Source organism: Benincasa hispida, chromosome 8 (assembly GCF_027475165.1).
Source record: "Benincasa hispida cultivar pf3 chromosome 8, pf3_genome.v1.1, whole genome shotgun sequence".
Classification (NCBI taxonomy): domain Eukaryota; kingdom Viridiplantae; phylum Streptophyta; class Magnoliopsida; order Cucurbitales; family Cucurbitaceae; genus Benincasa; species Benincasa hispida.
Window position 1 is genome coordinate 14,123,891 of NC_143485.1, and position 72,089 is coordinate 14,195,979.

At 34.9% G+C, this 72,089-nt stretch overlaps 2 protein-coding genes, 2 non-coding genes and 1 pseudogene across 4 annotated transcripts; 2 read left to right on the forward strand and 3 right to left on the reverse strand.

The window, feature by feature from the left end:
* Window positions 1–695: 695 nt before the first annotated feature.
* Window positions 696–7,740, forward strand: LOC120083680 (protein NRT1/ PTR FAMILY 2.7-like). Its single transcript, XM_039039519.2, has 4 exons — window positions 696–908; window positions 1,249–1,466; window positions 2,339–2,904; window positions 6,745–7,740. Exons 1-4 carry the CDS (start codon window positions 824–826, stop codon window positions 7,583–7,585), a joined length of 1,710 nt encoding a protein of 569 aa, XP_038895447.1. The 5' UTR covers window positions 696–823; the 3' UTR covers window positions 7,586–7,740.
* An 18,230-nt stretch (window positions 7,741–25,970) lies between these two features.
* LOC120083929 (uncharacterized) lies at window positions 25,971–28,627 on the forward strand. Its single transcript, XM_090316700.1, has 6 exons — window positions 25,971–26,766; window positions 26,878–27,087; window positions 27,298–27,386; window positions 27,814–27,982; window positions 28,076–28,267; window positions 28,392–28,627. The coding sequence occupies exons 1-6, from the start codon at window positions 25,971–25,973 to the stop codon at window positions 28,625–28,627; spliced, it is 1,692 nt and encodes a 563-aa protein (XP_090172826.1).
* A 2,672-nt stretch (window positions 28,628–31,299) lies between these two features.
* LOC150034381 (uncharacterized) lies at window positions 31,300–36,016 on the reverse strand (annotated as a pseudogene).
* On the reverse strand, window positions 33,672–33,793 carry LOC120084318 (small nucleolar RNA SNORD14). Its single transcript, XR_005483682.1, has one exon. It is a non-coding gene; the product is annotated as a small nucleolar RNA SNORD14 (small nucleolar RNA).
* Window positions 36,017–51,783: 15,767 nt separating the features above from the next.
* On the reverse strand, window positions 51,784–51,887 carry LOC120084349 (small nucleolar RNA R71). Its single transcript, XR_005483708.1, has one exon. It is a non-coding gene; the product is annotated as a small nucleolar RNA R71 (small nucleolar RNA).
* Window positions 51,888–72,089: the final 20,202 nt, after the last annotated feature.

Consider the following 72,089-nt stretch of genomic DNA (forward strand, 5'->3'; position numbering starts at 1 on the left):
AAGAATTCAAAGATTTAGAAATACGCAAATCATTGTAAGAAATATGAATGATAAAGACTTAATTTTCAAAAACAAAAACAAAAGACAAAATGGTTACCAAACGGGGCCTTTTTTTTTTTTTTTAGTTTTCAAAATTTGACTTGGTTTTTGAAAATATGAGTAAAAAGTATACAACAAAATAACAAGTTTAGAGGTAATAGAGGAATTTGTAGACTTAATTTTAAAAAACTTAAGACCCTGTTTGGTAACCATTTCATTTTAAGCTTATTTTATACATATTTCTTACAATGATTTGTGTTTATTAAGTACAATGATTGAATTCTTAACCACATTCCAAAAACAAAAGCCACTTTTTGAAAACCACTTTTTTTAGTTCTCAAAATTTAACTTAATTTTTTGAACCATTGGAGAAAAATAGATAAGAGATAAAGAAATTTGGAGGTGAAAGAAGTTCCCATATGCTTAATTTTTTAAAACAAAAATAAAGAATGAAATAGTTACCAAACTAGGTCAAAATGATAATCTGCTAGCATAAACAAAAATATCTAACTCAATTTTTTTAATATATGTGTGTTTCAATTTTGTCCATACTATAAGCTTTCAAACTATACACCACTTTTGAATTTGAATGAATGATATGACTGAAAATAAATTATCCTCTAATATTTATATTAATTAAAAGAGTTGTTATTTTTAGAAGAATATAACCATGACAAAATTGAAAAGGCAAATACACACACTAGACCCTAGAAAATTAATATAAGTTTGTGAGATTGGGTTCCAAACTTATTAGTTGACTTCCCGAAACTTTCTTTCTAAACTCATGAACATGAGAGGAGAAAACAGAGAAGAAGAAGCTCAAACTTCCCAGAAACATGGTGGTTGGATCACCTTCCCCTTCATCATAGGTCATCTCTATGTTCTTAACTTCTCTTCTATTTTCCAGTTAGTTATAACTTGTTTTGTTTTTTTATCGTTGAAATATCTTGAATCTATGATATGCTGCTTCAAACGACCAAGTGCAGGAGTCTTGCTATATAAACTTTCTAATTTTAAAAGCGTCGTTATTTTATATTTTGAATAATTCTCTTTAATAAAACCGTTCTCTCTCTATTCCATAGATGTAACTAACATACTATTACTAAACTAGATAAATCTATGTGTTGATTATTAACCGTTTATGTTTTTCTTTCTATCTTCGTAATTATTTGTCGGTTACTAACATTTATGAATGAATTGATTAAACAGGTTCTTTTGCTTGCATGACATTGGCCACTGGAGGATGGCTAGCAAATTTGATAGTATATTTGATTAATGAATACAACATCGATAGTATTGATGCTACTTTGATTTTCAACGTTGTTAGTGGCTGTCTTTGTGTTTTTCCTGTTCTTGGAGCTGTTCTTGCTGACTCTTTCTTTGGATCTTTCTCTGTCATTGCCATTTCCTCTTTCATTTCTCTTCTGGTAATGTTCTCTCTACAACTTTTCTTTCATTTCTACTCTAAATTTCATGCCAAATATTTCATTATTTCTTTACACTTTTTTGGTTTTTTTTTTTTCATTTTTGGGCTTGATAATTATTAGTTTTTAAAACTTAATTAAAATTGTCTTTCTTACCATTTCTTTACGATAACTCATCAATCAATTGTATTTAATATTCTCCTTTTGTTGACCAAAATAATATATTTTAAATACTCTTGTTCGTTTCAACGACAATAATAACATCAACAACAATAATAATAATACTCATGTTCTTTTATAATATATGAGATGGGAGAATCAAACTTTAGACTTCAAACATGAATACAAAAACTATATCAGTTAAACTATACTCATTTTTGTAATACTAATAATCTTGGTAGAAACCATTCGTCTAAAATAATTATTATATTCAAAGTGTCGAAATAATACAGTAATGGCTGACAATTTTATACCAATGAATGTACAAGATATAATCTAGAATAATCAATATTAATTTCAAATTAATTTTAATTACAAAAAAATACTTGAGTACATATTGAACTAATCCCATCTTTATGCAAACCATCCAAAGGGTGCATGTGGATGGGTACAACTCATCAAACAATTATTCATTAGATAACCATACGATTCAATATTAAAACCAGTCCCTCTATTTTTTTCAACATGAGATTCTCAATATAAATCCTCAAAGGTCGGATCTCAATTTTTTATTTTTTATTTTTTACACAAATATCCTTTTGTCCTTCTTTTCTTGCTTCGTCCTTCCTTTTTTCCCTACACCAATTCCCTTGATTCATTTCCATCACTTATTTTTTAATAGTTAATAATAATAATGGATATGATTCATTTCGTAGGGCATGATTTCGCTTACACTAACAGCAACAATCCATTCTCTAAGGCCACAACCACCATGTGATCATAATGGCTCAATCACATGTTCTTCATCCCCTTCAAAACTCCAATACACAATTTTATACTCAAGCATTGTCCTAGCATGTCTTGGATCTGGAGGCTCTCGTTTCACTGCAGCAACTTTTGGAGCAAATCAATATGATACAATTAAAGATCAAAACATTTTCTTTAATTGGTTTTTTGTGACTCTGTATGCTGGATTTCTTGCCAGTTCCACGGCCATTGTCTATATTCAAGACAATGTTAGCTGGGGTTGGGGCTTTGGCATCGGCCTCGCCGCCAATGTCATTGCCCTAGCTATTTTCTTCCTCGGAAATCGCTTCTATCGTCTTGATAAGCCGAGAGGAAGCCCCTTCACTGCACTCACTCGAGTTCTTGTTGCTACGGCTCGGAAAAGGCTGGCTCGGGTGCCGTCCACGGCAGGGAATGATGATGGTTGTTACTATTATGGTGAGGACCATCATCTGGGGAAGCTAGTTGTGGATGGAGAGTTGACTGAGAGTTTTAGGTAAGTCCCATGCTTCAATCATACCTTTCTACTTTTCTTTTATTTGATTTCTTTGCCTGCCTTACCTAAAAAGAAATAGTTTTTTTTTAAAAAAAGAAAAAACTACATTATTGAAAATATCTCTCAACTTTTTATTTTTTTTTTCAAAAATATCTCTAAACTATCGAATGTTTCAATAGCATCTTAAATATTAGTTTTGTTATAATTGAATTAGACGAGAGAAGAAATCGAAGAGAGGAGGTGACATGAAATGTAGATAAATGGTTTACATTCATATACGTGCACAATTTTTAAGTTTTTTTTTTTCCTCAAGATTAAGGATATTGATGCAATTTTTGACAATTTAAGGATATTTTTGAATTGATGTACTTATAGCTTCTGTCTATATGTACTATCATGATATGAGCCTTTAATTTTTTTAAAAAATTAAGGGTGTTAAAAAAAACTTTTAAAATTCATAAGTGTTTTTGAAACGATGTGTTATGGGTTTCCATCTCGAATTAATGGTATAACGAATGTGTTTTTAATTTTTTTTTTTATTTGAAGGTATTATTAAAGTTTTAGAAAGTTCATGAATATTTTAGAATAAAGGGTAAAGTGTAAGAGTATTTCTATAACGTAGAGAAAGAAAAAACAATAAATAATAACTATACATTATAATAAACACATGTATATATTAATAAAGATATGTAGGTTGAGTTTTGGATCGTTATGATTATGGTTAATAATCTAAGCTAGTTAGCGAATAACAATTATATGAAATATTATACAAACATGTTGACTACTCTAATTTATTTTAATAATGATTTATAAGGTGAAGATGTATTGTTAGTTTCAACTAATTTAATTTTTAATCCACAAATTTCCATTCCATTATTAAATTACTTCTGATTATATTCACTTTAGAATATTAAATATTGAATTCTAAACTTTAAGTGAAAAAAACATGTCTTCACCAATAAATAAGAAAATTACCAACAAATTAATTAATAAACCATATAATTTTAATCAACAAAACATTCAAAAATCAAGTTATAAATAAGCCCAAATCAATCATATGGAAAGTGCCCCAAAAGCTTAATCATTAATACATACTATACAAGGCTTCAAAGAAACATTAAATTTATAATTACTTACTCGAGTAACTATTTAATTTTTGAAAATTAAGCCTATAAACTTTATTTCCATTCAATTGATTTTTAACTTTTGTTCGCTAACATTTAGTATTTTTAAAATCAAGTTAAATTTTGAAAACTAAAAGACAATTAATAGTCTTTGTTTTGAACTCAATTCTTTTAGTTAAGAAATACATAAATCATACTTAAAAAATAGAGAGAAAATATGTTTAATTTTAAAAAATTAAAAACTAAAAACAAAATAATTGAATATAAATTTTATTGGAGTTAGTTAACTCACTAAATTAAGTATATGGATAATATTTGATTCTTTTCCATCTAATCTTAATAATAATAATAAAAAAAATTATAACCAATTTCAATCAATCTAAACTAAAATATTTCATAGCCACATAATTAGAATATTAATTCGAAGCCAATAAATATAATTAGAATATTAATTCGAAGCCAATAAATTTTTAATCAAACATTTGAATCAATTCGAAGGTGTCCATAAAGATTTTTGTCCAACTTTATTGATATTTTGATTCCATTTTCATGATGGAAAATCTTTTGTTCTATAAAATAATATGGGTCATCTACAAAAGTTGGAGAAGTCAATAAAATTTCTTATCAAATTAGAACAGAACCAAAATTAATTAAAACTGTCTTATTAGGAAAAAAAAAATCGAAGAAAGAAAAAGAAAACTATTTTTTTTTATTTGGAGTCAGCTTAATCGAAACGCCAATTGATCAATAATTGAATTTGTTGCATAAAAAAAGATATGAAAAATAAAATAGAGTTGTGAGTCCCCACCACACTATAAAAAGTGATAATATCATAGTCTAAACCTTATTACATCACAAGTCATATGATTGATTGGCTCTATAGATTATTTAAACTTTATATTTTGTTTTAATAATACGAATTTTCAAACATTTCAATAATATACTTTTAAACTAAAAGAAAAATTAAAAATACTCTTAGATGAAAGGTCCGTTTAAATTAACTTGAGAAAAAAGTATTTTTAAAAAAATCCATTTAAATTTAAACACTTTTGATAAAAATGGTTAATACTTTATTTAAAAAATACACTTGAATTTTCAAAGTTTCCCCAATCCCCTTAAACTTTGAAAAGAAATTTAAAAATATTATTATTGTTAGTATATGGATCGAAACCGTTAGTACCTCAATTCAAAAATAACACTAAAATTTTCAAAAGTTTGTATCAGTTACGAGTGTGTTTGAAATGTATTTTCAACTGTTTAATTTAAAAAATAAGTCAGAAAAAAATTGGAGTGTTTGATAACCATTCAAATGGTTTTTCAAGTATATTTTATTTATTTTTTTTATCAAAAATATTTAAGTAAAATGAGTTTTATAAATTTCAAAAAATCTCACCAAATTTTAAAATCAAAATCTCTCCATCAAAATTTAGTTTCACTGATACAAAAAGAGACGGCAAAAAAAACATAATATTTAATTATAGGGAAGCTTCTTAACACGATTGCAACAATAATAGAGACTAAATTTAACTTCAAAATGATGAACAATTTTTTCTTTATTATAAATTTAATAATGCATATGTTATCTTTCTTTTTCTTTTCAATTATTGTCAAAATTATGACTTAAATTACCAACGTATCTTTTTTTTATATTAATTTGCACTCGACTACTAATATAAAACTATCTTATTAAAATATTTAAATCTAAAAAAATGTGAGAAGATAACTCATATATAAAATCACTAACCCGTGAAAAAGTAACATATATATATTATAAAGAGTGTGAAGTCGTTGAACATCTTTTCGATAGTAGAATCTTCAACACTTTTAAAATAACATTTATCTTATACAATATGTAGTCAAACCTCTAGCTTTATAATAATTTATCAAACACCTTTTACGGAATTAATTATAATTATCAAACCATTTGGGCAATTAAAAAAAAACACTTTCTAATTCACACCAAAAATAGATTTAATATACACATAAAGCTGAGGTACTAATTTTATAATTTAATTAACCTTTAGTATAAATAAGTTAAATTATAAGTTTGTTGGTGGTTGACCTTTCAAAGTTGTTTCTATTCAATCTTTTATATATATAAATTTTAAAAAATTATTATTAACCTCTAAACTTTTAGTATTACTTTATCTTAGCCTCTTTATTTTTTTAAAAAAAATTATTATCTAAAAAAAATTAATAAATTCTTGAATTTTTAATTTTATTTTAATAAATTAACTGTAACTCTATCAATGATCAAGAGCTAAATGGATGAATTTGTGTGAAGTCAAATTCATCATGCAAATAAAAGTTTGAAAAACTTATTTAAAACTTTCTAGATACTAAGAATTAAATAACTACAACTTCTATCTTTGGTTAGAAAATTATAATATTTTGAAGTATAAAGATTAAAATATAGATACTACCTTAAAAAGTTTGAAAACCACAGTTTGTAATTAAATATATTGTATAATGATAGAATGCTCAAATTGAAGAATTAGTATGGTTTTAAGTTTTTTTTTAGTGTAACAATATTATTGGATGTGAGGTTCAAGCTTAAAACTTTAAGTAAAATAATAAATGCCTCTTATTTACCAACCAATTCAAGCATAGCTTAGTTTAAAAGAATAATAATAATAAATCAAACTTTACACCATATATTATGCTACGATTTTTCACTAACTAAAAGCTTTCTCACACACTATGATCTTTCTTGAAGGTGTTTGAATCGTGCGGCTCTAATAACACAAGGAGATGTCCATTTGGATGGAACCATAGCAAAACCTTGGAGGCTTTGTAAAGTACAAGAAGTAGAAGACTTCAAAACTTTACTTAAAATCTTCCCTCTTTGGTCAACCAGCATTTTCCTCTCAGTTCCCATTGCAATCCAAGGAAGCTTAACCATCCTCCAAGCCCTAACCATGGACCGTCACCTCGGCCCGAACTTTAAAATCCCCGCAGGGTCTTTCTCTGTCATCATCTTCATCTCCACCACCATCTCACTAACCTTAATCGATCGGTTCGTCTACCCGATCTGGCAGAAGATGATCGGACGAATGCCACGACCTCTCGAACGAGTCGGTCTTGGCCATGTCCTCAATTTTCTTTCTATGGTAGTGTCAGCATTAGTAGAATCAAAGAGGCTCAAGATTGCCCATGCTCACCACCTTCAAGGCCAAGTTGTGGCAGTATTGCCAATATCAGCCTTGTGGCTTTTTCCACAGCTAGTTTTGGTTGGCATTGGAGAAGCTTTTCATTTCCCTGGACAAGTTGGATTGTACTATCAAGAATTTCCCACGTCATTGCGCAGCACTGCAACAGCGATGATCTCACTCGTGATTGCCGTTGCGTATTATCTTAGCACGGGTTTGATCGATCTCCTTCATAGGATTACAAAATGGTTGCCAGATGATATCAATCAAGGCAGACTTGATAATGTTTATTGGATGGTATCCGTGATTGGAGTGATTAATTTTGGGTACTATTTAGTGTGTGCTAGGTGCTACAAGTATCAAAATGTTGAAAATGATGTGAAAGATAATTCTATAACCCAAGGTTGAGAGCTCATGTTAGTGCCGAAAAAAAAGGAGATCAAAGTTCAAGTTTGTAAGAAACTAGTAGATTACCTATTAAGAATCACTTTTCAATATAATTTCATGGGTAAAAATTGATAGACATATACCAACTTCTAAAAAAATATGTCAAATTCTCTTATCGTTTACAAATTTCATGCTTATCGTTTCTATGTTTACGTTTTTCTTTTCAATTTTGATTGATTCAATATTTTAATAACAATTATTTTTCTTCAACTTTTATCAAATAATTTAGATTAAATAAAATCATATATAATTTAAATTATATGAAAATTTAAAACATTGACTTATAATAAGTTATAAATTAAATATCCTCGTGAAAATAGTTTAGATAATAAGTCCGACTTTGGTTCTAATAACTAACCTACGTCAAATTAATATTAATTTACCAAACATCCTAACTAATTTTTTTCTTTTATCTTAAAGTTGAATTTTACCGAATATTATTTTACTTTATTTTATAATATATAGTTAAGACTGGGGGGGGGGGGGGATCGGGCTTAAGCCCTAACCAAATGGAAACCCAACAAATAAAATCCAAGGATCACAAAGTGTAAGTCCACAAAATAAAGTCCAAGATTGAATTAGAGGGTACTTAAATTAAGTAGCATCTTTGAATATTAAATTAAACTTCTTATAACTCATGGGATATCTGTACAATCTATAGAACAAATCTTATTCCAATAAGGTCGTTTGAATATAAAATTAAATTGAAATCTTCGTCTTTTTAAATCCTCGAACAATATGATACTTCTTTGTATAGATCATAAAACACCTTTTTATATGTATTTAATCGTATGTACATATTAAGTTTATGAAGTCTCGTGTATATATGACTTAGGTATTAGTTGTATGTTAAACTTTTAGATTATTCCGTTTTCCTTTTTCTGGTTTTAGTCGACGTTATTTTTATTTGATTTTCACATTATTGTTGTCTGATTTTTTAAAATATCTAAGATTGATTCTTTAAATATTTTTCCTATATCATGATATTCAATCAGGAAAATTATTTTAAATGACAAAATTGTTGAAAATATTTATAAATAATAGCAAAATTTTCATAGTCTATCTACAACAGCCATGATAGACTATTAGTTATGTCTATCATGACATGGATAGACGCAGATAGTGACTATGACGGTCTATCGTCGTCTATTGCAGATAGATAGTGAAATTTTGCTATATTTGTAAATATTTTAGTTCATTTTTCTATATTTGAAAATAGACTATGTTGTATTGTTCATTAGAGAAATCAGTGGTACTTAAGGAGGAAGATTTAATTACAGGGGCAAAACAATAAATTGACCTACTGTAATTACGAGCATCTGTAAAGGGTCATCGTACTGATGATTGGTATATCCAATGGACATAGAAATATATCTATAGCAAGAAGAGTTCAACTGTCGGTCTTTAGTGGAATGTCTGGCAATTAACAGATGGTGGATATCGTGACTAAAGAGTTTAGTCAGCTATTCACGTACTGTTGGAGTTCGAGCCTTAGGTCCATAAGGTCCCTTGGTAGCTTGGATACAAGTTGAGAGTCAGTTTTTCAGTCAGTTTGAAATGTTCAAATTGACAAGAGGGAGTTCGATTATATATGATATAATTGAACAAGTTAATTATATATGATATAATTAACTTTATGTATGAGATATATTAATTTGGAGGAAATTGGATATAAATATGATTTATATCTAGTGAAGGAAAATACTATAATTAATATATGATATTAATTTATATGTTATGAATATGATGAGATCACATTCATTGGATGGTTAAAAGGGAAATGAGACGGTGTCTTTTCTGTTTTAATAACGGATGAGTGAGTCGAAAGATCACCTTGAAATGCATAAATAGCTCACGGTGTGTTAAGTATGAGATGGGTAGACATTGTATTAAAGAGTGTGTCATCGTTTAGAAAATTAGTGCATGTACGATAGTGCCTGCACGATCGCTTACCTATACGATATTGCTAAGTGATCGCTTATCGATTACACCTTCGTGGCGCTAGTTACTAAACGATCGTTTACCTTTTCCTAATCGATTGTTTAGCTCCCAATATTTACTAAATGATTATATAGATGATCACTTAGTTTTTCCTACACAATCGTTTAGACGATCGCTTACCCTTTTCCTACACAATCGTTTAGATGATCGCTTACCTTTTCCCACGCGATCATCTACTTCACCTAAATGATCAAGTATCTTGTCTATACAATAGACGAGCTCATCTCCCACTTGCTTGATCGTTGTGTATGATCTTTCTTCCTCCTCCCCCCTACCAAATCTGAACAAAGCCCACACTTTGGATTCTCACTCCAAGAATACTGAAGGCTCTGAGTGGTGGTGTCATCTCTATTTCCTTCTGTTCGTGTGGAGACTGTTTGAGGTAGACGATTGGATTTTAGATTTGCTGTAAAGAAGAAGTCTTCAACTGGTATGATCTCTCGATCTCTTTAGCATTTTGAATGCATTTTAGTATGTTTGAATGTACATGTAGTAATTCTGTCACAATGAATTGGAAAGATCCACTTTCGTTCATAGGTACTCTTGAATAAGAGTTCCTTCAATTGGTATCAGAACTAGGTTTTTGATATTCTAATTCATTACTGTAAAAGAATAGCATTTACATTCACGGTCGATGCAGCATGTCTACTCTTTGTTTTAATTGGTAATTCGTTTTTGGATGTGTGGATTAATGGAGTTTTCTGGGATGTAACCTCAGTCTGTTGAATTCTCAAGTTATTTGTAAAGGTCCCTGCATTTCTGGGCACAATTAATTGCTATCGAGTCTATAAATTCAAAGTTAGTTTAAGTCTTGAGTCGTTCGTGATGAAGTTCAGAGCAAGAGGTTGCTGTTCTTCGTGGCAGAAGACGATTAAGGTTAGTCCTATCGTGTAGACGATGAGGTAGACGATCATTGAGTATCAGATGCTCGGCTTTCGTTTAACGCGCGCGCACACTAGATGATCGTATAGCTCAGCAAGCCTCATCACTTAGTTGCTGACTATACGATTGCGGAGTAATTGCATGGTAAATCATTTACCTTTCGCGTGCTAAGCGATGGTCTAGACGATCAAGCTTCGCTGCCTCATTGTTATCTATGCGATCGTTTAGCTTTTATGTTATCGTCTAGTGTGCGCTACACGATCTTTTTCTTGGAGACATTTACTAAACGATGAGAACTTCACCTGGTGGTTCAAGACCCGGTTCGCTTGTGAACCAGTTTTCTGAGTAGAATTATGTAAATAGATTCTTTTCTCATTCCTGTTTTGTTTTGGTTTATCCCGGTCCATTAATCCATGGTTTTATACATATGATGTATGTTTTTTTTTCTTATGTCATATGGTATGCACATATAGATAAATCTCACCTTAGGTCATGCATATTATCTTTTTATGATTTAGTGAAGCATGATTCAATTTACGTAAGTACATGCACATGCATCATATAATATAAGAGTTATATTTATATATGCATTATTATTTTTTTTAGCATAATATTTATAAGCGTTATAAATACTTCGTTATGTGACATGTGTGTTTTAGTTGTTTATTTTATAAATGGTTATAAAATGAAATTAGAACAAAAATAATTAGTAAAAGATTAATATGTAGCAAATCTATCAATAATAGACCTTTTGTCTAAGGCAAGTTTTGTCTAGGCTGGGGTATTTAAGGTGATGGCAACAGAACAACCATATCTGGGAACCTACCTGGAAAGGTGTTTTAGATAGATTTGATGCATGCATGCAAGTTAAGGCTAGTCCATTAAAGAGTTTAATGTGACTACTTGGACTTGCTTTTAATTTCAAAGACAAAAGTTATTTTTGAGCAAACTTAATAAATGACTTAGATTATAATCAGTACCCAGATAGTCTAGGTTAATAAACCCCTAGGTAGAATATTCAGTGGGAGGGACTTGGGGCATTTGATGCTTCCTTTATACTTCTCGCGTTTCTCCCTCATAGTACACACTGTGAGATCTATCCTCGGCCTCGTGACATCCTGGGAGTATCCCCCTAAAGGATGGTGTTTGAGTAGATCAATATCAAGGTGGATGGAGAGAATGTTCATAGTAAGTGTGAGCGGAAGTGTGACAACATATCCCATGGTCTCTCTTGTCAGATTGAATAAAGTTTCTACGTGGCACCCTGGGTGTGTCCCCCTATAGGATAGCTGTTTTGCACGTTTCTTTATTTGATCTCCTGTAAGAGGATAAGGTTACTTAGTCTCTTGTCTTAATCTACTGTTTCCCTACGGTGGGGCGCATTAGGGTGGGACTCTAGGGCCGAAAACGAGGGGTTACACTTACACGGGATTGTTAAGGGTTAACAGTTCTGAACCGAACAAATGGTGGCTATTAGGTTCAGTTCCAAGAGTTGGTTTTGCCTAATGGTTGAGATTGTCTCATCCCAATGAAGGGACATCTGATTACCCTACCGGTGAAGTTTGTCCTGACTCGCTGGGGCATCATTGCAAAATAGAAGTTTTATCACTTAGGGTACTTGGAATCTGTTTTGCTAAAACTAATTGGTTAAAAAAAGTGGCTTTTACAAAGTCTTATAAAAGGTTATTCGTTTTTTCAGCAACGGTTTTTAATGGCTACAACCACTATCAGTTTACTTAGCACCGAAAACTGAATGGCCAAACTATTCAAGTTGGAAACATATGCTCACGACAATACTCATCATCGAGGATCTGAAGTTTGTCCTTATGGAGGAATGTCCTTCTATTCTACCTCAGGACGTTACTCGAAATGTTTTGGTCGGCGTACGAGTGTTAGACACGAAAAACAAGAAGACCCGGGCCTATATCTTTGCCAGTCTTAGTGATGTATTAGCCAAAAAAACACGAGTCCATGGTCTCAGCACATGAGATCATAGAGTCCCTGCGGGGAATATTTGGACAGCTAAGCATGAGGCTCTGAAACATAACTTCATCTCCATAATGGAGGAAGGCACCTCTGTTTGTGAACACGTGTTGAATATAATGGTCCACTTTAACGTGGCAGAGATGAATGGGTTTAAAATCGATAAGGGCAGCCAAGTTAGCATTATCATGCATTCATTACAGGATAGCTTCCTCCATTTTGTTAGCAATATGATTCTTAACAAAGTGGACAACACCCTTACCACTCTCCTCAACGAGTTGCAGACTTACTAATTCTTGCTGAAAAGTAAGGAGAAAAAGGAAGGTGAGGCAAATGTTATCTTATCTTCTAAAAGGTTCTATGAGGTTCGACCTCATGAACAAAGTCTGCACCTTTTTCTTCTAACTCTGGAAAGAGGAAGAAGAAGAATGGTGGTAAAGGGAAAAGAAATGCACCTGTTAACCCGCCACCTATTGCCCAGAAGAAGCGTCCACTGTCGGTTGAAAAAGGAAAATGTTTCCACTGTAACCAGGATGGATACAGAAGAGGAATTGTCCTCGTTATTTGAAGGAAAAGAAGGCAACCAAGGCTAATACCAAGGCAGATAAAGGTAAATATAATTTACTTGTGCTAGAAATTTGTTTAGTCAATGATGATTCTGCATGGATAATAGATTTGGACGCCACTAATCATGTATGTTCTTCTTTTCAAGGGATTAGAACCTGGCGATAGCTAGAGGCTGGTGAGATGACGTTGCGAGTAGGCACCGGGTGCATCGTTTCAGCTGTGGCAATGGGAGGCATCCAGTTATCTTTATAGAATAGGTTTCTTATATTAAAAGATGTCTTTGTAGTTCATGAACTAAAAAGGAACCTTATTTCTGTAAAGTGTCTGTTACAATGCAATTATACTCTTTCTTTTAAATTGAATAAAGCATTTATTCATAAGGATGGTGTTGAAATTTGTATAGCTAAACTGAAAAATAACTTGTATGTGCTAAGATCGTTAGCCTGAAGTTCCCTCCATAACATAGAAATGTTTAAATCTGTCGTACCTCAATCTAAATGCCAACGAGTTTCTCCAAAAGAAAATGCCCAACTTTGGCGCCTTTGATTAGGGCACATCGATCTCAATAAGATTGAGAGATTGGTGAAGAATGGCCTTCTAAGCGAGTTAGAGGAAAATTCTTTACCAGTGTGCGAATCTTGGCTCGAAGGTGAGATGACTAAAAGACCTTTTATTGGAAAAGGTTATCGAGCCAAAGAGCCTCTTGAATTAGTACATTCTGACCTTTTTGGTCCTATGAATGTGTGAGCTCGAGGAGACTATGAGTACTTTATCAGTTTTACTGATGATTACTCGAGATATGGGTATGTCTATCTGATGCAACGAAAGTCAGAATCTTTGAAAAGTTCAAATTATTTAAGGCCGAAGTTGAGAATTCTTTGGATAGAAAAATCAAAACACTTCGATCAGATTAAGGTGGAGATTTTTTGGATTCTGAGTTCCAGGACTATTTATTAGAACATGGAATCGTTTCCCAAATTTCGGCACCGGGTACACCTCAGAAAAATGATGTAATGGAGAGGATAAACAGAACCTTGTTTGACATGGTTTGTTCGATGATGAGTTACGCTTCCTTATCGGACCGTTTTGGGGTTTCGCAGTGGAGACCCCAGTATACATTCTCAACTGTATTCCTTCGAAGAGTGTTTCAAGAACACTTATGGAGTTGTGGAATGAGCGTAAAGCTAGTTTACGTCACTTCCACATATGGGGTTGCCTAGCACATATGCGTGAAGCAAATCCCAAGAAGTTGGAATCACGATCGAGGTTGTGCCTTTTTGTAAGCTACCCCAAAGGTACACGAAGAGGTTATTTTTATGATCTGTCCGAAAATAAGGTGTTTGTTTCCACGAACGCTACTTTCCTGGAGGAGGATCATATCATGGAGCACAGTCCACGTAGTAAAATTGTGTTAAGTGAGCTCTCCAAAGAAACTACTAAAACTTCAGCAAGAGTTATTGAAGAACCTGCTTCATCAACCAAAGTTGTTGGTGATAGTTCATCTGGTAGGTCGGTCCCACCTCAAGAGTTGAGGGAACCTCAACGTAGTGGGAAGGTTACGAACCTGCCTGATCACTATTTGGGTTTCACGGAAATCTTAGCTATGATGGCAGATGGCGACGTTGAGGATCCATTGTCCTATAAAAAAGCAATGGAGGATATTGACCGGGATGAACGGGTCAAATCCATGAATCTCGAGATGGAGTCGATGTACTTCAACTCGGTATGGGATCTTATAGATCAGCCTGATGAGGTAAGACCTATAGGTTGTAAATGGATCTACAAGCGTAAATGGGGTGCTGATGGGAAGGTACAAACCTTCAAGGCTCGACTTGTGGCAATGGGTTATACCCAGGTGGAAGAAGTCGACTATGAGGAGACTTTCTCACCTGTTGCCATGTTAAAGTCGATCCACATCCTCCTGTCTATTGCAACTTATTATAATTATGAGATTTGAAAAATGGATGTCAAGATGGCTTTTCTGAATGGAAATCTTGAGGAGAGCATTTACATGGTGCAACCCGAAGGATTCATTGCCCAAGGTCAAGACAAAAAGTTTGCAAACTGAATCGGTCCATTTATGGGCTGAAGCAGGCGTCTCGATCTTGGAATATTCGGTTTGATGCTGCGATCAAATCATATGACTTTGACCAAAACATTGATGAACGTTGTGTTTACAAGAAAATAGTCAACGATCAGTAGCTTTCTTAGTATTGTATGTAGACGATATACTACTAATTGGGAATGATGTAGTTCTACTGACTGCAGTTAAGAACTAGCTAGCGACCCAATTCCAAATGAAATATTTGGGAGAGGCTCAGTTTGTTCTGATTATATAGATCTTTTAGGATCATAAGAACAAAATGCTAGCACTATCTCAGGTACCATATATTGACAAAATCTTGCTCAAGTACTCGATGCAAAACTCCAAAGGGGGCCTACTACCATTCAGGCATGGAGTCACTTTGTCTAAGGACATGTGTCCCAAGATGCCTCAAGAGGTTGAGGACATGAGATGGGTCCCATATGTATCTGTCGTTGGTAGTTTAATGTATGTGATGCTCTGCACTAGGCCAGACATCTGCTATACTGTGGGAATAGTCAGTAGGTACAGTCTAACCCAGGCCAGGGTCATTGAACCGTAGTTAAGAACATCCTCAAGTATCTTTAGAGAACCAGGGACTACATGCTCGTGTTTGGGTTTAGAGATTTGATCCTTACTGGATACACAGATTCTGACTTTCAAACTGATAAGGACTCTCGGAAGTCCACTTCAGGATCAGTATTTACTCTTAACGGAGGAACTGTAGTGTGACAAAGCACTAAGTAGGGGTGTATCGCCGACTTTACGATGGAGGTCGAGTACGTTGCGGCTTGTGAAGTTGCTAAATAGGCCATCTGGCTCAGAATGTTCTTGATAGGGCTGGAAGTTGTTCTAGATATGTCTAGGCTCATCACCCTGTAATGTGATAATAGTGGTGCTGTGGCGAACTCCAAGGAGCCTCGGAGTCACAAGCGCGGCAAACACATAGAGCGGAAGTATCATCTAATCCATGAGATAGTGCATCGAGGAGACGTGATCGTCATGAAAATCGCCTCGAAGCAAAAGATTGTTGATCCGTTTACGAAGGCTCTCATGGCTACAATGTTTAAAGGTTACCTTCAGAGCATGGGTCTAAGGAACCGCCCGCGGCTGAACTAGAGCAAGTGGGAGATTTTGTTGCACTGGGTTTGTATTGGATTTTTATTGTTTTGTACCTGTTTGTATATACTCCCCACTTCGCTTTAGGACAAGTGGGAGATTGTTGGGTTTATGCCCTAAAGTCTCGTGTCCTATAGTTTGTAAACAACTTTGTAAAAACATTTATGATGTATAATATATATGATATTTACCTCACTTCTTGACTTTGCACATTTAGATTTTTTTTTTTAATTTTACCACAAACCAATAAACTTAGTATCCCTGGTTGTCTTTATGTAACTTAAGCATGTATGTAGTGACATACAAGTGAATCATGTCTTAAGTGACAACCAAAAGAGTCTGTAGTATATGGATATAGGAGGAAAACCTTATCTTGGTAACACTACGGACGCGGTCCGCTTTGTGGAATTGTTACAAGTGTTATGACTTGTCACAGAAGGTCTAATCCTAATCATTCATGTAATGGACATGTGAGCGGGGGCGTCCTATACAAAGAGTTTGTATAAGACCTGACCTCGAAGTGTTAATGTCTCGTCATATAACTCCATTCATGACTGAGACTTCACTTCACTAGGATGACCATAGGTAACATGACCTCAATCCTGAGTGAGTTGGGAACGCCTGCCATTGAGAACGGTCCTTTGATTTGCATGGGTGCAAGTGGCCAGAGTGCCGACTAAAACCTACCACTTTGGGGATTCGTCTAATTTAGGAGCTGGGAACTTAGTTTCACAAGATGGAGTTCACTCCTTCCCTAAAGCAGGGGTAAGTAGATAGATTGCTCGATTAAGGGCTGATCCCGGGACTTAAACTATGTGGTGCCATGCACCTTCTCATGGTTCGAGAGGTATTCACATATAGTAAGACTATGTTGTATTGTTCATTAGAGGAATCAGTGGTACTTAAGGAGGAAGATGTAATTATAGGGGCAAAATGGTAGATTGGCCTACTGTAATTACGAGCATCCGTGAAGGGTCATTGTACTGATGATTGGTTATATCCAATGGACATAGAAATATATCTATGGCAAGAAGAGTTCAACTGTCGTTCCTTAATGGAATGCTTGACAGTTAACAGATGGTGGATATCGTGAATAAAGAGTTTAGTTAGCTATTCACATACCGTTGGAGCTTCGAGCCTTAGGTTCATAAGGTCCCCTTGGTGGCTTGGATACAAGTTGAGAGTCAATTTTTGGTTAGTTTGAAATGTTTAAATTAACAAGAGAGAATTCGATTATATATGATATAATTGAACTAATTAGTTATATATGATATAATTAACTTTATGTATGAGATACATTAATTTGGAGGAAATTGGATATAAATATGATTTATATCTAGTGAAGGAAAATACTATAATTAATATATGATATTAATTTATATGTTATGAATATGATGAGATCACATTCATTAGACGGTTAAAAGGGAAATGGTACGACATCTCTTTTGGTTTAATAACGGATGAGTGAGTTGAAAGATCACTTTGAGACGCATAAATAGCTCACGGTGTATTAAGCATGAGATGGGCGGACATTGTGTTAAAGAGTGTGTCATCGCTTAGAAAATCGGTGCCTATACGATAGTGCCTGCACGATCGTTTACTTATACGATATTGTTAAGCGATTGCTTACCGATTACACCTTTGTGTGCTATTTACTAAACAATCGTTTACCTTTTCCTAAGAATCTTTTAGCTCCCGATATTTACTAAATGATCGTATAGACGATCGCTTAGTTTTTCCTACACGATTGCTTACCCTTTTCCTACACAATCGTTTAGACTATCGCTTACCTTTTCCTACAAGATTGTATACTTCACCTAAATGATCAAGCATCTTGTCTATATGATAGACGAGCTCGTCTCCCACTTGCTTGATCATTGTGTACGATCTCTCTTCCTCCTCCCCTCTACCAAATCTGAACAAAGCCTACACTTTGGATTCTCACTCCAAGAATACCAAGGGCTCTGAGTGGTGGTGTCATTTATGTTTCCTTCTGTTTGTGTGAAGACTGTTCGAGGTAGACGATTGGGTTTTAGATTTGATGTGAAGAAGAAGTCTTCAACTGGTATGATCTATCTATCTCTTTAGCATTATGAATGCATTTTAGTATGTTTGAATATACATGTGGTAATTCTGTCACAATGAATTGGAAAGATCCGCTTCCGCTCGTAGGTACTCTTGAATAAGAGTTCCTTCAGTTCAAGTGTTTAAAACGGAATTTTCAGCTCATATTGACTAATTAGGTAATTAGGAAGGCTGATTAGGATTTCTAATCAATTTAGTTAGGCTTCTTGAAGTTTAATCTAGAGTTCAATGGTCAATCAAATTAATTGGGGAGACTTCTAATTAAACCCGAGATAGACCTTTTTCATCATAATTTTACAAATCTCACTTGCTCTCATTTATTTTCATGCAAATTTATTTTTTATTGCAAACAACTCCAATCAGCAAACTCCTCTTTGGTTACCTCGACATTGTAGGCATTCTAATTGAGAACCACGAAGGTTCCCTGTGGATTCGACATGTACTTCCACTATTGCATAATTAAGGAAAGAACAAAACTTTATTTGATTTGATCGAAAGGATTTGACACCCTTTTAGTCCGGCCAACACCATGGATTTATTGGAGTGAATCCATCTGCATGAAAAGGTTACCATCTTGTTTTTTCTCCCATTACTTCATTATCATCTACCCATTATGGTTTATACTTTTTGCTATGGTCAATGGAAAAAATTGTTGGTATAGTATGAAGATGAAACCACACTTATCTTCCATTTGAGTGTGACTATTGATTGATTGAATGTGTATGAGTGCTATGGTGACAAATGAGTAATGATCTAGTGCAAGCATATATTGTCATACATAGTAATATTAGTTGTATTCCAAGTATCGTATCCCATGAGACTGATACTTAAATCAATTCTTATTAAGACAATACTTACTGTTGGGATAACCACTGTTCACTAGGCCCAAATACTCAAGATCAACGTTGGAAAGATGAAAAAAATGTTCAGAAATATTCTGCCAAATCCTCCATGCTCGACGTCTTCCTACTCAATGCTCGATAAGATTCCCTTCTTCGTCTGACGAGTCTCTGTTAAATCCTCGATGGAACTCGATGATAACAAAATTAATACTCGATCTTACTCGATGATTGTTGAATGATACTCAGTGCGATTTAAAGATGAAAACGATCAACTCAATGCAACTCGATAGCAAAGATCGATGCACAATTGAACTCAATATTGAAATTACTCGATGCGATTTGAATGATGATTGAATGGCGTGCGATTTGTAGTAAAGAAAGAGATCGTATAAATAAGAAAGATAAGGTAAGAAGATGAGACACAGGGTTACATGGTTCGACAAGATTGCCTACGTCCACGGGAAGATCTGAGTTCTTTTACTAATGAAGATGCATACAATTTTTCTTGTTTACAGAAAACTAGAAAAAATGATGATAATTCTCTATTTTGTTTTAAGGATCAGATATATTTATAGAGTATACCAGCTGACCATTTACAAAGGTAGTTATAAACAAATGAAAAACTAAGTTAATTAAGCATTTACAAATTTGATTTATAAACGAAAAAATAAGTTAATTAGGCATTACAGAATTGATTTATAAATTTAAATTTTCATAAAATTCAAATTTCTAATTTTTAAATAAATTTAATTCAAATAATTAAATTTAAATAAAATTTAATTAATTAATTAAACAATTGAATTAATTAAAATAATTTAATATCCAATATTAAATTATTAAAACATCAATTCCATAAACATGAATCCCTATTCATGTAATTAATATTCAAATAAAATTTAAATATTATCCAATTCTCTAATTTCGTTTAATTCGATAATTAAATGTATAATTATATCGTATATAATTACCGATTCCCTTAATTCGAATTTGGATGCTTCAAATTTACTCATCATGCTATTCTAAGGTTTAATCCGTTTGCGAGCTAGCATGGGGATCTAACGGACCTACAGATCATGGGCTCCAATGACCCGAGATTAATTGGCTAAACTCTTTAAATCAAATTATGTCCACGACCGGGTCATTCCACTAGAGCCCAGTAGTTGCACTTCCCTCACTGTAGATATATTTATGTCCTTTTGATTTAACCATGATTAGTAAGTCGACCCTTTACAGGTCATTTGTATAACGGCTGGGTCAAACGTTGTTTTACCCCCAAGATTACATCTGGCTCCTTAAGTTTCACTGATCCCCTAATGAACAATTGGTTTGTGATCCAATCACCAAATTGAGTCCCTCTCAGGCCAGTGAGAGGGTATGACCCCTTTTTCAAGACCTGAAATCAGCATTTAAGGGATCAACCCCTCTACTATCCCTAAAAACGAGAAGGAGTGAATTTCGTCCTGCATCTTATGTACCTAGCTATCTACCCAGTCTTACCCCTGAAATGGGGGGCTTATTGAGCCAGCACTGTTGAGCTAACCCTCACTCATACAAATCTAAGGATAACTCCAAACAAACAAGAGTTTATAATTAGCTCAGGATTATGGTCAAGTTACCTGGGTCATCTCTTTGAAATAGTCAGCCTTAAACAGAAAACAACATTATAAAGTAAGAGTGACTTATTTCTTGGTTTGGTCTTATACAAATTCTTTGCATAGGATGCTTTCACTCGCATATCTCCATATGAATGATTCAGGATCACATTGTTTGTACTAAATACAAAGTGGACCGCATCCAATAGTGTCCCTAGAATAAGGCACCCAACCTTATTCGTATACTATAGACTATTTTGGCTATCTACCCGAACTTGATGCACTCTCATATCTCTATATAAAGTCTAAGTACTCATATAATAGTCATGGATCTTTAGTTTATTGGATTTGGTTTTTACAAGTGCAATTTACATATTCAATAACAGTTATATTGAACAAACCTCAATAACTTCTTTAATGCACAATAAACTATGATTAATTTTACAAACTGCGAGTTTTAGGGCATACGACCCAACAAAAATGTGCAGACCATATGTTGCGTTATTCTCGCTACTTTCATTTTATAGGTGTGGGATCTGAATGTGTAGGATTATTCTGGCTTTGTCGGATAAAACTCGCACAAGTAGAGATATTTCATGATTTCTTTATTTTTTTTTTTTAGTTAAAGGTTGGATTTTTAAGTTTTAAACTTCCTTAGGGTTTAGAATTTATATGAAATGTGGAGACCATATGCTGTGTTATTCTCGTTGTTTTCATTTCTGGGTGTGGGGTTTGAATGTATAGGGTTATTCCGGCTTTGTTGAGAAAAATAAGTATTGATTCAGCCAAGAATAAATTGAATCTCACCCCAGATTACATGAATCTCGACCAATGGTCTGTAGATTGCAATTTAAGGTATTCTGTTTTTAGTCTTAGCAACATGCCTGGTTGAGATTTGTACCAAAACCAAATACAGAATACCTTAAACCCTCAACCTCAAGGCATGCCCTGGTTCTAGAGGTCCGAGATGGAAGGTTAATTGATACACTATTTTCCACCTCAGTGGTCAATCTCGTCCGGGATCTACATCAAGATTGAAAACAATTTACCCTTTATTTTGCTATATTTCTATGGATATCTTTGTTAGTTTGGTTATGAGTTTAGTTCCTCTCTCTCTATATATGTATGTATATGTACTTACTTTGTTTTATAGATGACAATGGGACCCAAAATCTGCAAATCTGATAATTAAGGATAAGTTAATGCCTTTTTTCAATTACACGTGTTTAGGAAAACATTTTTTGAACAACTGTTTTATTCCAAGTTAGTTTTTAGTGGGCCTTTATGCCATTATTTTCTACTGAGGGAGGTGAACGATATTAGGGAAGACATGATTAGCTTTAAGTTATTTGAGAAGAAGATATCTTTTGGTCAGAAACAATTTGATCTAGTGATTGATTTAAGACATAGGGTTTATGCATGTGGTTCAAGCTGATGAGTTAAGATCACATAGGCTTAGGCAGTTGTATTTGGGCGATAGAACTAAATAAGTTGTTTCCGACATTTAAGTTTGCAAGTGAGAGGATGTTGCGAAAATGACTATATTTTACTTCATGGAGCTTGCGATGATGGGGAGAGAAAGGAAGCAACATATGGACTTGACGATGTTGGATTTTATTGATGATTTAGAGGACTTGATTCACAGCTACGTTTGAGGGAAATGATTTTTTGATAAAACATTGAGTAGCCTAACGACTGAAAGGGAAAGCTATTTTATATAAGGAGAAACCTGCATATAATAAGACATCTGAATCGTATAATTTACATGGGTTTTTGTTTACATTTGGGGTTTCTTAAATTACATTTTACATTGTTTGCTATTTTTAAATACACTTTATAATATCATGTAGTACTGTTTGATGTTTTTTAGCCGCTTAGTGGGCGAGTTGCAAAGAGGTTGTCTAATGATGGTATATCGTGCATCCTGTGGTGGAGTTGCTCATATTAAGGTTTAATGCTTATTCAACGTTTAAATACTATTTTATATTGATTACATGCAGAATCTGATAAACATAGATCTCGTCCCAACGGACGAGAAGCAGACTTAGGTGAGTCAATTACTAGACCCACCACATCTAGATGGTTACTGGGAAGAAGTATCAGTCCGAGTCAAATATGTAGCTGTGGATGAGAAGGTTAGGGGTGAGGATATGATGAATGCACTCAAGAGGGATGAGAAGGTGAGGATTGCACTCATGAGGGATGAGAAGGTGAGGATTGCACTCATGAGGGGTCCCATCGGTCAGTGGTCTTGAAGCTGGGGATCCACCAATGAAGAGTCTAGCCAGTGGACAATAGAGAACTTGCAAGAAAAGTCCCAGTTTATACGAGGAGCTAAAGCAGGGGACTAGCCCGTTGGAGTTGGAAGTACACCTGACACAAAGATACAACTAGACTAAAATACGCGGAAGGGGACTAGCCAAATTACAACACCCCTTACGATGTGATAGATTTGTGTTGAAACAAAGTATACGTTGTCAAGTTATAATATTAAAACGGCTTGTATGGCTGAGTATCGTCTTCTGGAATCAAATTAACAGATATTATTTAGTTATCTCACAATTGTATCAATTTTAGTTAAGAAATCGAAATTAAGTTGAGTTTGTAATGTTATGAAGAGATAAAATAAAGCAATAGAACTGTATTGAAAATCCAAGATCAAAAGTGTTTTAGGATATTGAATCCATTATTACTTCATTAGGCCTACTCTAATCAATTCATAGAATCATGTATGAACTTAAAAATCTAGAAACTTAATTCAAGATTACTTTCTCTAAAAAATAATATATTCTCGTGCAACTTAATTGATAACTAATTTCTTGAAATCAAATTTACAAACAAGGCATTAAGATTTGTCATCAACAACTTTCGTTATTAACCTAACTATTTGCATGGAAGATTAATAATGATTTAATGATATATATCCAGTTAAAGTTTTAATCTCTCAATTAAATATTCAATCTAATAATCATCGATAGCCAATCAATAAGAATGAAGCATAATATCATTAAAAAGCAATAAGTTCAACAAACATCCATGAAAAGACTAATTTTTAACCTAAAACCCTAACTACTTCATCAATATCCTAAAAGAAGCAAGTTTAGCCACTCATAGCTTGCAAAAACATACTTTCATAAATTATTTCAAGCATAAGATTTAGAGAAAGAAAAAGAACCAAAGAATAATTCTCTCGAAGACTTCCTCGATCTCTTCAATTCTCCAAATTTGCCTCGATCATCATCTCAAAAACTCAAACGGTCTCCAAAATATCCCTCAAATTCTCTGATTTTGTAGCATAGACTCTCTCTTTAACTCTCAATTTTCGTGGTCTCTTCCTCCTTTTAGGTCTCAATTTTCGTGGTCTCTTCTCCCCTTTCCGTCTCAAATTTCGTGATCTCTTCTCCTTTTGAGTGTTGAAAAGCTTCCAAATATATAAAAGATAAAAATTTGGCCACCAAGAACTTACCAAATTTGAAAATTTTCAAATTAGGAAAGCAAGCGCATGGCTACATTCAAGGGAGTGCAGTTGCGCTCTGGCCTTTTTATCGCAGTATAGGACTGTGCTGGGTCTGAGTGCCTAGGAGAGCGCAGTTGCGCTCTGCTTTGCACTGTTCTGCTTTTAATGATGCACAAAAGATCGGATAATAAAAATTTGTAGATCTTCATGTTTTCTTCCTTCTTTTCTTCTCTCTTTTCAACATATAGCTCAGGTTTAACTACTTTAAGCAATTTTGGTCCTTTTTGGCTCATTTTGAATGTATTTCAATTTTCGATCATAAATTCTGAAAATAACTAGCAAACACATCAAATCACATAAAATCATATTAAAAACCATCCTAAATCTATGGTTAATGCACATTTTTTTGTGCATTTCACCACCTTAAACTTAGAACTTTGCTAGTCCCAAGCAAAGATAAGACAAGATCATAGAGAATTTCTAAATAAGTGTGGTAATGACTCATGCCTCAGAGAATAGCTAGATAGGGACCCTACAAAGAAATAGCCATGGAAGTCCATTATTATCATCATTCATGGTCAAATCTCATCATCTCCTATGTATGTGTGTTCAAGTAACCTTTAATTTAAAACACAATAACTGACATTAGATTCAATTTAGCCTCTCTAATTTTTTCCTACTCTAACTCAAACACCAATCATCAAGCATCCAAAAAACTTAAGAAGGTAATATATGAACTAAGGTGCCTGAAATTTATATTCCCAAGGACGTCCTAAACTTGCATTCTTTTACCTAGGGGCATTAGCTTCCACACACTCACTCCACTGACTCATATCTAATCAATTCCCAAGCGTCCTAACTGATCACAGCAAAGGTAGATCTTTTTACCCCTATCCATGCATACATATTACAAGTTTATATTTTTTTTCCTCAATTTTTTTTCAAATGATGTTGTTCTTAACTCATTCTTTTGTGCACAATTTTTTTCAACAAGAAAATACAATCTTTTTCTCTCCTTTAGTATAACGTTACCAACCATTATGAAAGACACTCTCTAACCGATAGGGTCTTTCAAGGTAACGACCAAATTGACTCAAATTAATTCTTTATTTAGTCAAAGGTTTAAAACAAAGTGCCTACGTGCTTATAATATGGGAGACTTAAGAGAAGACATAACTCAAGATATAAATATCCTATTTCGACAATAAATCATCCAAATGCATATTCAAGTCTCAACATGGACCATGAACATCAAAAGCACACAATAAAGAACTCTCATCAACTTTTTAAAGCTCAGATCGAAAAATTTAAAATTATTCTTTTAAAAAAGTCAACATGTATATCATCATTAAAAACAATTATCATGCATAACACACAAAAGTAGAATGACCTCCTACCCCAAACTTAAAAGTATGCATTGTCGTCAATGCAAGAGAAAGATAGAGATATATTAGTTGTTATTAGCTGTAACAAGTTTTTGCTATTTTTTGTTAGTTGTTAATAGTTGTAACAAGTTTTTGATATTTTTGTTAATATCCTCATCGGTAGGTAACTGCTCCTTTTTCTCCTTTATTGTACATCTATATAATGTATCTTTACTGTCATTAAAGAAATGAGAGAGAAAAGTATTATTTACCTTTGGCTTTTCCACTTCCAATATGGTATCAGAGCGAGAAAATTCCCCAAATCCCTAATTTTTTTTTCTCCCCCTTTTCCCTTCCCACGCGAAGTCAAAATGGTTATTCCCGAGATACCTCTTCGTCCTTCAGCCGATCCATCTTCCTCAACCGATTTTCCAACTACTGGGCTTCCTCTTTCTCATCTCGATCAGTACACTCCCTACGCTCTTCATCACAGTGACACTTCCAATCTTGTTCTTGTTTCTGAACTTCTCACCGACGACAACTACGTTTCTTGGAGTAGATCGATGGTTCTTACCCTCTTCATCCAAAACAAACTTGGTTTCATTGATGGTTCTCTCCCTCGACCCACAGGTGATCTTCTTCACTTATGGATTCACAACAATAATGTTGTTGTTTCCTGGATTCTCAAATCTGTTTCTAAGAGTATTTCTTCAAGTATTCTCTTCACCGAATCGGCTCAAGCAATCTGGCTTGACCTTCAAGATTGTTTCCAAAGACGCAACGGACCTCGCATTTTTCATCTCAAACGCGAGTTATCCAGCCTCAAGCAAGATCAAGACTCCGTCACTATGTATTTTACTAAAATGAAGAGTTTCTGTGATGAGTATGTTTCCTATCGCCCTGGTTGTACGTGTGGGCAGTGTACCTGTGGCGGCATCAAATCCATGGAAGATTTTCTTCAATTCGAGTATCTCCTCTGTTTTTTTATGGGGCTAAACGATAGCTTTAACCATACTCGTTCTCAGCTTCTTCTCATGGATCCGCCTCCACCTCTTAATAAGGCTTTTTCATTTGTTTTTCAACAAGAACAACATCAATCCCTTGCTAATCCCCCTTCTTCTGTTGTTACATTGACTGTGCAGAAGAATGATAACCCTTTGCAACAGAGTCATCACCAGCCCTCTTCGAAGTAGACTAAAAGTCGCCCTGTTTTCACCTATTGTAACATCACCGGTCATACTGTTGATAAATGCTAAAAGCTCTATGGATATCCACCAGGCTATAAGCATAAAGGACGCTCAAATCAGGTTCATAAGCAACATCCTTCCTCCAATTCATTTGTTAATCCTATCGATTCTGCCTCTTCCTCGTCCCCTGCTCCATCTGGGAATATGATTACCAATGACACTCTTCAGCAACTTCTCACTATGCTGCAATCCAAGCTTAATATGGCCAAGGCCGAAACTGATTCAGTCACACATGTAGCAGGTAATTGTTCTCAAATTATCTCTAATCATGAATAGATCATTGATTCTGGGGCTTCTACACATATATGTTTCCAAAGGCATTTATTTCACGGGCTCCTGCCGACTAGTACTTCTGTTGTTCTGCCTGATAACACAAGAATATCAGTCTCTTGTATTGGTACCGTCACACTTTTTGGGTCACTGCATCTTCATCATGTTCTATATGTTCCAGAATTTCAATACAACTTACTTTCTATCAGTGCTTTAACATTTGATGGTAATGTCTTTGTCCATTTCTCCACTGATTCTTGTGATATTCAGGCAAAGTCCACTTTGAAGACGATTGGCAAGGGTAGGTTGCGTGATGGTTTGTATATTGTTAAATAACCTCACATCAGTACAGTACCTTCTCATGTTATTACTACTGCTTCTTAAAATAATTCTTCCTTATGGCATGCTAGGCTTGGACATCCATCCCTATCTCGATTATCTGCTTTGAAACATGTTTTACGTCTTGATTTTGTTTCTCTACATAGCACATTCCCTTGTGACATTTGTCCTTTAGGAAAACAAAAGAAATTGTCTTTTGAATTGATCATCTGCTGTTTTTGACTTGATTCATGCTAATATTTGGGGTCCTTTTTCTACACCTACTCATGTTGGACATAAATTTTTCCTTACTATAGTAGATGATCACAGTCGTTTTACTTGGGTATTCATGTTAAAATCTAAGTCTGGTGTTTTGAAGATTATACCTCAGTTCTTTTCTTATGTTGAGACTCAGTATGATAAGAAAATCAAAGTGTTTCGTTCTGATAATGCTCCTGAACTTTCCTTTGTTGAGTTTTTCTTACAAAGAGGGGTTTTACATCAATATTCTTGTGTGGGCAGACCAGAACAGAATTCTGTAGTTGAACGTAAGCATCAACATTTGTTAAATGTTTCCAGAGCATTGTTCTTTCAATCTAGAGCCCCTCTCAAATTTTGGAATGAATGTGTTTTGACTGCAGTATATCTTATTAACAGAACATCTTCACCTATTCTGGGTTGGAAAACACCTTATGATTTGTTGCAGGGTACTTTGGCTGATTATTCTCTTATTAGAACTTTTAGGTGCCTATGTTTTGCTTCTACTTTGTCTCATGGTCGATCCAAGTTTTCTCCACGGGTTGTCCCTGCTTTTTTTATTGGTTATCCACCAGGTATGAAGGCTTACAAACTTTTTGATATCACTAGTAATAAGTTAACTTTTTGATATCACTAGTAACAAGTTCTTTATCTCCCGCGATGTTGTTTTCCATGAACATTTATTCTCTTTTCATAAAGTGACCTTGGAGACTAAGCAACCCGACCCTTTTCAGCATATTGTTCTTCCTATAGTCCCTGACGTTGATTTTTCAGCTCACCCTACCACTGCACCCTCCTTACCTTCCACTCCCATTGAACCTTTTTCTTCTACAAATCCTTCCCCATCCATTCCCTGTTTGGTGCCTCCTACAACTACATCTTCAGTTTCTTCACCTGTCACATCCCCCTCCCTTTCCACTAATCTTTCATCTTAACAGCCTTCCCCTTTTTCCAACCTAAATACTCAACCCTTTACTGCACCTAGAAGGACATCTAGACCAATCAAACCCCCTTCCTACCTTAAAGACTATCACTGCAGCCTCACATCCCAAACTTCTCTTTCCAATTTTTCTACACATCATCCTATACATTCATCTCTTTCTTATGATCACCTCTCCCCTGTTTTTCGTACTTTTTCCATTACCATCTCCTCTCATTATGAACCACAATTTTATCATCAAGCCATACCTTATGACCATTCGAAGATAGCTATGAAGCTTGAACTGCAAGCTATGGAAGACAATGACATTTGGGAGGTTCTTCCTTTACCTCCATCCAAACATAGCATCGGTTGTAAGTGGGTGTATAAAATCAAACATCGTGCTAATGGTTACATCGAGAGATACAAAGCCCGGCTTATTGCTAAAGAATATACTCAACATGAGGGTCTGGATTTTCTTGAGACATTTTCTCCTGTGGCCAAATTAGTCACTGTTCGAGTTCTTCTTGTTTAGTTGTCACTTATTAATGGCCTCTGGTTCAACTCAATGTCAACAACACCTTTCTTCATGGAGATTTGTCTGAAGATGTTTATATGGACCTCCCACTTGGCTATACACCTAAGGTTCATCACAAAGGCAAGCTTTTTTATAGATTAAAGAAGGCTATATATGGTCTCAAGCAGGCTTCAGGGCAATGGTTTGCCAAATTTTTCGATGTTTTGGTTTCTCTTGGTTTTCAACAGTCTAAAACCGATTACTCTCTGTTTGTTCGTGGTTCTGGCTCTAGTTTTATTGCTTTATTGGTGTATGTTGATGACATTATCATTACTAGTGCAGATATCAAGCTTATTGATGAACTTAAACAGGTTTTACATGTTGCTTTTAAGCTCAAAGACCTTGGACCGTTGAAGTATTTTCTGGGCCTTGAGATAATAATCAAAAGTTTAATTTAATATTGCTAGTGTACACTACAATTCACCGGGAAAGGGTGAAAAAAAGAATAATGTCATGTCAATCCTAGAACATCCTAAAATCAAAAGTTTTCACCTATACTGGCATTCACAAAAACAATCATAATTTAATTTAATATTGCTAGTGTACACTACAAGAAATCGAACTTCTCCCGACGTCACAATTCACCAGGAAAGGGTGAAAAATGCGTCGGGGGAGCCTCTCCCGATGAATAATGGATCATCAGGTGTTTGGTCGAGAAAAACCCGTCGAGAGAGGAACTCCCGACGCATGAAAGGAAGGCATCAGGAGCTAGTCGAGGAACTCCCGATGCATGTATAGGGCATCAGGAGTTCCTCCAACTGTCGACGCCTTATATACGGCATCGGCAGTTGGAAGAACTCCCGACGCCTTATACATGCATCGGGAGTTCCTCGACTAACTCCCGATGCCTTGTTCTATGCGTCGGGAGTTCTACCGAACTCCCGACGGTTTGTTTCATGCGAAATCCCGACGGTTTATTTTATGCGTGGAGAGTTACAGGAACTCCCAACACAATAATATATGCATGGGGAGTTCTTTCATTAGTTAAAAATTGTCTTTCAAATATTTTTAATTTATAGTTTGTAATTTTTTAAATTTTGATCTGAATAACTTGTAAAACATAATTAACCAACTAAACAGATTCACATAATAAATAAAACAACGAAAACGAGTCCATACTATAACAAATAAATAAAAAATTACAATATCCTAGAATAAAACAAAGTCAATATTAAATAAAAGGAATTTGTTTTCACAAATACATAGAAGAAATAAAATGAAAACAACGTCTAGAACATGTCTGGAACATAGCATCTTGAACAATCATCCAACTTCATCTCGAACAACATTCTAGAATAAAATAAAAACATTCAAATGTCATCATCTTTAAACATCCACAACACGTTCAAACTTCATAAACAAAACATCCACAAACACATTAGAACTTCATAAACATTCATAAACACACAAGAACTCCAAGTTCAACGACAAAACAAGTATAATCAAACTCTACCCACCCCCACGACAAACATGAAACCTCCCGAACATCAAAAAACACACAAAAACACACAAATTTCATAAACAAGAACAAACACATATAAAACTCAAACTTTGTCCCCAAAATGGTTTAAACCAATCTCAACCCACCCCCATAACACATTAGAACTTCATAAACATTCATAACACACAAGAACTCCAAGTTCAACGACAAAACAAGTATAAACAAACTCTACCCACCCCCCACGACAAACATGAGACCTCCCAAACATCAAAAAATACACAAATTTCATAAACAAGAATGAACACACATAAAACTCAAACTTTGTTCCCAAAATGGATTAAACCAATCTCAACCCACCCCCCATAACACATTAGAACTTCATAAACAAATAAGAACTCCAAGTTCAACGAAAAAACGAGTATAATCAAATTCTACTCACCCCCACGACAAACATGAACCCTCCCAAACATTAAAAAAAACACACAAAATGACAAAAAGCACATCAAAGTCCAGTTGTTTGGCTACCATAACTGCAGGATAGCCAACAATTCTTTATCATAAAGCTACTTAAAACATAACTACTTTGCTACCATAACTACAGGATAGCAACATATTAGACAACTAAATAATGTAGTAATCATACCTAATTCGGTGGGTCTCCTCTTTGTGATCATTTCATGTGTTCAATCAGTTTTTTCATTTCTTCCATTTGTCTTGAATGATCCTCTTTCATTTGTTTCTGAATGTCTTCAAGTTCCTCAATCCTCGACTGAGACTGTTCGAAATTGACTCTCAATTCCTTCATTCCCCTCTTCGTTCCTTGAGTAGATGACGAACTCGATGAGATGCTACCCCTTCTTGACTTAGGTTTAGGGCCCCAACCTAGGCCTTTTGAATATCCGGGTCGTCTGCCCAAAACTATCTCACAGATTTCATCCCCTATTAGTGGTTGAGAACCTTCTAGAGTGGGGTTGGATTGTAATTCCAACATTTGATTATAGACATATTAATTAAATATGTAAGTACGAGCGACTGAAGTTAGAAATGAGAAACAACATGATAGTAAAGCAAAAAAATCTTACATATGCATTTTCAGCTGCCTCATTCATGAACTTGCCATTTTTAGAATGTGTTTCCCTAAATAGGTCAACACGTTCTATTTCTTGACCTTTCTTTGCTTGTAACTCTGCCTAAATTTGCAGGAATGACTTCGATCCGCCTACGTGGTCGAACGATAATTTCTCTCTATTCTTTTTGTTCGTCTCAGACATTTCCTACATTTCAACAAAAAAATAAATAACAAATATTTTATAATAGTAAATGCAGTAAATGATACATGCCCTAAATTATTTTAATCTGAAATGTTTCACTCTCGAAGTCGTCACACAAAAAATACCAATCTTCTGGCCTATTTTTAAGCTAGCTAGACAAGTTGGCATGTGCTTGCTGAGAATCTCCACATTTCTTGTAATGTCTATGCAAATCTGCTCTAAATTCTTTGAAGGAGTTTTGCATTTGATATTCTATAAAATGGTTAAGTCATTGACTGGACAGATCAAGTTCGAAATGAGGCTACAAAATAATAAAGGAAGAATTAGCATAGATGATGTTCATGACTCTTAGTCTACAATTGACTCTAAAAGAATAAACTTGTAATTACTTACCAACAATTGACTCTTAGCCAATTCTATAAACTCGTTTGGAACCTCAGCAAAAGTACGATCTCGTACTGGAAATGCAGATCTCACAGCGACACCAATCATATTACTAAATCGTACCGAATGTTGAGAAATCGGCTTCTTCTCCCCCTCATTTATCACAATTGTAATTCTACCATGTTTTTTGACGTATTTTTCCAACTCGATGTTCCGTGAATGCTCACGTTTCCTCTGAGTGGATGCTGAGCTACTATCTGAGGAATAAAAAATTTAAAACAGTTTATGATGTATTTCAGTTAACAGAATATATTTCAAAATATACTAACCTAAAGTGTCACCCATAGAAGATCCCGTGTTGCCTAGATATATCTCCTGGCACTAAAAGAAATTCGAGCTTTAATGTCAGTTTTAAACCGACATCAAAGGGCTTTAATGTCGGTTGTAAAGATAGTGTTATCAAAGCCCTTTAATGTTGGTTGCCTTTAATGTCGATTTTAAACCGACATTAAAGGGCTTCAATAACACCAATAACACAACCTTCAATGTCGGTTGCAACCGATATTGAAGGTCTTTAATGTCCATTTTTAATGTCGATTGAACCGACATTGAAGGTCTTTAATGTCGGTTGCAACCAACATTGAAGGTCTTTAGTGATTAAAGCCATTTAATGTCAGTTGCAACCGACATTAAAGTCCTTTAATGTCTATTTTATCAATTATTGTCCGTTTTTTTTAAATTTTGTTTTCAAATCCATTTTTTCGGTCCAAAAGTATAACATGACACATCATCATCGAACGTTGTAGCTATGACATATTATTCATGTATGGATTATAAATCTATTACATTTAATCTGCAAATTCTGGTATAAAATTATAATTTAAAAGGACGTACAATAATTCAGGCCTTGAAAACACAAATTACAAGTAATACAAACATTATGGGTTTACTGTCCCTCTCCACTTGGTAAATATGGATCCCTTCATAATTCTTCTTGAACAGACCCTAGCTTCAGCAGTGTCTGGTTATAGCATTTTTGTCTGACCACTGTTGTTTAAAGAATCACAAACAATAAAGGTTTAAGACAAAGGAATGAAAGTGAAAATGTGATCAGAATTCATATTCAACTAACCGTATTTATTAGGAATGTGCATAAATGGTACATTAGCATTCAAAGTATGCCAAAACATAAGCATAAAAATATGAAAGAGGAAAGGAGGAAATTAGTATTCAAAATCTAAAACTCACATGATCCAATGATGACAAACAGATTCAGATCTGCTTCAGACATTCCAAGATGACAGCATATATTGGGAAAAGCAACCCTTAGAAAAATGGCATCAACACAAATATACAAAATTAAAAAGTATTTCCAAAAGAGTTAAAGAGACTCAGACATCCAAGGAAGGATAAAGCAGCACTAGCTCTCAGGCCTGGCGAAGGCGAAAGCTCTTAGGTGGCCACTGCGAATGTTTTGAGAAACAAGCCTTCAAGATATCATCATTGTTATCAAAACATCAAACCTAACATAGATCATGGAGAATCATTTAGATACCACCAGATGGCACTCGAAAAAGGGAAACAAAAATAGGGGAAACGGGGTATCAAGATAAGTTAAGAACAGAAGGAAAATATGGCAAACGGAAATGAAGTTACAAACAAGTCCTGAACAGACCTAACAGTTCAAATGAGGTTAAAATATAAGTCAAGAGCAGAACCAACAGTTCAAATGATTCTCCAGTGATAGGTGAAAAGCAAATAAAACCAAGAATTCAAATAAAAGCAATAGTACTTGTATATAAGATTTTCCAAGCAGCAATGATTAGTAATATATATTACTATAGAAAATCAAACCAAAAAACAAATCAAAAACGCATTTGGGAAAACAAATCTAAAAAACCATCCCTACTCAAGGAGAACATGTTGGATTTCAGTTTTTGGTCTGGCTCACCAGTATCTAAAGTATACATGATACCAACTCTAGAACAAATGCCTACAATAATTTAAGATCATGTTGATTTTTATAAAAAAAAACATACAAAGAAAGATGATGAAGATAATAATTGATGAAGATAAAATTGTCAATATCACACAAAATGATGGTGTATAAGATGTCACAGTCCAAAGATCGTTTAGCCAGTTACCAAGAATCGAGAAAAATTGTGCCTATCTTATAGGCATTGTTATAGTAGTTCAACAATGTCTATATCTACTAAAGCATATCAGAGCCGTCAATTCAGTCAGAAAGAAAAAGATGTCATGGCAACGATGACTTACTTCTGCCACTCAAACCCAAATGGATTGAACAGATAGGGAGCAAAAAGCCAAGATATTGCCATGAACCAACTGCTAAGAGTTACAAAGATGTATGCTAATGAACCACCTGAACTATAACCATGTATATAACCAGAGGCACAATAAGAGAGAAATATGTTAAAAAGATGAAATTGTATGTAGCAACTCATTACATTGCTGCATCGAATTAAAACGATTTTGAATAGGAGTTTGTCAGTTTATACTCTAAACAAAACTCCTCTTTTTGTTCTTGACCAAGTTAGTTTCTAGTTTTATCCTTCTAACTTTAGCATTGTCATCTTCTTCATAATTTAAAAAAAAAAAAAAAAAAAAAAAAGAAAAAAAAAGAAGAAGATAAATTTCCCTGTGACAAGACTATGCAGTGCCTTACGAAAATGAAATTGAATAAAAAAACCTTAGTTTATGGTTCAACTCTTCATAAAGAAAAAAAGTTTTCCAATTTATAATTTCACAAAAAAGAAACATAATCATTGAAATAAAAACTGGAAGATTGAAATAACTTCAAATTACTAAATGTCAAATAAATATTAAAAGAATATTTCACCTTTTGAACAACAAATGACTTGGATTGAAAATTAGAGTAAACCTAAGAGGCTTCCACTCAAATCTAAACAATATAGCTAAACTCCTTAAGATCCAAACCACCCATTAAAAATAGATGCTTTGACAGACCTAAAACAAACTTTGAGCGAACCTCAGCTACGATGACACTGGAAAGAACAAAAAAAATAGCTAGAATGAAGCTTGAACAATGAACAAACAGACAAACTAGACCTAAAAAATATGTTTAAATGTATTGGCATGGAGCTTGAGCGGATTTCATGGACAGATCTAAGAGAGAAATGAAAAACATGAACGAATCAAACAAACCTTGGCTTCGACGGTGCTGAAAATAGAGCTTGAACAATTCTTCCGATCCTTGACCACAGAAATAAAAATGATCTCATTAAATAAAAATAAAAATGATCATTAAATAAAAATAGAACATACTTCAAATTACTACAAAAATATTGTACCAATTGGCTATATCATTAAATAAAAAATGATCTCAAAGGAACAAAACAAAACCTATTGTATTAGCTACTCTATAAGACCACAGTTTCTAGTACGTGCACATGCGTGTATCACATCATTGAACGACCATCTCAATACCTTCATAACAAAACTGCTTTTGTGATTGTTTGGCAAAGTTAATGGAACACTTTCAACTTCTCAACATTTCATACTGTTGACAGAAATTTTCCCTACCTCACCACTGCAGGGGACCAATTTCTTACCGAATAACTCATCAGTAGAAGGTCCATTTTCCTCAAAAGTAAAATTGTTACAATATAATTCAGTTCTTGAAGGTATAGGAATGTCCAATTTTAAAGATGGTGACTTTCCTCCTGTGGCTCCAGTGGCCAAAGCCACCATCTTTTGCAGTGCAGTATAAAGTATTGTTTAATAAATAAATTCCTGAATATAAAGTATTGTTTGATAAATCCTGTCCATAACTTTAATTACTTGAAATTTTGGCACAGAAGTTTACCTCAACTACTTGAATTTTTGCTTTTCGCTCCTCTACTTGCGTCACTCTTCCAACCCAAACAAATATTTCAGCACCACAATCCAGGAGACAACACTTATTATTTTCCAGTATGCTTAGGCTAACAACTACCCACATCCAAATTGCTAGATTTCTCCCAACTACAGCAGCAAACTTCCAGTACACAGTAAAAACACATCCAAATGAGATACACCAAATCACAGTAAAAATTACCTTCTCAAGTGTCTCCTTAATTGCTTCATCATTCAGCTTCTCACTCCTACCTTTCTTAAGGATGTTATCACAAAAGGTAGCAAGTAATTATGCACTAGAACTTTAAGTAATTCAATAAATGTATCATATACAACAAAACCATTAATCAAATCGAATTTCAAAGGCCATAGACACATAAAAAGGCCAAAATCTAGTAGCAGAGAGACATATTGGAGTGAAACCATAGCTGGCTTTCATTGAGACATTTACACAAATAGTTGAGAGGCGTAAACATAAGAACAAAAATTTCATGCCAAAACACATAAAGTATGTCTCCAACATTGAGACATTTTCTTTACAAGTTCACAAGGTTCTCAACCCCCTTCTCACAAAATCTCACCAATACATGATTTCTACCATATAATCCTAAACCATATCTCATGTCAAAACACATAAAGTAACAACATGCCTCCAACATAATCATATGCACAACCAAACATTCTCAACAAGTCAACAAAGTCATATGCACCATATCACTTAATAACTCATTCACTCGTAAGCTATTACACTACTACATGACATCACAACATGCTATTATTTAGCCAAAACACATGATTCAAGATGATCAATATGTAGCCATAAATAATATATAAACTACAATAGAAGCCCAAAACATGCTAGCACACAACAAATAGACTCCATACTTAATATATAAAAAGCAAACCAACAAAACAAGATTCACGAGAATACCCCCATACTCTTACTGCACCCCACGCATCAAATGACTGAAAATAAAAAAGACCCAAAACAAAACAACAAACCAAAGAAAATTGTTTTTGTTTGGTTTTTTTACCAGCTTTTGAATAAGTATTATTGTTGTCGTTGTTGTTAGGAAGAGGACTTGGTTTTTTGCGTGTCAGCCGCTTAGTGTGCAGAAACAGAGTGTAAGAGAAAAGATGAAAATGTGGACAAAATACAATGTGGAAAAAATAGAAATTTCAAACATTAAAACCACAACAAGATGCCTGAACCCAAACCACAAAACCAAAGGCAAAGGCAGTATATAATGTTGGATATCACAACAACAGAAACTCCTTTCTTCTTCTTTGTTCTTCCTCTTTCTAGAGTAAGAAAAAGTATATACCTATTTTCATTGATCATCGGGAATTGAACTCTTCAAATCACTTTCCTGCCCCCTTTCTATATTTATGTCCTCAAACCTACAGATTAACAACTCTAGCTGCTGCCTACCCCTTACTTTCCTACCTTCACTTTCTCCACTTCCATTTCAGATGGTTTATGAATATAAAAAATAACGTGCTTCTACTAAAACAGACCATGGATGGACGACACCACAGCTGGACGACCACAGACGGATGGCACCATGAACGAATGACCAGGGACGGACGGCGGACAACCACAGACGGACGACGGGCAACCTGATTTGCACAGCCAAACTTGAACGACGGACAGCCTTTCGCATGACCAAGGCTTGAGGTAAGAGAGAAATGAAATGCTTTGGCGGCACGAGAATGAAAATAGAAAAATTAGGGCTTTTTCATTAAAGTAAGAAAAAGGAATAATAAATCAAACCTTTATTGTCGGTTTTAAACCGACATTAAAGCCTGTCTTCAATGCCGGTTTAACCGACATTAAAGATCCGGGTTTTTTTTTAAAACCGACATTGTATCTCCAGTTTCACATTTTCCAACCGACATTAAAGACCAAAATTCTTGTAGTGTGGAATTCTTCATCAGCCTCTTGTTGCCTATTAGGAGTTGACATCGTATCTATACAAACACAAAAAAGACAAAACAATATTAAATTAATGTAAAATACGTGTAAACAGAGAAAAGGAGAATTGAGTAGATACATAATCACTCATCATCGTAATCTAATTCAAATTATTCATCAGCATTTGAACTGTTATTGGTAAATAATTATTCTTCATCATCATTGTTTATGAAGTCATGATCACCATGTCCAATAATTGGTCTTTCCACAACTATAGGATCAACATCAACTCTGCATAAAGTCACCTCCTTAATGGTTTCATCCACTCGAACTCCACCAACAATTTCTAGTAAGTCTAGTTGTGCATTTTCAACATCATCCACTTCTGGTACATCCCATATTCGCTTATTTTGGACTAATTGAACAACTTTCCAATTGCTACCATATTTGATGTCATCAATATAAAAGACTTTTTGTGCTTGGATAGCAAAGATGAAAGACTCATTGACATACCAAAAGTGTGATGTATTGATCGATTTGTATCCTAAATCCACAGGTATCCTATTACTTTTTTTTTTATCCGTGTCAAACCATCTACAGTTCAACAAAAAAACACTTCTTTTGTTCGCATATTGGAAATCTAATACTTCGTCTACAACACCGTAGAAATTGTTATCCACACTTCCATTCCCACTGATCTCCTCGGCCACTAGGACTCCACTATTTTATGTAGCTCAATGATTGTCACGCTCTACAGTGTGAAATCGTACCCCATTAACAATGCATCCATTATAAGAGCGCACCTCAGACGAAGGTCCCATTGTAAGTGAAAAGAAATCATCGGAGATATATTCTCTCTCGCACCGTTATAGAACTTGATAATTAATTATACATTAAAAGTGACAACAAAAATGAATCATCTCTCAACTGTTGCCTACAAAATGACTATGTATACCTGAGATCTGAAACAATCAGAAAAATTGCGTTGATGTTTTATATATAAGTCAGAGGCGCTTTTAGCTTCACGACGAATTAACCTCAAGTGTTGCGTACAAAATTGATTATTTGAAAGTTATATCAAAGGATTTACCCTAAAACTTAGAAATTTATAAAGTTTGAAACATACTTGCGATAGTCTATTATTTCTTTACAATTGTTAAGAATGTATCAATGTGCAATACGCTTTTCCTCCGCTGATAGCATCCGTAAAGTTGATGCCTCTAATAGTCGTACCCTCTGCCTAAATAATTAAAATTCACCAAATATCTCATGATCGGGAATGTTATCATCATTTCGTTCATCTCTATTGAATCTCGTTTCAATCCCACTTAGATATCGCGAGCAGAAGTTTCATGATTCATTCATTGCATATGCTTCCGCTATAGACCCCTCAGGATGTGCTTTGTTCCGTACAAATTGTTTTAATGTTCGTAAACTTCTTTCAATAGGATACATCCAACTGTAACTAACTTGACCCACCACTTTGGTTTCATATGGTAAATGAACTGCAAGATGTACCATTATATCGAAGAAGGCAGGCGGAAATATTTTCTCCAACTTACAAAGTATGACTATGATGTCTGCTTGTAGTCTATTCAAATCACTTACAAATATTGTCTTTTCACATAAGTCGCGAAAGAATATACACAATTTAACAATAGCATTGGATACGTTCTTCGGTAGGTATGCTTGAATATCAATAGGGAGTAGTCTGTGAAGCAACACATGACAATCGTGTTGGGTTTTATGTTCTAAAACTCACAGTTTGTAAAATGATAAATATTTTCTATTATCAATATACTTGTTATTGATCTCATAAATTGTATGAAAGTCTAAATATAATAAACTAAGACTCATGACTATTGTATGAGTACTTGAACTTTATGTGGAGACATAAGAGTGGATCGGGTTTGAGTAAATAGTCAAAATGATCTATGGTAAATGAATGAGGTTGGGTACCTTATTCTGGTAACACCATTGGATGCAACCTACTCTGTAGTTGTTACAAAGAGTTGTAAAGTGCTACATACGATGTGATCCTAATTCATACATGTTATGACATGAGGAGTGGGGGCGTCCTATGCAATGAATTTGCATAAGATCAGGACCAAGAAATAAGTCACTCTTACTTTATAACGCTGTTTACTATTTAAGACTGACTATTTCACCTAGATGACCTAGGTAACTCGAACTTAATCCTGAGCTAACTATGAACTTCTGTTTATTCGGGATTGCCCTTAGATTTGCATAGTTAAGGGTTGGCTCAACAGCGCCGACTCAATAAGACTCCCATTTCAGGTGTAAGACCGGATAGATAGCTGGGGACATAGGGTGCAAGACGGAGTTCACACCTACCCGATTTAGGGATAGGAGAAAGGTTGTTCTCTTAAGTACTGAATCCAGGTCTTGAACAAGGGGCCTCGCCCTCTCACTGGGCTGAGAGAGTTTGGTTTGGTGATTGGATCACAAACCAGTTGTTTATTAGAGGATCAGTAGGAACTTGAGGAATAAGACGTAATCTCGGGGGTAAAATAGATATTTAACCCAGCCGTTATTACGAACAACCTGTGAAGGGTCGACTTGCTAATTATGGTTAAATCATGTGGACATAATATATCTACAGGGAGGGGAGTGCATCTATGGGCTTTAGTGGAACGACCCATTAATTAACGAATGGAGATTAATCTGGTCTAATGAGTTTAGCCAATTAATCTAGGATCGTTGGAGCCCATGATCTGTAGGTCCGCGAGGTCCCCCTACTAGCTCATAATGGACTAGCTCTAGAATAGCGTGATAAGTTAATTTGAAACGTTCAAATTAGAATTAAGGGAATTAGTAATTATATGAGATATAAGTATATGTTTAATTTTAGAATTAAACGGTATAGGAGAATTTATATATTTAAATATATAAAGATGAATATGTGTTAAAATTAATTTAATATTTGATATTAAATTAATTAAGTTTTATTTAATTATTAATTTATGAAACTAATTAATTTTTCATTTTTAAAATAAAATAGATTTATTAAATCAAATTTGATTTTTAGATAAAATTGAATAAGAAAACGAAAACACATTTAAATGGAAAAATGGATTTTTCCATTATCCATCACTTAACTAGCTCACTCATGAAGCAACCATTTTGGCCTTGTCTTCTCCAAGCAAGAGCTGCAACTCATGCAGCTCTTCTCTTTGCATGTTGATCTGCAATATCATGAAGAGATTGGAGTGAAAATCAGGCATGCAATCTACAGAATTTTAAGAGAAAATTTGGTTTGAAGAATGGTTCTTCAACAATGGTTGCTGCAATGAGCTTTTCTCCTTCATCCCTTGATTCAAGCTTGTTTTGAGTCCCACAACTCAATCTAGAGCACCAAGAGAATATTGGAGAAGATCTTGAGGTGGTCTACAACAAGATATGGAGAAGATTGCAGCTGGAGAAGAAGCCTTGAAGAAGTTCTACAAGAGATATGTCTTAAAACCCATTTTTCTGCAAAAGCATGCTTTACGTTATGCCAAAATTAGTGAATTTGAATGCTTAGACGATCCTTGTGCTTCTGCTGCAATTGATACAATCCTACAAGTCGTGTGTTTTCAGCCCCAATATTTTTCCTTCTTTGTCATTCACACATCATGATATGTTCAACACGAATCCATCAGGAAATTTCACTGATTTCAAATACTTTCAAAACAAAATCCATTCACTATTAGTTAATGTATATGCTGCACGTGGTTTTACAAATCTGTTATCGACCTGTATCAAGTGTAGGTCCTTTATTATCTTCAAATCTTGTAAGTCTAATCAAGCGTTCGTTGTATCCTTTTTCTTTCCTTCAATATTTAACAATGTGCCCACCAAATTGTCGCAAATATTTTTTTCAATATGCATTACATCCAATTTATGTCGTAACAATAGTCTGGACCAATATGGAAGTTGAAAAAAAATACTTTTCTTAGTCCAGTTTAGAGTTTGTTTTCTTTTTTTTATCTTGCTTAGATGAATGTTTTCTAAGCACAGAAAAGTTTAACATATTTGTTTGTTGTAAGATCTCTTCTCCATTCATTATGACTGAAGGAGGTCTACGTTCAACTTTTCCATCATGTTGCCTACTTTGACACCAACTATGATTATCTGGAAGATAACTTCGATGTCCCATAAATGATATTTTCCCTCTTATCCCAAAGAACGAATTATCTTCTTTGCATATTGGACATGCATGATAACCTTTTGTACTCCACCCAGATAGGTCACCGTATGCAGGAAGTCATTAATCGTCCACAATAAAGTAGCATATAGTTGAAAAAACTCACCAGTAACATAATTTTAAGTTCGCACACCAATTGTCCATAACTCTTTCAACTCTTCAATCAATGGCTGCGAGTAAACATCAATTTCCTTTCAAGGAGATTTTGGACTAGGTATGAGCAAAGACATGAAAATGTTTGTTTCCTTCATGCATTTCCAAGGGGGTAAATTATAAGGAATTATCACCACAGGCCACATACTATAAGAAGTGCTCATATTTCCAAAGAATTGAACTCATCTGAAGCTAATCCCAAACAAACATTTTGGAGATCTAAAGCGAAATAAGGAAATTTGCATTTTCGTTTTCAATTGGAATTTGTAAATCGTTTATAAGATTCAACATCTCATTTTCTTCGACAACATTACCCTTTATACTATCTACTTCAACATCCTGTATTGAATGAGTTGTATGACTTTCAAAACCTTTAGATAAGTTTACTGGCTCTCCATGATATACTCATTTACAGTTTGAGGGAGATATTTCATATGTTAATAGATGTCGTTCCATGATATCTATTTTTTCCCAAATTGAATTCATACAATTCTTGCATGGACTTCTTATTCGTTCGGAATCATTAACATGAAACTTCGTCATATTTAAAAACTGGGATACTCATTCTCTATATTCCACTAATAACTTATTCCTTAGTTTAATCCATTCTTTATTCATCCTTAAAAATAAATCTTTTTTTACCAACTTGTAATCTAAAACAATAATCTAGATTAGAGGACAAAGTACAAAGTCTTTATTAAGCATGAATTTTGATCAATTTAATCAAAATTCCAAGTTTGTTGGGAGAATTTAAAATTTTAAATAATTTATAATAGGTGATTTGACTTTTTTTGCCACTAATGTTATTGATTTTTTCCCCTAAACTAAGTCGAAAATTAAGTAAATTGTAACATCTATAATCCACAAAATTGCATAAATTATAACATCCATAATCCACAATTCACAATAATCCACCAAATTGCAGAAATTGTCACATCTATTAATGTAAATTAAGTAATCCATAACTTAAGAATTAAAAGGAAAAAAAAAAAACTCAATCCACAATAACATCTACAATCCATGGCTTAAATTAAAAACAATGCTAATTAAAAACAATCCACAATAATATCCACAATCCAAAAAAAAAAAAAAAACTCAATCCACAATAACATGCGAGAAATTAAAAATAATGGTTTAAATTAATATACAAAATAAGAGAAAATAAAGGGGGAAGATTACCGGTGGGTGGCGGACTGAAAAGGGGCACGGGCGGCAGGCGGCGGGCTGAAGAGTGGCAACGGCTGAAGGAGGCAACGACTGGACAGAGGGAGTGGCGGCTTGAAGGAGATGCACACGGGTTGAAGGAGGCGCGGTTGAAGGAAGGGAACGGTGGGTATTGAGCGAAACACGGGAGAAAGGGAGCGGCAGCAAGGGAGACCGGCGGAGGAGAGGGAGTGGCGGGGAAGAGGGAAAAATTAGGATGGGGGTTAGGTTTTAATTTGGAGAAGGGGAAAATGAAGAAGGGATCTAGCTTTTACCAGATCCCATCTCCCGACGTCACCCGACAGGCGTTGGGAGAACCGTCGGGAGCTTAAGGTAAGGCGTTGAGAGTTCTGAGGAACTTCCTATGCCTATTTTACTCATTGGGAGTTCCTTAGGAACTCCCGATAGTTCTTTACAGCGTCGAGAGTTCAACGGAACTCCAAACGATGTTTTACTTCATCGAGAGACAGGGTGTTTCTCGACGACCAAGCTCCCGACAACTGATTTAGGCATCGGGAGAGCTCATTTTTCTTGTAGTGGTATACATCATGCATCTTTTCCTTATCATTCAACTCAACGTCTCCTTCATGAACATAATCAAGAAAATTCAACGTAACATCTTTAGGAGATCTCATAGGACTAATTACATCTTCTTTAACATGCTTCTCCATTATTCTTTCAAAATCCAACTTAGAACTAGATTTTAAAGGCATACAATTACTAGGAGTATTAACAAAAGTACGTACAAGATTATTAACATGATGCTCTTATAATTTCTCACTACATAATTTTGCATTATACTACTATTCACACTACTACAAAAACTGTATTACTTGATACTTGAAACTTTTGAAAGTAACATGTAAATTTTATAAAAAGTGTCAAGAATAATGAAAAAAAGTGGAGGTTGGCGGAAATTTCTGGACTTTTTTCATTCCATTTTTACTTGATGCTTTATAAATGTCAAATATGTTACAGTTAATTTTTTTAGGGTTTCATATATTAAAGAGATGAAAAAATGGGGGAGGTGTCCCAAAACCCCCGAAACCACACCAAAAACCTACCTCCCGATGGCTTCTTCTACAACTTTCTCTTGATCACCTCCTAAGCCTTTGAAGAATGCTAGCAAGGCTGCGATTAAGGTGACGCTTTTGACTCCAAGGTTCTACATGACTCATTTTGATGAGATGGAGATGCTTTTCAACGCTCAAATCAACAAGAATTTGAACCAAGTTGAGTTTGAGGCTTTTCTCCAGGAGAAATAAAATCCCATCTTCCATTAGCCAGTATTTCATTTTCTTTATCTGGTTTTCTATTTCTTATGTGTCCCTTCGGCTTTGTTTGGAACTGCTTTGAAGTAATATGTTTTATATTAAACCAATATTGTAATTATAACCATATTTCTATGGTTAATTTTGTTGTTGGGTCTTTTTTTAAGATCAATTCTTGCTTTTTTTTTTTTTTTTTTTTTGCAAGGTGGGAGGGAACTGGAAGTTTGAAAATTTTTCTTTCTAATGAAGGTAATTTAATTGTGTCTGAAGCGTTTATATTGCTATGTTTGAACTCATTTTTCCAATATATTTTATATCTTTCTGTAATTTTTCTACTTCTCCCCTTTTTCTTGCATTTAGTAACCATTGCAAGGGGGATTGTCAATTCTGGGAAAGGATAGATTGGTGTTTAGACCACCTAAGAGAAGATCTCATCTAGGTATGATTATTATTTATATGCATTTGTATATTTTTTTATAACTCCTAAACTAAACTAGAATTTTACATGGCTATGTTTTTTGAGCTAAATTTTAGAGATTTTCACTTATGGTAGGGATTGGTGGTTTTTGTTCATATAAAGGAGGTAATTCTCCAATTGACTAAATTTTGTTAGACCAATATTGTTTTGTAGCAACCAAAAAAATTAGTTTTCATGCAAGAGAATTGATGGTCTTGTCCTCTATTCTATTGTTCTATTATATTACATAATTGCTTCCGAGGTTCCAAATCATGATCTGATTTGTCACTTTGAAATCGCATTTTATCTTGTTATTTTGATAATATCCCAAATGTGCTTCTTTCATTTTTGTAGTGCTTAGGAATAATATTTATTTTGACTTTTAGGGGAAGAATTGATGGCATATTGCATATTATTTAACATTTCATTCATTTATGATTCTTGAAAATTCTCATTTTCTAATTGGAACCTAATTCATAGTCTTCAATTTAAGTGTTAAGGTTGTTTTGAGGTAAAACTTATCTATACGTTCTTGCGATTTTGATTTAGGATTCTGAGTTGATATATTTATATTATGTGTGAAAGCTCTAAAAAGTTATATGATGTGTATCTTTTGTTATAGGACCCAGCTCCATTGCTATATCTTTTCGAAAAAAGGCATCCAAGAACTATGACATCTCATTGGAGGTACTTAATTCATTCCATTTTATTTTATATATATATAGTTTTTTTTTAGTTTGTAACTTGATTAACCGCACTTTTAGCTTCAAACTCCCAAATCATATCATATTCAATATCTTTGATAGTTTTAGTTTGAGTTGAGCTTCACATTTACGAATGTACAAGTCAACTTGTAGCCATATCCAATGTTTTGATTTCAAAAGATGATTTAGTTTCAAGTTCAAATGTACTTTTTTATTTGTTTTCCATGTTAGGTTTGTGAATCATGTTTCCATTTTCTTTTTCCTTATGTTTTTAGAACTTTGTAGGTTGTGGTGCTTAATTTTAGTAATTTTTAAATTATTTCAATCTATATGGTGTGGTTGTTGGTGTGTTATTTCAATGTATGTAGGTGCTAAAAGCAACAAGTTCAAGGTGAGCTACATTACTCTTGTGGAGGCAGGAGCATAGTGAGCAAGATTTGGTTATGACTACTTCATCTGAGATTGATAGTTGGAATTTTTGGAATTGTTCAATTGGGGGGATTGATTGTATGTAAATGTGTTCATATGGGGTTGATAGTTAGTTATACTCTTGAAACTGTTTATATGGGGTTCCTATTCTTCTAACTTAGAAATTGTTCATTTGAACTTTGTTATGAACTTTGTTAACATGAGGTTGTTATATGATAATATATATGTTCAATATACATGAACTTTCTTAGGTTGGTGAAAACTTTTTATTTATTGATACTTAAATTGTTCATATATATGTGTTGTTTGTTTATTTGGTTAATAAATAATTATGATCTTCAATTAAGTTATATCATTATTGGATCTCAAAACATCAACAATTATAGGTAATTTCTAATAATAAATTTTTTCTTAAAAAACACATAAACTTGACAAGCAAAACGTATCAAGTATTCATTAAGTTTAAGTTTTGGAGTGTCAAGAAGAAATTACATTTGACAAGTAAAAACTATCAAGTTATGAAAACTTTGATCCATAATAAATGTAAAAAATTTAGATACTTACCACTAATAAGTCAAAATATGTCATATACTTGGCAGTTATAAAATATCAAGTAAATTACAGCTTGATGCTTTTAGTCAGTAAAAAATTTTCTCTTATTCTTGACACTAGATTATTTTACCTGTTTAAAAACGTCAAGTAAAACTGATATTTGATTGTGAAAAAATGTCAAGTAATACATTTTTGTAGTAGCATCACTCCATCAATTTTATCAATCACCTTAGAAGAAGAATCCACATTCAAAGACACGTTTACTAGAGAAAGGGAAAGTATTGACCAACTTACTTGTTTTATGAAGCTAATGACTTACCTCAATATATGCATGCTTAGAGGTTTTGTAAATATCAAATTTTACCTCTTCATCATTGAATCTAAATGTTAGTTTACCATCTTACACATCAGTAAGAGCCCTACCGATAGCCAAAAATAGTTTTCCAAGGATCCTTGGAATATCGACATCTTCTTCCATGTCAAACACCACAAAGTCCGTCGGAAATATGAACTTGTCTACCTTAAGCAATACATCTTCAACAATGCCATAAGGATGTGCATAAGATCGATTGGCTAATTTCAATGATATTACTGTTTGTTTCACCTCTCCAATGTAAAGCTTCCTAAAACTAGACAAAGACATTAAATTAATTGAAATTCCAAGATCACATAAAGCTCTATTAATCATAATATTGCCTAATTGACAGGAATAGAAAAACTTCCTAGATCTATCAATTTTGGAGGCAATTTCTTTTGTATTACCGTACTACACTCTTCATTCAAAGCCATTGTCTCATACATACCGAACTTCTTCTTCCAAGAAAGGACATCTTTCATGAATCATACTTTTGCATTTTCTCTAAAGCTTTAATAAAAGGTATGTTAATATGCAACTTCTTAAATATTTCAAGAAATCTAGAAAACTATGCATCTTCCTTCTTTTTATGAAATTTTTTAGGATATGGAATAGTATTAGGGACAAAAGGTAAAGAGTTAGAAGTACTCCTTGTTTTTTACTTAGACTTTTCTATAAATTTCTCCTTTGTAGGCTCATGACCAATGGTGGGTTTAACCTCCTCTTTGGTTCATCCTCATCTACAACAGGCTTGTTCAATTCTTTGTCATTCCTAAGAGTTATTGCATTGCATTCTTCTTTAGGATTTTTCTTAGGGCAACTAGGAAACTTACCTCTCTAGTGTGCACAGCGGAAGCTACTTGACTCATTTGCATCTCCAAGTTTTCGATGGATTTGTTGTGGCTTTGTATGGTGCCTAAGATGATAGGACTGAACTCTCCAATGTAGATGTTTTCTCCTTGGTTACCTTGCTAAGATCCATCATCAATTCCTCCACAGATGGTTTCCTTTCAGCTTGAGAAAAACCTGGATGGGCCAAAAAAATCATGTTATTTGCATAAAAAAAAATTTCATGATTTCTCAAACCTAGGTGGTAACATGTAGGAACTTGTTGTTGACTTCTATATTGTACTTTATCTACATAGTAAACTGTCTCAATATCCTATGAATCCAAAACTTGTTGAGTTTCAGCTGTCTTAGCTGCTAAAGAGGCTATGGATAGTGAATTTTATGCTTGATCACCTATAGTCCGTTTATTCAAAGCATTAGTAATTATGGTCAATTGAGCTTTGATAGCACTTACCTCATCAACCTCATAAATTTCTGCTACTTTGTTAGTAGAAGCCCTATCACTTAGCCAATTATAGCTTGTAGTGGCCATATTCTCTAGAATAGTGTATGCTTCTATAGCAGTTTTAGAGAAAAGAGATCCTCCAATAGTAGCATCTATAATGGATTTAGTTATTGTTTAATCCATCATAAAAGAATTGCATTTGCAACCAACTAAGGAATCCATGTTATGGGCATCCCCTAAGGAGATCTCTGTACCAATATGAACTTTCAAATAATTGTCATCTGATTGTTGGGAAAAAAAAAACAATTTCATACCTCAATTTAGAAGACTTTGTAGGAGGAAAATATTTATTCAAAAATGCTTGGGCTAACTCCTCCTAAATGGTGATACTTTTCGATGGGATGATCTCTGGATGATCTCTAGCCTTTTTATCCCTATTCTACGAAGAAAAAGGAAACAATCTTAGTCTAATTGCATCATTAGTAACTTCATTAATCTTAACCATTACACAAACCTCAAGAAAAGATTTCTTGGTTGATCTAAATTCATATAAGGAGGTGTTAGTTTTTTAGATTCAAAGGTTCTTGTTTTCATGATAGCTTGGATCGTTAGGCTAGGGATTAAGATTGCCTTATCACCTACGATTTGATGGAGACTTTCCAGATCAAACTCTTTTGCAAGTGGACGAAATTCCAATGACTACCTGGTGTGTGGATTTGGTAAATTATCTTGTTATAGGTAGCCTTTCTCTAGATCTCAGTAAGCGTCCTCAAGATAAGCTAAAGTGTGAGTCTAAATTTTATGTTTGGGAAGACCCGTACTTATGGAAATTTTACTCTAACCAAATACTTAGAAGATGTATCCTAAATGATAAATATTATTCTATCTTAGCTTACTGTCACGAACATACATGTAGGGGGATGATAACTTGTAGAAATGCAAGTTATTGTAGCCTTTTACTTAGAATAATAAGGTTAGATAGGTTAAATATGTGTTGATAATACTAAGAAATCATGCTTAAAACTGTATTTGTGCTAAACAACATTTGAAATCCCTGCTGACCGCATATCATGAGTTACGAAGTGTTATGTTTTGCAGCTGATCGCAGGATCTATCCGCATGCACCAAGCTCTTACCCGATGAAGGAATATTTGACTGCATGCCTTAGGATCTCTAACACTATCCCAATGGATTTTCTGCCACAACTTTAGAATGTTGACCATGATAACAGTGCTGACTTTCTCACCAACCAAGTCAGAGATGGTGACTAATCAGAGCAGAAGACCCAAGGCTGTCAGCATACGGCTCTATAAATAAGGCCTTGACGTCCAGAGAGAAAAGAAGAACAAATACATATAATTTTAGTTAGAGCAAGAGCACATTTGAGAACATCTCTGAGAATTCTCCAACTTCCAAAAAACCCTCTGATTTACCACTGGAAAACACGTCGGAGCAAATGCTTGAGAGAGCCTTCTCCATATCAAACTGCCATCAGCCTCACCAGCAGCCTTAGCACCCCATCAGATTGAAGTAAAAGATTGTTGATAATTGTACATTATTACTTACTTCTTGCTTTTCCTTGTTATATTGCATTTTTTTATTAAGACATTAACTCATTTTGTAATTGGCATTTCTACTTCTATATATTATCATGACTACTTTCATCATCTCATCTGTCTTTACCATTTCTTTTTCCTTTGTCATGGGTAACTAAATTCCACAAGGTAAGAGAAAGTTTAATATCATGAGCTAAGTCTAAGTTTTGAGGGTTAATTTGGTTTGCTTAGTGTATGAGTATCTAAATACTTGCCAATGATCACTCATAAAGTCAAGTAGATATAACCAACTACCCGAGAGGGTAAGTAGTTGTGGAACTCAATAAGTAAGATAGGAAGTATTTCTAGAAATAGAAATAACTTTAAGCTCAATGAAACATCATTCATGCATCATAGAGATATGATAAATATGGTTGGCGACTGAGAGATGCGCGATGAACCGTTAGAGAGCTTGGATTACCCTTGATGTTAGATGTAGGAACTTAGAATTGACTTCCCCTAACCTTGCTTTCTTTATTCATTTTCCACTAAAAGTTAAGTTGTTGTTCTCTTAGAATTCTTAGGATCATTCTTAAGTTGTTGATTGCTTGCTTAGTTAAATTCATCGCATAGGTTCAATAACACAAAAATTTTAGTAAACAAGTCCCAGTGTTCGACCTTGGTTTGCATCGAGAAACTTATATCATGTTTATACTTGGACTTGATATAATTAAACTTATGACAATCGCATAGTTGAACGCATAACATAGCTATAATCCGATGTATAACGTATCTTAGCGAATCATCAGTTCTAACAAGATCAAGCATACAACAAGTTTTTCACAACAAGTTTTTGGCATCGTTGTCAAGGACTTGGCAACTAATATTTTTTTTTTTTTTTTTTTTGTGCTTTTGCAGGCACCCATTTGATCTTAGGCGTATTGTTAGCTTAAGTGACCAAGCTAGAAATAATATATGAATGAGGGTACAACACTTGAATTCGATATTGACCCAAAGATCAAACCGAGATTCCGTCACAGGATTAGAAACAATAGAAACCAAAGAAGGAACTAGTACAGGAATATGGCTAACAATCAAAACAATGGCCCTGAAGGGGGGGAATGGTCTATACAACAGGGGCAACATAACCCAATCTTGCTGGCTAATGATCGTAATATACCAATGCAGAATTATGTAGCCCCAAACTTGTATGATTTCTCTCTGACATCATGTGACCAATGATTTATGGGAACACTCGATTCGAGATGAAGCCAATAATGTTATAAATGATCTAAACCACAGGGTATTTGGAGGGGCTCTTAGAGAAGATCCTCATGCCCATCTGACCATCTCTGGGGAGATATGCAACACATTCACTATTCATGGCATGACGTCAAAAGGGATCAGGCTCTCTCTCTCTTTCCCTACACTATCAAAGATGAGGCCAAGCAATGAGCCTATTCCTTGGAGCCAAATGAAATCGTTTCATGGGACCAACTTATTAAGAGATTTATGCATAAATTTTTTCCACCTACTGTCAATGCAAGGAGGCAGCAAGACATTATTAGCTTTGAACAGAATGATTTTGAAACCTTGAGTAATGCATGGGCAAGATTTAAGCGTTTAGTTCGTAATTGCCCACATAATAGCATACCTGACTGCGTCCAAATGGAAATTTTCTATAAAGGACTAAGCCGAGCTTCATAATCAATAACCGATGCATCTGTCACAGTTAAGGCTCATGGACACGACATATATAGAAGTCAAGGAAATTATGGACAGGATTTCAAGGAACACCGATGAATGTGTAGATGATGCGTATAGAAATAGGAATTGTGATAAACGCAAGATGAATGGTGCGTTGATTGAGTCGAATGTGGTGAACACATTGGCTACCGAGATGGCTTAAGTCACTTCCCTCTTGAAGATGATGGCTATTAACCAAGGTGTATTGTATTGAGCACAAACTCTGCTAAACTTAATGAACTGAATCAAGTTGTTGTTGTAAAGTTGCATGTACTGTGGGGAGCCTTACTCTTATGAGGTATGCCTGCACAACCCTCAGGTCATTTATTCAATTCACAACAACCTATTCAGCAAGACATACAATCTGGGTTGGAAGAATCACCCTAATTTCTCTTGGGGAGGAAACCAGAAAAAGCCTGAGCAGCAAAAAGCACCTCCGCAACAAGCGTATGGAGGAAACCCCCTAGGATTCCATCAGCACAATCAAGGCCATCAACCTACCCACAACCGCACAACATGTGTTAAGTTCCAACACATCCTCATCCTTAGAACTACTTTTGAAAGAATATATTCACAAGAATGATGCGTTGATCGAAAGTCAAGCGTCCTCAATCTAGAATTTAGAAGTGCAGGTAGAATAGACTGCCAGCAAATTAAAAAATAGACCGTTAAGCACCCTACCAAGTAACACCAAAGCCCCTCATAGTAATGGCAAGAAGCAGTGTCAAGCAGTGACATTGCGAAGTGGAACAACACTAGCTAAGTCGGAAACAAACTCCCAAGACTCCGAAAAATTGACATCTACTCCAGCAATATTAGAAATTTTGACTCATATAATCCCAATCGATTCCGCAAATTATGAACCAATGGATAACCTTTCCAGTGATACTACTCATGTTTTCAACAGACTACCAGGAAAGATGCCTCCGCATCATCTAATCCAAAACCCTCGTCGTATGATCATGTTGCGGCGAGGAAGAAAAACAAAGCAAGTGGAGTCTTGACCGCATTGCCACCATTCCCCAACAAGCTAAGAAAGATGACAGCCATCAGTTCAAGAGATTTCTAAACATCCTTAAGCAGCTTCATATCAACATTCCAGTGGATCTTCTGCCACATTTGATCGCATGCCTTAAGATCTTTGACACTATCCAAGTTGATCTTTCGCCACAACTTCAGGATGTTGACCATGATAGCAATGTTAACATTCTCACAAACCAAGTCAAAGATGGTGACTAATCAGAGTGGAAGACCCAAAGCTGTCAACGCACGGCTTTATAAATAGAGCCTTGATGTTCAGAGAGAAAAGAAGAACAGATACATATAATTTTAGTTCAAGCAAGAGCACATTTGAAAGCATCCCTGAGCATTCTCCCACTTCTAAAAGACCCTCCAATTTACCATCGAAAAAACTCGCGTGCAGCAAGTGCTTAAGAGAGTCTTCTTCATATCATACTGCCATCAACCTCACCAGCAGTCTTAGCACCCCATCAGATTGAAGAAAGAGATTGCTAATAACTGCACATCACTAACTTCTTTATTTTCCTTGTTGTATTGCATTTTGTGACTAAGACATTAACTCATTTTGTAATTGGCATTTATACTTCTATATATTTTCATGACTACTTTCGTCATCTCATCTGTCTTTACAATTGCTTTTTCCTTTATCATGGGTAACTAAACTCCACAGAATAAAGGAAAGTTTAATACCATGAGCTAAGTGTAAGTTTTGAGGGCTAATTAGGTTTTTTTAGTGTATGACTATGTAAATGCTTTCCTATGATCATTCATAGAGTCAAGTAGCTATAACCAATTGCTTGAGAGAGTAAGTAGTTGTGGAACTCACTAAGTAAAATAGGAAGTATTTCTAGAAATAGAAATAACTTTATGCACAATGCAACATTATTCATGCATCATAGAGATATGATAAATACGGTTGGCCACCGAGAGGTGTGCGATGAACTGTTGGAGAGCCTAGATTACCCTTAATGTTAGATTTAGGAACTTAGAATTGACTTCCCCTAACCCTGCTTTCTCCATTCATTTTTCACTACAAGTTAAAGATGTTGTTCTCTTAGAATTCTCAGGATCATTCTTAAGTTGCTCATCACTTGCTTAGTTAATTTCATCGCATAGGTTCACAATCACATGCCTTTAATTTCTTTTCCTCTGTTGTAATTTAATTAGCTCTCGCCTCAAACATATCAATCACACAAACATTTTAGTAAACGAATCCATGTGTTCGACCTTGATTCGTACCGAGAAACTTATATCTTGTTTACACTTGGACTTGATATAAGAAAACTTATGACAATTGTAGCTGAACGCATAACATAGCTACAACCTGACACATAATTTATCTCAGCACAACGTCAGTTCTAACACGATGAAGCATACAACAAGTTTTTCACAACAGGGGCATTTTAGCCAAAAGCATACTGCAAAGAAAGACCTAGATTCAAGATTATATTAGGAAACTCTTTTTAGGGATGCAAATTTTTACTACAAAACTTGCGAAAGATGTCAAAAGTCATGTAGTATTTCTCGTAGGAATGAGAAGTCCCAAGTCCCTACTTTATTTTGTGGAATATTTAATGTTTGGGGTTTGGACTCCATACGGCCCATTCCTTCTTCTTGTGGCTTTAAATATATATTGCATGTTGTGGTTATATCTTTAAATGGGTGGAAGCCAAATCTTACTGATGACTCAAAAGCTCTTGTAGGTTTTTTAAAGTCTAATATTTTGAGTAGGTTTTTCTTCCCACGAGTGATTATTAGTGATCAAGGATCTCATTTTTGCAATAAGGTGATTTCATCTCTAATGAAAAAATATGATGTGTAGCATCGTATCACCACTCTATACCACCCTCAAATAAATGAATAGGTAGATATTTCTAATAGGGAGATCAAGTCAATCCTTGAGAAGGTGGTGAACCCGAGCTAAAAGGACTGGATCCTTAAATTGGATGACGCTCTTTGGGTACACCAAACAACCTATAAAACCCCTATTGGGATGTCTCCCTATAAGATGGTTTTTGGGAAAGCTTGTTACCTTCCAGTGGAGATCCAACACAAAGCTTATTAGGTAGCAAAACAATGCAATTGGGATTCTGAGGTGGCAGGAGAGGCAAGGATAATTTTGATACAGGAATTGGAAGAAATAATGTTAGAGGCTTTTGAGAATTCGCTAATCTACAAGGAGAGAACCAAGGACTTCCATGACAAGATGATTACACCAATGCAATTTGAAGTCAGTAAAAAAGTGTTGCCTTTTACTCTCGCTTAAAACTCATGCCAGGTAAAATACGTTCCAAATGGTAAGGCCCTTTCAATGGTACTAAGGTTTACCCGTATGGTATAGTTGGGGTGATGAGCTATGAGATGGGAAGACATTCAAGGTCAATGGACATAGGCACAAGGTATTTCACAAAGGCGACTTGCTCGAGTGTTTCAATGAATAGTATTAGCTAGAGATGAACATCTTCTTTTGATTAGAGCCAAACACAATCGAGCAACCAGTAACAACTCGAACTTTCTAGGATTTATACAAGGTCGTTACTTCATACATGTATAAATCCCAAAACAACTCTCTCACAAATTTTAACTAAATCAAACGAATTTATTTACATAAATACTTTTGTAACATCCAAATAACTGAAAATATTTCATAATAAATTTCATGAAGTCTAATAAATAAAAATTTCAACTATGAAACTCTAAATTCTCACATCAAGACTAGAATTTTAAAACACTAAAACATAAAAACATGAGCGGAAGCATTTCTTTGGTCTCAATGGCACGGTCACGAATTCCTTCTGTCACTCACTGACGTCCTTGTTCTTACTTGAAAAATATAACATAAGAAAGGATGAGGATAAAATACTCAGTAAGTAACCTCACTACTGGGGTCAGGCTAAGCATTTATGTCCAATAAATGCAACATGAACTGAAACTCTCTACTAGTGGGACCTGAAGATTTTCCTTCCATGGCTCACTCTTTTTTTCCTTTCCCCTAGAGTGATCTCTTACATACACCCTAGGTCCTCTCTATGAATGAAGGGGCGTGTACCTCTTTTGTACACATGGTTATGCATATACCTCTTTTGTATACACATAACTCACTGAATGTGTACCTCTTATGTATATATGGTTGTACATACAACTCTTTCGTATACACATAACCTACCGAGTGTGTACCTTTTACCACACCCCAGATTCTCTCTATGAATATAGGGATGCATACCTCTTTCGTACAAATGGTTATGTATACACCTCTTTCGTATACACATAACCCATTGAGCGTGCACCTCTTACGTACACCCCAGTACCCTCTAGGTATGTATCACTTTCATACACACCAAACCTAGTACATCTATTTCATGTACTAGTGCCTTCGGACATGCATCACTTTCATGTAGTCAAATAATCTGGAAAGGAAAAGAGGTTGCATCTAACTTCGCATTACATATAACATTCGCATAATCATGAGTCCTCTAAAATCTCCTCATCAAGGTGATGTTAATTAATTTTACATACGTGTTTAATCTAGTTTTAATGAATCAACTCTAGTACATCACTTTCATACACTAAATCATGTAAACAATTAAACGTTTGAAATTTCATAATATATCATATAGCATACATACTTTCATAATAAATCACATAACCATATACATCGATAAATGCCTAACTCTTGACTAGCTTTAAGACATTCTAGTGGTAGTACCACTTAACTCATAATTTAGGGTCATGCTCAATCGTCCTTTAAATATGTCTCCTAAAATTCTAAAATCATGCTCATACCTATAACATACTTCAGACATATTATCACGTGCTCCTATATCTTTTCTAAACTAAAACCTCAGAATCAACAAAATTATTCTTGTAAACGGTCTTAGAATCCTCAAAATAAATCTTAAATTTATCATTTGACACAAGGGTTGTTCCAATAGTAAGATTACTTACCTCGAGTCGTAATTCAAAGACTAGCTCAAGCAATCAAACACTAACAACACTCAACTTAACATTCCCAAACTATGCCAAAAATGCCAAAAAAATCAACCCATTAAACAGCAAATGAATTCCACACTAACTTCAATCTCGAAGCCAAGATCCAACAAGAAAAGTGACAAAGAAAAGAAAATCTGTGCGGCATATCAGTGGCGGCGGACGAGCAGAGAAGATAGAGATGGAGGGAGGAGATAAATTCATGTGAATTTAATACTCCAATTTTAAAACCACATGACATAAATTCATGTGAATTTAATTCAAAATTACGAATACAAGGGATGTTACATTTTTCCCATAACGATCTGACAATCAGCCTACATAATTTTGAATTTAATTTTGACAATAACTCCAAATCCATCTATAACCATCCATCTCTTAATTCCAATTCAAAATTAACTACTTTCCCTCCAAATTGAATTTGATTTTGACAATAACTCCAAATTAAATTCATATAACTTCAAATCCATCTATAACCATCCATCTCTTAATTCCAATTCCAAATTAACTACTTTCCCTCCAAATTGAATTTAATTTGATATATATTTCTTTTTTTTTCCTTAATAAATATATCACATCAAACTCAAATATTTCACCTCTTTTCCAATTAATTAAATAAACCTTAAAATAAATTCACCAACTTTAAATCACTTCTTTTCAATAATCCTAAATCCCAAAATTAAATTCCAACTTTCCAAATTTACAAATATTTTTAGATACTTGATTTAATAACTTCCAAATAAATCAAATATCTTCTCCTAATTTTTTACTTAAATTTTGGATCAAAATGCCAAAATTAAAGAGGGTAAAATTTTAAAACCACAATTTTCTCTTTTCCTTTCAAATTTCACAAAATCTCAAAATTTCTTATCCAAATAATTCAATTATCACTTCAAATTAATTTAAAACTCTACTCAAAGAATCCACATTAACCAATAAAACTTATTCAACTGTAACAATTTGATTCCAAATTCCAAAGATTAGGGAAACTAAAACTCAACAATTTGAGATAATTAACTTAAATTTTCCTAAAAACTCGGGATGTTACATTCTTCCCACCTTTAGAACTTTCGTCCTTGAAAGTTTAAATCTCGAAAAGCTTTTGATACTTAATCCTCACCTCATCATCTTGCTTTCAAATTACTTCATCGATCCAAGTGAATAGTACTTCAAACTTTAGTTATCCATAAAAGTCTATACCTCCTTTCATATAACATCTCCAAATTTTCGAAGGAAAACCAATTGAAGTCAATCTCAAATGCTTGCAACCAACGAACTCTTAACTTAAGAAGCCAAACCAACTTAGCCTTTGACCTCAAAATAATAATTTCCTTTATCCTATCAAAATAATAAAACTTTCATTAAATACTTTTATTTTCCTCCCACTTATCTTCGTTAAGACCAATAAGTTAAAGGTTCTTTGGAGAACGAGGGACTATATGCTTGTGTATGGTGCTAAGGATTTGATCCTTATAAGATACACTGACTCTGATTTTTAGACTGATATTGATTCAAGAAAATCAACTTCAGGATCAATATTCATTCTTAAAAGAATAGCTATAGTATGGAGGAGTATAAAGTAAAGTTGTATTGTCGACTCCACTATGGAAGTGGAGTATGTAGCTACATCTGAAGCAACGAAAGAAGCAATATGGCTTAGGAAATTGTTAATTGATTTGGAAGTAATTCCAAATATGTATCTGCCTATCACACTCTATTGTGGTAATAGTTGCTAATTTGAAAGAATCAAGAAGCCATCAGCACGGAAAGCACATCGAGCACAAGTACCATCTCATCAAGGAGATAGTACATCGAGGAGACGTGATCATCATGCAAATCGCCTCAGAGTTGATTTGTTTACAAAGGCCCTCGCGGCTAAAGTGTTCAAGGGTCACCTAGTCGGACTACGATTACGAGACTTATAGGGCAACTGGAAGAATTCATGGGTATCTAATGCCCTAGTTTATTGTATTTATATTTTATTCTCTCATACACAACTTTGTATATATGTAATCCCACTGGAGTTTATTCCAAGTGGGAGTTTGTTGGGTTGTATGTCCTAAAACTCGCAATTTTTAAACATTAAACATATTCTATTTTGCAATAAAAATGTTATTGAGGTATATTCAATAAAATGGTTATTGAATATGTAAATTGAACTTGTAAAAGCCTAAATCGAATAAACTAACGAACCCCTTACTAAAATTAAGTGTCAACTTCATATTAAGTCTCTTTGCATCTAATTACACTATAAATATAAGAAAATTGGTGGAGGATAAAGTTCATGCAAATTTGTTTTTTGAAAGAATTTTGTTCTTTCAAATTCTCACACCAAAATATCTTCAATCCCAAAATTCTCTTCAATTTCTTCTCAATTTGGATCGAAGATCTGTTCCAAGGTCGAAGAATAGCGGGAAAGACTCTTGTGGTTGTCTACGAACCATTCACGATTAGAAAACAAGGAGGGATTGCATCATTTTTGGATTCTACAGGGTTGTACATTCTAATCCTAATTTGCTATATATGACCTTGCATGCTTATTTACTAAAATTAGTGTAATTAGAGTGCTTAAGATTCAAATCTCTTCCGCATGTTGAATGTCAACTCTTTCAGGTAGGAGTTCAAAACTCACTCAAGATTCATGTCAAGTCACCTATGGTCATCTTGGTAAAATGTAAGTCTCTTCTAGCAACGGTCTTATAAAGAGAGACTATGCATTTCGTTGTCCGGTCTTAGACAAACTCTTCGTATAGAATACCCTTGCTCACATGTCTCCACATGAACGATTAAGATCAGATCATTTGTAATACTTTACAACAATTGTAACAACTACAAAACGGGTTGTATCAGTAGTGTTACCAGGATAAGACACCCAACCTTATCCATATACTATAGACCATTTAGATTATCACTTAAACATGGTCCACCTATATCTCTCCACATACATGTTTAAGTCACATCAGATAATCTTGGATCTTTGTATAATGGATTATTATATAAAATTAATCAACCATTGATTCAAATAACATATAACTATGAGGCTTTAGGACATACATCCCAACAATCTCCCACTTGCACTAAAGCCGAGGAAATGTAAGTCGGTGAGACATCTATCCTAAGGCATACTCTATACCCTACATGCTCCCCCACTTCCCCTAGCACACTAGAGACATGTCTAGTCCTAGACAATCTAGGAGATCCTCTCACACTTTAGCCTAGATAATTCTTTTATATAATTCAATTTATTATGTCAACAAAAACCATCTATTCACCGACAAGATGTTTCTCGTATTATGTTTTATTTCTACGACTTATTGGTTACATATGTCCTCATAGTCAATCATTGTACCATATTATCTCATAAAGTGGACAGATTAAGTTCTATATGAAACGGCTTTCAAATATCTTAGGACATATTTGACTTATGCAAATTATTACCTTACAAGAAAAAGATTGCCAATATAAGCCAACTAGAATACAACGTGGTTTTCTCTAAATCCAATATAAAATCATGTATCACGTAAAATATCAAATCTTAAACTATATGCATCCACATCCCATTATTCATAAGTTATAATTTTCAAAACTCAATGGTCATACCATCAACGTTACCAATTTAACTAAATAATTGTATATTAAATATTACACTTCCCTTTTATTAAAAAAAAAAAAAAGTTCATGCAATCAAATTACATAAAATGAAGACACCAAATCAGGCACTAAGTTAGTGGGATTGAGTGAAAAATGTGGGATAAACCCACTTTCCATATTTTTCATTTTTAATTAAATTTTCCACAAAAATCAATTTTAATTTGAATTTCAAAAATCCAACGTTCAAAAATGAATTTCACATTTAAATGATTATAATTCAATTATTAATATTAAATAAAAATTAATTCTAATGATTAATTTTAAATTATTAATTAAACAATTTAATTAATTAAATTGATTTTAATATCAAAGATTAAAATAATGCTCAATACCAATCTCGAACATGAATTCTTATTTATGTATATAATATTTAAATCATATTTAAATATTCACAACTCTCCAAATTGTTTAATTCGATAATTAAACATTTAATTATATCATATATAATTAAAGGTTGTTTTTAAATATAGAAAAATGAATCAAAATATTTACAAAATATAGCAAAATTTTAGAACTATCAATGATAGATGCTGATAGACACTAATAGACTTCTATCAGTGTCTATCAGTGGCATTGATAGACACTGATAGAAGTCTATCAGTGTCTACCTACGTCTATCATTGATAGTTCTAAAATTTTGTTATATCTTGAGATGGTTGACTAGATGAACCGACATCAACAACTCTTGTTGATCTATTAGCCTGTTCAACAACTTTTGTTGAACTCTTAGTAGTCTTATTAGAAATCTCATTTAAAACAAGCTTACTTCGTGGCTTATGATCCTTTATGTGGTCTTCTTCCAAGAAGATAGCATTTGTCAATACAAACACCTTATTCTCATTTGGATCATAGAAATATCCACCCCTCGTTTTTTTGGGGTAGCCTACAAATAGGCAAACTTTCAAATGAGGTTCCAACTTTTTAGGGTTAGTCACAAGTACGTGGGCTGGACAGCCCCAAGTCCTGAAGTGGCAGAAACTACCTTTACGACCTCTCCATAACTCAAAAGGCATTTCAGAAATACTCTTTGAGGGAACATTGTTCAAAATGTAAACTGCAGTCTTTACTACATATCCCTAAAACGAGTCTAGAAGATGAGCATAACTCATCATAGACCGAACCATGTCTAACAGGGTTCTATTTCTCCTTTCTGATACACCATTCTGTTGAGGTATACCTGGAGCTGAGAGTTAAGATGTGATTCATGTTCTATCATATAGTTCTGGAATTCTAAGTCCATATACTCTCCACCATGATCAGATCATAGTGTTTTTATCTTTTTACCTAACAAGTTTTCAACTTCAGTCTTATACTTCTTCAAATTTTCAAGAGCCTCAGACTTATGTTGCATTAGATATAGATACTCATATTTAGAATAATAATCTATGAAAGAGATGAAATATTCATACCTACCTCGAGCTCTTACACTCATCGGACCACAGAGGTCTGAATGTATAAGCTCCAAGGTTTCCTTGGCTCTATAACCTTTTCTAGTAAAAGGTTGTTTGGTCATTTTGTCTTCAAGGTAAGATTCACATACAGGCAAAGAGTTTTCTTCTAAACCATTTAGAAGTCTACATTTCATCAACTTCTTAATCCTATTGAGATTGATGTGACCTAACCTTAAACGCCAAAGATGGGTGTTTTCCTTAGAAGAAACCCTTGATCTTTTTATAGTTGTTTCTATTTTGAATATTTCAGTATTAAGCAAGGCTTTTAAGACTAACGATTTAGTACATACAAGTTATTTTCCATTGAACCAAAACCAATCTCCATACCATTCTTAAAAATAAACACTTTATTCTCAGAAAAATAGATGGAATAACTTTGTTCAATTAGATAAGAAGCTGAAATTAAGTTCCTTTTAATATGAGGAAATCCAATAACAGATAACGTTTCTTGTCCGAAAATAACTTAAGGCTACCTACAGCAATAGTTGAAACGGCCTCACCAGTACCAACTCTAAGAGTCAACTCTCCAGCTTCCAACCGTTTCCAGGAACTAAATCCTTGATAAGAAGAACATACGTGGTTAATAGCACCTAAATCAAGTATCTAGGAAGAATCATCATTCTTTACCAAGCATGTCTCCAAGACAAATAAATCACATTTATCGTCTTCGGATTTCTTCCTTTTCTGGAGAATAGTTGGATCAGTATCAGAACCTAGATAAACTCCAAGTTCTATTTCAGAGAACAATTCTCGATGATGAACCTCATCAAAGTCAGCACTGTTTTCTCTTTTAGTCCCTTGACACTCAAGAAGGACTGAAGATTATGTTGGGAACTGGCACCATTTGTTTCTTTGTAATCAATCCCATTTTTTTCAAAAAGTGAGAACTTACATTCAAACAATTCTTGCAATAAGTTCATGATCTCACCTGCAATGACCATGTTCTCAACCCTTTTGGCCAATGCATCAGGTATGCTAGCCAAAATGTGAAGTCGAGCCATCAAATTAGCCTTCATCCACACCTAATATGCATTACGAACATTTCGCGATGCAGCAAGGGTCGGGACTTGAGGACACTCCTCAAACATGACAAAATTGAGGTCGTTTACCATGAAATATGTTTTAATAGACTCTTTCCAACGTATATAATCTATCAAAGAAGAAAAGGCAACTAAAGGAATATCAAGCACTGACATGTTGCTGGAAAAACAAACATATTGATCTACGTTAGATTTTAGCAATTACTCTTTAAAACAAATCCAATCAGGTTTAGAAAAATCTAAATGAACCCCATAACACATCTAGTTTTGCAATGACGCTTCAGTGGTTTAGGACAAAAGCCACCGAAGGGTAGTCAATTTATACCTCCTTTGAATTGAGATACTCTCAACCAATCATTACACCAGAACAACTCTTATTCCTATAACGACTAGCCATCATTGATTTGGTCAAGAAATCATTAACTTGCTTAACAATTTCCCGTAGTGTGACCCTTCATTTTAGATCCTAGAGTTCCGCCCCAAGTAGCTAATCCGAAGGGGAAAACCGATTGGAGCAAAATCTAAAGCGACTCTATCCATTTCTGGAGTTCGCCTTGATATTGACCAACCGCATAATCCATCTGAAGAGGGACGCTCCCAGGGCGCCTCGAGGCTGTGTAAGAAGGTCTCACGGTGCAAACCAATGAAGGAGACCGCAAGACATGTTAACACATAACCTTCTCCCACTTACTATAAATACTCTCTTCATTCACCTTGATATTGACTCATGCAAACACCATCTGAAGGGGGACCCTCCCAGGGCGCAACGAGGCCAAGCATGAATCTCGTGATGTGAACATTAAGGGAGAAACATGAGTGGAATTGACATATCATATATATCTTTTCCTCCCACTGAGTATTTTAAGAACCTAGGGCTTAGTTGACTTAGAAAAAAATGGCTTATACGATTGTTTAGTGCACGCGCCCACCATGCATCAAGTATCATATACTCTATGCAATCGTTTACCCTAAGCGTCTATGCGATCGAATAGCCAACGCAACACGACCAAATAAACTCTTCACTCGATCGTTTAGCATCAGCCATGTGATCGCTTAGTAAATACTATATGATCGAGTGGACCTTTTCCACACGATCGTTTAGTCAATTTAAATGATCGTTTAGCATGGGCTACACGATGCGACCAACCTTTGGTCTTCTTCCTTAAAGTGAACAACATCTCCATGCGTATTTGAAACTTCATCACAAACAACACAAACAACGAAAATAAACTTGAATACAAACTCGATTGCTAGTTAATTATGCCCAAAAACGCAGGGGCCCTTACAAATTAACAAATGTCCATCAAACTATCCACAAACACACTTAACACTTAAATGCATTGTAGAAAACACTTAAAACCTACCAAGATTGTAAAATAAAGTTCAATACAATAATGGAATTTGGAATATTAGAACAACCTGGCTTTGGTACCAATTGAAGGAACTCTAAATAAAATCTAGTTAGCGGAAGCGGATCGTTCCAAAGTCGATTGAGAAAGAACATAAACGATTACAGTCTAACGGAAGAGATTATGCATAAAGAATAAATTACAAGCATACTTCTTTAATTAAACACAAAGGATCGAGTATACAATACCTTTGAAGAACTTCTTCTTTTAGTATCCCCCGATCAATTAGTAACGCGTCCAAAGAAAAACTCGAATGCAACGATCAAAACAACCAACAACGCGAACTGAAGAATCCTTAATCACTATTGAGTTCAACTCGATCCTTGAGTCTTGAACAGAACAAGAACATCACCACAAGCGTTACCTTGGTATTCTCGGTGTAAGAATCCAAGAGTTGTGGGCTCTGATGACTTTGGATAGAGGAATGAAGGAGGTAAACGATCGAGTAGACAATTGAGTATGCGACAGAGGAAGGAAGTCTATCGTATAGAGTTGATACTCGATCGTGTAGAAGAAGAAGCCTATCGTATAGACTTGCTACTCGATCGTGTAGCAACGAGTAACTATCGTATAATAAACTCGATACTTGATCATTTAGGCTGTGAGATACTATCGTTTAGTAAAACTCTTTTACTCGATAGTTTTTTTTTTTTTTTTTTTTTGTGAAACGATACAATAATGAATCATCATCTGATTTTGAAAAACTATTTTCTTTTTTATCTCAAAGTTTCCATAAACCGTGCATAACCTCCCACTCAAGTCGATTATTAAAGAAAAAATAATTAATTATCATATAATTAATATATTATAAATAAATATAATAACTAACTTATCATATTATATTTATAACCTATAGTTTCAATATTTCATCATATGCAACATATAAACCATAGTTCTTTTTCTCTTTTATGGCATTTAATATAAATCACATTTATATTAATTCCTCCAATTAATAATGTATCAAATACATCATATATATTATATCACATATAATTGAATCAATTTAATTATATCATATATAATCAAATTTCCTCTTATTAATTTGAATACTTCAAACTAATCCAAAATCTGATTTTCAACTTGAACCCATTGAGCTACCAAAGGGACCTTATAGACCTGTAGTTGGAAGCTCCAATGGTACATGAATAACTGACTAAACTATTTAATCATGAGATCTACCATATGTTAACTGTCGGGTACTTCACTAAATACCAACAGTTGCACTCTTCACATTATAGATATATTTATGTGTCCATACAACCAATCAACAGTACAATGACCCTTCACAAATCGCTCGTAAGTACAGTTGGGCCAATTTACTGTCTTGTCCCTATAGTTACATCTAACTCCTTAAGTACAACTGATTTCTCTAATGAACAATAAGTCATAGTCCTACTATGACTGAGTCCTCTCTTCCGAAGAGAGAGTGTGGCCATTATGTTCAAGACCCGAAATCAGTTCTTAAGGGATCAATTTATCTACTTACCTCTGCTTCGGGGAAGGAGTGAAATCCGTCTTGTGTAGTTGAGTTCCCAAATCCCCAATCAGACGAATCCCCAAAATGGTAGGCTTGTTGATTGGAAATCTGGCCACTCTCACCCATACAAATCAAAGGATCGCCCTCATGAACAGGAGTTCCCAACTCACTTAGGATTAAGGTCATGTCACCTATGGTCATTCTAGTGAAATGTAAGTCTCAATTATAAATAGCGTTATATAAAAAGACTAATCATTTCGTGGTCCAATCTTATACAAACTCTTTATATAGGATACCCCGCTCGCATGCCTCTACATGAATGGTCAGGATCAGATTATTTGTAGCACTTTACAACATTTGTAACATCTACAAAGTGGGTTATATCCGTAGTGTCACAAGAATAAGGTATCCCTCATTTATCCATCTACTACAGACCATTTAGGTTATTACTTGAGGCATGATCCACTTATATGTCTCCACATACATGCTTAAGTTACAAAAAATAACCTCGTATCTTTGTTTAATTGATTGAGTAAAAGCTTATAAAATAACACTTATTTTATTAATAAGAATATGTTTACAAACTACGAGACTACCAGGAGATTTAGGACACTAATTCCATCAAAGAACTCATAATTTAAGGAAAAAGTTTAGTTAAGCCCCTAAACTATGCCTTGGAGTTAAGAATACTTAATGGGAACCCAAGCTGGAAAATTTGAAAGCAGAAATTTTGGCTAAGTATTAGAACCATGCTTTGGAGGTGGTATCAAGTGGTCACCTTTAGTAGTCGAGAAAAGAGCTAAGTATGGAGACCATGTGGTTGACATAGGAATAAAGGAGGAGTTGGAGAAGGAAAGTTTAGCTAAGTGTTAAAGAATTCAAGAGTTGGAAGCATAGTAGGTTGGAGGGCAGAATTTTGGCTAATTGTCAAGACTATGCTTTGAACCTAGAATTGGCCTAGAATTAGAAGAAAACAAATTGGCTAAATGTTGGGAGATAAGGGGGAAGAATTGGTTAAGTGTTGGACAACCATGCATTGAACTTTGCACAACCAAGGTGAGGAAATAAGGTTGGAGCATAGTGTGAGGGTGGTGAACGCATGTTGTATTAACGTTGGAAATTTGGCTAAGTGTTGGAAGTTAGAGTTAAACACATAGCCACTAGAGAAGTAGAGATGTGACTAAGTGTTTAGACTATGCTTTGCAAAAGGGTTGAGAGACTTAGGAGAACCTTCAAGTGGTGAAATTAGACGTGCAAAAGTTGGGAAAGAAAAGGTGAACGCATGGGACATTCATGGGTGAGAATTTGACTGAGTTTTGGACAGCTCGTTGAATACACACCCTAGTAGGGGCATGTTGGACGCCCAGGGTGTGGAAAAAGAGTCTTTAGACTCATGTTTTGAGAAAGGGGCACAATTGGATGCATGTTGAAAGAGGAATTGGGATATGCTTTCACTAGTTGGGACAAAAATCTAAGGAAGAGGTGGCTAACTCAGAGGTGGACACCTTAAGAAGTTAAATGGCAGCATGATGTGAATTTGACTAAGTGTCCAAGCATGAGTTGGACTGATGACGGGAAATTAGACGTCAATTTACTCGACAACTAAAATCCCTTGGATGCGATATGTGATGCATGTTCTTAAGGTATGCATTGATAGTTATGCGTCGATGGTCATGCATTGGAATGATTATGCGTTAACAAATGTATGCGATGACCATGCATCTTGTCACAAGTTTTCTTGCGTTCACGCCAAGGATAACGCGAACGCAAGTTTCTTGGGTGATCCGAGGTCGAACATGGGGACTTGTAGCTGGCTGAATGTGGTAATGTGCATGTGGCGGTTAAATAAAAGAATGTTGGAGGGGTTGCTAAGTTAACTCTACTCCTACTCCTAGCTAACAGACAATGTAATGAGAATATGAATGAGAGGTAGAGATATGACAACTCTTGATATGAAACAAATGAATGGTAAAATAAATAAAATGTGGAGATTATTTCATTGCAACCATTAAGAGTGACCGCAAGGGAAACCTTAGTCAACGCAAACCATGCAATCATGCTACACACACTTGAGCCTAACTCTAGGACGTATATGTGTATCTGCGATATTGTCGGGAAGCCTATGCCTGCCTAAACCTCTATAACCTGCTCATGAGCTCTTGCCGCATGAGCGTGACAGTCGCATAACACCTTATCCTACTTCCTGGACGCATGCAATATCCTATCCGTAGGGTGCATATGCTGTGTGATAGCAAACGGAGCTTATCCCTAAGTTCCCCATTCTTGCCTATGTGTTCCAATCCGCTCTCTCGAGTCTTAGATTTGGGTTTTAGACTACTCTCCCAAGTATGCCTAAATGATGAATGAAGCGCTCATGTGACAAGGTAACTGCATGAACTTTGCTAACCTAAGATTATTCCTATCTCTAGTGAACAATGCTTACATTGCTTAATGCGACCAACCACTTACCCTCCCAGGCAGTTGGTTGTTGTTGACTTTACTCATAGACAAGCATTATGTTGGCCTATAGACAGTCGTTGCTACAGCTTCACACTAAGAAAATAAGGTTACTCACACACTCACGCAACGCACACCTCTCGGTGGTTTGCTACATGCTTCATATCACTAATCCACATGACTAAGTATACGATACTCAAGCAATCTCACTAAGTGATGCACTGAAGTTAAAGATGCTAAGTAAAGAAGATGGAGATGGAATCAAAGGAAACACAGAAATGTATTGAACACAAAATGTATTAATTCCTTAATCACAAAATGTATACAATATAATATAAGAAAATAAAGGAAAATGAAATAACCGACTAGAAGCAAAGACTTGCTTCCAGCGGATGTGCGTCAAAGCTGTCGATGGTGCCATGGATGGGCGGTGGAGCTGACTCTCCCGAGATCTAGCTCCAGTCGAAGGCTCCGGTCGTCACTCGAAATGGATGAAGGAGGTGAAGAACTCTCAAGCGTCTTCTCATGCATTTTGTCTGGATCATAAGGATCCACCCTAGGCGACCCTCAGGCGAAAACCTTGGATAACTTCAATTTCTGCTCATCAGCTTCTTTATATAGAGCCTGGATTGCTGACAACATTAATAGACTGCTCTAATTCTAACATTCGGCGCGTTTAGTCCTTTCTGAACCTCTGCTGCCAACGGCATGATAGGTGAAATGTCAACATCATCTTTTGATTTTCTCGAAGTAGATGCGTTGATGCATTCATTCCACCAACCTTGCATTGATCCCTTTATCATGCGTTATTGCGTAGTAGCAATCATTCAGTGACTGCATTCATTTAATATCGCAACTCTACACGCTGACCGTAATCGCTTGACGAGCGCAACTCCCATGCGATGGACGCATGTGGCTGATTACCGCAACATCCATTCGTTGATCGAACGCATTCGCCTTCGCAATGGAGATTTTCTCCGCATGCAGTCGTCTATGCGGTGGTCCGGTTTCCACGGTCCACTTCCTGCATTAGCTACAAAAATAGAACATTGAACGCATAATAACGCATAATAACGGGTTAGCCGAGATTCTTTAATGCTAAATGAAGCAAGCTCATTTTCTCATGAATTCCTATCATAATTGTTGCTTATTCTGCTTAACCTTCATAATTCTAAGTAAAAGGCCTAAGATGACATGCATTTCTGCATGTCATCACACCTCCAAACTTAAAATCATGCTTGTCCTCAAGCATGCGTTATACTCAAGAAATTCTAACTCGTCTTCATGCTTTCCTTTGCGATGACTAGCTTTTCAGAATATAATTTACACATACCTCTGACCATCACCGCAATGCTCTCCTCCACTTTGGCTACTTCTTCAAAAAGATCTTTTCTAGGTTTATATCCGGCAAGCCTTTGCTCAAAAACTTTTTACTCATTCACCGCAACTTTGTGTTTAGCTTTTGAGAATGCGTTTGTTCAAAATACTTCAAAATTTTGCGATGACTTATTCAAATGCGGCATTGAACGTGGTTACGCCCTTCGTTTTGGCTTACCCCTACGTGTGTCATGCGGGCATCCAACTTCGATTGCATTCCATATTCAACTCTTGTCTCACTTAATTTGGCTTGCACCTGATAGAGTTGTTGCGCTTATGTGCTGATCCTGGCAACTTGCCTTCGTTTTGGCTTGCCCACACGTGTGTCATGCGGACATCCAACTATGGATAAGTGCCTTTCACAACTTAACTCTTATCAACATGGGTTTCGTGGAGTTATTATTCTTAAAAATTCTCTTCACTTTTTTTTTTTTTCAAATGATCGCAAAGCAATGAATGCAATTCTCCGAGACTGTTGCCACCCCCAAACTTAGAGGTTGGCAGCGTTCTCACCGCAAAGCTAAAAACAAAATTATAAGAATGCGATAATAAATGTTTGAGCGAAGGTTTGCACAAAATAAAACTTAGAACTTTCAAAATTTGAAGAGGCTAATAAAAGTAAAGAGCACCTTGCGATGATTAGTTAGAAGATGCAGGGAATTATACGTACCATCATAGAAAAATCGCAAAACAACGCGATCGGGAAAGAAGGAATTTCAAAAGGATAAGACATACAAGATAACAGGAAAAGACCTTAGGCGATACAACGCATGCGATCATGCGTTAGAATTCACGCGATTGAAGCCATGCGTTGAAGGATGAAAGGAGTTCTTCCGTTGAACTGCGCACCGAAGAGACTTATTGTTGCACCTATAAGAGCAAACGTACACACCCAAGGAAGCAGCCATATATCCAAAATACAATGAAAATAAAAATAACCTATACTAAGAAAGCAAGTTAAAGATAGAGTAGAAGACATCCCTGGAAAAATTGGAGTGTTGTCACCGCAAGGAGTCTTCCATACAAGAGAGTGCTCTCAACTGCTTGGGTCAGAGATCATGCCCTGACCTTTGAAACTGCTGAACGACACAAGCTCATTTTCTCATGAATTCCTAGCATAATTGTCGCTTATTCGCCTTAACAACCTTCATAATTCTAAGTAAAAGGCCTAAGATGACATGCATTTCTGCATGTCGTCATGGATGCCCAAGGTACTATGTGGAGCATGCAAAGTGTAGGAATGACACTTCAAAAGGATGATATCTGCCATCCTCACTCCTCCTTTGAGTTCAAGACATTTTACTATTTTTAATAAAATAAGTTAAGCCAATGAGCTGTTGTTTATTTACTTGGCTTTAAGTTTAGTGAGTGAAAAAGGTTAAGATGGGCAGTAGGTATCACAAAAGGGTGGTATCTGCCATTCTCACATCTCCTTCCAGGTCTGGGAGACAAGGCTTAGGAGGGGGTGTGACATCAACACTTCTTTCATTTCTTCTCATGTTTGTTCCTCTTGATTCAATTGCCTTCGGTCATGGGTATATGGTTAGGTTGAAGAATGTGTTGATTCGTTTGATGCCGAATCCAAACTCTGTATCTCCAATCTTGGAGATGTATTTACTGTCATAGGGGGTTCATTCATAGAATGTGTGGACCACTTACGTTTTCAGCTTCTACGATCCTTCACAAAATTTTCACCACCTCATGTTGCTTATTACATTCATTATGAATGCGGGAAGTGAAGCATCCTTAGGGAACAATCCCATATCCAATAACAGTGGCGATCGCTTCTTCGACACCTTCTTCTCTGTCGCCTCAATGGGCGCTTTGCCCTTATCCTTTTTTCTCTCATTAGAACTAGTAGATACCCTGCTTCCCTCTCCTCTTTCTTCTGTCGATGCGGCTCCTTCCTTCACCACTTTGTTTTCAGATTTATTTGGCTGTTTTTTCCTTCTAACCTTTTTCTTTTTCTCCTTTCCTTTCTGATTACTACCTTTTTCTGTGATGCAGCATTTTTTCACCTTCTTGGCTTTTTTTGTGGCATCGTTATTTTCCTTCTCCATCTCTTTTTCAAATTCAATTACAGCTCTATCCGCACTATCCAATTCCTTAGGCTCATAAGGCCTGCATCTTGCCGCATCAGCAGCTTCTTGTAGTTGTTTATCGCATACTTCTCTATCAAATTCTACCGTCGCGATCACACTTTGTGCTTTCCTTCTCAGTTCTTGGAAGCTCTTCTTCA

Bases quoted from the DNA above. Each gene is read 5' to 3' on its own strand.
- LOC120083680 (XM_039039519.2), top strand. From the start codon at position 824: ATGAACATGAGAGGAGAAAACAGAGAAGAAGAAGCTCAAACTTCCCAG. The intron at 909-1,248 runs GTCATCTCTATG...TTGATTAAACAG, and splicing joins CACCTTCCCCTTCATCATAG to GTTCTTTTGCTTGCATGACA. The intron at 2,905-6,744 runs GTAAGTCCCATG...TCTTTCTTGAAG, and splicing joins GAGTTGACTGAGAGTTTTAG to GTGTTTGAATCGTGCGGCTC.
- LOC120083929 (XM_090316700.1), top strand. From the start codon at position 25,971: ATGGTTATTCCCGAGATACCTCTTCGTCCTTCAGCCGATCCATCTTCC. The intron at 27,387-27,813 runs GCAAAGTCCACT...GGTGTTTTGAAG, and splicing joins CTGATTCTTGTGATATTCAG to ATTATACCTCAGTTCTTTTC. The intron at 28,268-28,391 runs GTATGAAGGCTT...CTTTTCATAAAG, and splicing joins TTTTATTGGTTATCCACCAG to TGACCTTGGAGACTAAGCAA.